Source organism: Lontra canadensis, unplaced genomic scaffold, assembly GCF_010015895.1.
Source record: "Lontra canadensis isolate GAN:19392208 unplaced genomic scaffold, GSC_riverotter_1.0 scaffold43, whole genome shotgun sequence".
NCBI classification, from domain to species: domain Eukaryota; kingdom Metazoa; phylum Chordata; class Mammalia; order Carnivora; family Mustelidae; genus Lontra; species Lontra canadensis.
The window spans coordinates 4,085,318-4,136,378 of record NW_022631037.1 but is presented as its reverse complement, the minus strand read 5'-3'; the positions used below and the strand labels follow the sequence as shown (position 1 = coordinate 4,136,378).

Here is a 51,061-nt window from a genome sequence, read left to right as displayed (position 1 = left end):
CTAATCACATGATTCAGCTAGCGCCCCTGCCGAGCTGTATCAGCTTGACCTTGGGAGTGGCTAGAGGCTGAGTAAGCAAGGTCAGCCATGGAGGGGCTCCGGGCCGGTAATTACCCACCAGTAAAACCTTCAACACCAAGACTTGGGTAAGCCTCCCTGGCTGACAATACTTCACACGTGTCGTCACACCTTGCTGCTGGGAGAATTAAGCACTGTCCCCACAGCTCCACTGGGAGGGGAAGGGACAACTGGAAGCTTACACCTGGTCTCTCCTGGTCTCTGGCCTGGGCTCCTTTACCCCTCCTCCCAGAATTCCCACAAACACCGTCAATCCTGAGCAGCCATATTTACCTGCTGAACCTACAGTCGACGCAAAGCCCTTTCCACATGAATTCGCATTAGAGCCAGTTTTCTTGTACAAAGCAGCTGATTTTTTTTTTTTTTAAGTGAGTGCAGTGCCCAATGTGGGGCTTGAACTCACGATCCCAAGATCAAGAGTCACCTGCTCTACTGACTGAGCCAGCCAGGGGCCCCAGAAGTTGATTCTTTTAAAGCCCTTCTTCTATGTAGCCGATCAAGTTCTCCTTCTAAGACACATTTGTACACACACGGGCATCCCGCACAAGTTCTAAAGGTACAGGAGTGCCCTCCCACCCCGCAAAACGGTCCTTTCTCACAGAGCTCACCTTAGCAAGATCACGAAGCTCCCCTCGTGTATTCAAGGAGAGCTCAGCAGACGCTCCTAAAGTTCCCCAAATACTACACAATGGTTAAAACAAGCAAAGCCTCTAGAGTTAGACATTCCTAAGCTCAAATCTCAGCTCTACCACTTACCAGCTGTGTGGCCTTGGGCAATTTAGCCTCTCGGAGCTGTGGCTTCCTCGGAGTCTGAAAGTGAAGGTTAGAGCTGTACCTGCCTTCGAGGGGCCGAGTCTGGGGCCGGGAACACAGCTCATTCGTGACAACCGTAGCTCCGGCGGTGATGGGAATGTCGCTAGTGTCCGTATTACTATTTCTTCAGCTGTACCTTCCAAGGCAGAAACAGTCTGGAGTTAAAATAGGGGTGCAGCCTTCAGGGTGGACAGTGACAGGTGGATAGAGCTATCAGCAGGGGATCATGGGGTCCTTGTGTGAAGGTCAGCGTGGGGGTTCCAGGTGCCCGAATCTTGTTGGGAGTGATTCTCTGAAACAGGAGGGCAGATGGGGCTGAAGAAGAATGTCAGAGGGTCTGGCAAGGCTATGAGACCCCGGCTGGGAGGACAGAGGCCCCGCTGGGCTCCGGAGCAGACTCTGGCCTCCAGAGTGACTTCTCACTTCTGCGGTTTGGGGGAGAAACCCATTACATGACAGCATTTGGTGGGGGGACCACAGAGAGGATACGCGACTCGATGAACCAGAGTCTCACTGGAACTAAAAGACACAGTGACAGTGAAGGAAGCCCCAAGTCACCAGAAGAGCAAGTCCATGAAGAGCCTGGTGTGGTTCCAAACGGGCAGCAGGATGATGAGCACGGACGACCAGCCTTGAACTACAGTCAGCCTCCCCCTGGGCACAAGGGGGAAGCGGCACTTGCGCCCAAAGGGGCCTGAGAAGTAGGGGGGATGGTGTGTGGACACGGCCTGAGAAAAGTCTGGGCACCGTAACCGGTTCTGCTCCATGGGTCAGGCGTGAAAGCCAGCGGCCCTTCTCTGGAACCCACCCACTCACGGGGTCTGAGGCTCGGTGCATCTGTGCACGAAACTCACCAGACCCCACCCACCCCAGCCCTAATGAGCTGTGTCTGATCTCTTCGGCCAGAGTAATTGTGAAGGAAGTTCAGCTGCGCCAGAATCAGGAAACACAGGTGAGACAGGGCGGTCTAACTAGGAAAGCAGGCAGAAAAACCCACGAGGCGGGGATGTGAACCACAAAAGGACAGTCCTCGGAGGCCGGTCAGGGCTCCGGGGAACGATCGACCCCTCTCAGGGGACCATGCATCATTGAGTAACGACCAGGAGAGCCTTGAGTCATGAAAAGAAAGGTAAATCTGTTCAACACATCAATTTAAGAAGATTAAAAACAACCATGTTATACATTTGAGCGACATGACCGTTACAAACAGGAAACCAGTTAACGGTGAAAGTTACAGGTGTCTGAAAGCCGGAGGGGTGGGGCGCCTCCTTCTGTGACGATGCTGGGCAAGCGAGCTTCACCAAAGAACATACTGGGGCCTGTTCGCCTCTCAGCAAGGTGTTATTGAGGTAGAAGGAAAGCAGTGAACACGGAGAGGGGAAGCGAATGGACGGGGACTTAGGGTTGGTCCTTCCACTGAAAACAAAATCTTCTGCTCGGCGGCTCCGCTGGAAGCTGGGCTCCCGCCGGGGGGAGGCATCAGTCTGTCTGGATCTTCCTGGGGGCGCCGAGCGCCTCCCGGCCGGAGCCCAGCAACATGCGCTCCAGCCGCTTGCAGTGCTCCCGGAGCTGCTTCTCACGGGGCAGCAGGAAGGTGAGGACCTTGTTGCGCACGACGCCCCGGTCCTCCTCCTCCCTCAGCCGCTGCTTCACGCGGGCCGCCTGCTCCTCCTGCTGCGCCAGCTCGCCGTTCATCTCACAGAAGGCGTCCTCCAGGTAACGGATGGCCTTCAGCGCCTCCTTCTTAAAGTCCTCCAGCTCCCGCTGCACCCCGGCTACCTTCTGCTGCAGGAGCTCCAGGTCGGCTGGGGGCAGGAGGCAGGAAGGCCAGGACTGAGGGAGGGAGAAGTCTCCAGACTGGAGGCCACTCTCCACCATCTTCTTCCCTTGTAAGGTGTTCACCTGCATGAGGATGGACCCAGCATGGTAGAGAGGTTCCATCGCTTCTCCTCCCGTTCGGACAAAGAGAGGGAGCTAAGAGACCTGTCTGGTCCGTGGATTTTTCTTTCTTTTTTTCTTTTACTTTCCTTTTTTTTTTTTTTTTTTTTGGCTAGAGACAATCCTTTGGAGTGGAGAAACCCCATGCATTGTGATGTCGGGGTCCCTTCAGCCAACCAGGAGGAAAGCCACAGTCGACTCATTTGCATATTGTAGCCTCCTTGGTTGGTATCCACGGCTATTTCTGCTCATCTGCCCAAGCTGTCTTCCTATTATGTGGATTTTCATCGACTCATTTCCCCTCCCAGAACCAAAGCGCAGTCTCTGCTTTTACTGGAGGGACAAACCGAGGCCCAGAGCCAGGCAGCGAAAGGACAGCGCAAGGCAGGCCGGGCCAGTGAGCCAGGCACGGGTGCTCCCCCACGCAAATAGTCTCTGGCCCTCTGCTCCTCACAGGCAAACTGGCTTCTCGGCCATCTCAGACCTTCTAAAGTCTTCACAGCCTTTCCTCCTGAAGCACTTACTATCTTCACGCTCTTTTCTTGACCTGGGACTTTGTCCTTCCAGATCCCCTGGCACAAGAAATTCCATGGGTCATTGTAATAGTTGATGCCTAAGCTCACTTCCAGCTCTAAAAATGCTGAAAAAGAAGAAGATGACGACGAAGAAGGAAAAGAAGGAGAAAAAGTAATTTTTTATTTCAAATCATACTCTTTTTTTTTGGTTTTATTTATTTATTTGTGAGAGAGAGCGAGAGAGCACAAGCAGGGGCAGTGGCAGGCAGAGAAAGAAGCAGGCCCCCCCCCCCTCCAAGCAAGGAGGCTGACACAGGACTCGATCCCAGGACCCTGGGATCATGACCTGAGCCAAAGGCAGACAGGTAACCAACTGAGCCACCCAGGCGCCCCCCACATCCATACTCTTATAACAATGCCAGCATTCTAGATCATCTTAGAAGTTACGAGGCACATACTTGGGTTTTAATGTGTGGTCCATGGCAGTGCTGAGTCAGCTTTGTGTGGGGTGAAATCAGGTCATTCCCTCATTTATTCAGCAAGTACCGAGTGCTCACTCTGCACCTTGACCACGGAGCAAGTGGGGCAAGTGCCCAGCGCCCCACTCCTGCCCTGCTGGGTCATGCCTCAGTGTCAACACAGATGAGAAACATACAAAGGGTGAATCTCGCACTTCTTACCTGAATACTCTAAGAAAGGAAAATGTTTCTAGCTAGCTTTTGTCAGTTTAGTCGAGAACAGACCTCTATCCTGCCTGTCTCAGTGTCCTGCGCCGACTTCTCTCCTAGCCTCCACGTGTGAGCATCTCCAACACCGTGCTTCAAATCCAATCTATCCGAAGCTGGACTAGTTCCCATTTTGCCCAAACTGCTTCTTGTTCCAATGCCGCCATGGGTAGCACCCACACAAGAAACCAAGGATTAGCCTAGACCTCTCTGCATCCAAGCATCCAAGGGCTCTAGGTTCTCTTGGCTTTGCCCTAAGCTAAGCACCCCAGGACAAACTGCCCGGGAGGGGTCTCAGCTCCACCACCTATAAGCTGTGTGTCTTTGGCAGACGACCTCACCTCCTCTATAAAGCAGGGATGCTAATTCAGTGGTGTGCAGCTCCCTGGGTGGTGGGCAGAGGTGGGGGGCAAGGGGAAGGTTCTGATGTATAGCTGTTGCCAATTTCCATGGTATGACTGCTCCCACCATGGCTGCGTTTGAGCACCTCCAGGTAGACGCGCACACAGTCAGCTCTCGTGAGTGGTGCGAGGGGACCCCAGCACCACAGGACGTTTCATGAGGACAGCTGCCATCCCCGAGACGAGGACTGACCTAGCTGGAGTGCCTTGCAGGAGGCATCAGAGGTGGCATTTTGAGAGGTAATGGCAAAACTAAGGCAGTATTTTGAATCTCAAGGTGGGGCAGCAGCCCCAGTTATTGAGGCAGAATGTTTGGTGAAAAGAGCACTGTTGTAGGAGTCAGCAGATTGGGAGTCTGAAATTGCTATGTGACCACGGGTCAGTCACCTACCTCCCTTCTCTGTTCCCTCTGATACAATGTGAGCAGGTGGGAGATGGCTTCTCTGCAGTCTCTGGTCCTAAGATCCATGCAGGCCTTCCTTTGAACCATTCCTGAGGCACTTACCCCTTTCACCATTTTTGTGACCTGGGAGCTTATCCTTCCAGTCCCCAAGAGCACAATAAACTCCATGATGACAGCGAGCGTACATTTCTCATCCTTTTTTTTTTTTTAAGAATTTTTATTTATTTATTTGACAGGGAGAAGCACAAGCAGGTGGAGTGGCAGGCAGAGAGAGAGAGGGAGAAGCAGACTCCCCGCTGAGCAAGGAGCCAGATGTGGGGCTCAATCCTAGAACACCAGAATCACGAAATGAACCTAGGGCAGTCGCTTAACTGAGCCACCAGGCTCCCTGCATTTCTCATCCTATGTACCCTCGAGTGTCCTGCCTGTTGCCCTGCACATAATGGCACTCAGAGAACTAGATGAAATTGAATTTATGTCCATAGGTGGCTATCAAATCCAGCGACTCCCCTAACTTTCCCTCTGACATGGCGCCACCTACTGGCCTGAGCGGGAACAGCATGTTCTTTATTCTCTTGCCCAAAACCCCGCGGAGGGTCTGTGGAGCTGGTGTGGACAGACTTCCGTCTTGTGGTGTATCCGTTAAGGGTGGGTGTGCAGTCCCGCACATAGTAGGTTCTCCATGAGTACTTTTTTTGAATCACTGAAAGAAAGAATGTGGGTCTGTCTTCTGGTTTCTGTCATTTTTTAAGTGTCTTTTTCTATTTGTGCCTCTTTCTCTCTGATTTGGAGTCTCTGCCCCTTTCTCTCTGTCCCCCAGAGGGAATGGTGGAGGTCATAACCCGAACTGTGAAAGCAAAGTAGCAACAGTTAAGAAGGAATGGCAATCTCTCAATCTCCCTGGTGCTTTTTAAGGAGCTTTTGGTTCATTGCTCCCCAGAACCGGCCAGGGAGGGCCGCTCCCACAAGAGCCTCAGCAAGGTTGAGGGAGAAGGAATGAGTACTCTGTCCGTAGAAGACCCCAGACCTCTGGAACCTTCGGAGAGTCCTCAGCTGGGACAACCCAACGTGCACGTGCTCTGAATGTGCTCCTCCCCAAAGAAGAGTTATCATCCAGGGCTGTGCTTTCCTCACAAATTTCCTTCCAGTCCTAAGAAAGGAAGGGAACAGATCCACTGGGGCCCTTCAGGACGGCAAGGGCATCTCTGGCAAGGCATTTCCGGGCCACTGTCAGGAGGGTTTCCCTGCCCCTGGTCTGTTTCCACAGTTCATAGGTGCTCCGCGTCTCAAAAAAATGGGGGGCCAGGGCAGGAGGGTATCAACTCCACAGAGATCCAGACCCTACCCCCTGAGAATCAGACAATCGGAATGGATAGGGGCTCAGGAGTGGGCATGCCTTAGGAGGTGCAGGGGTGGGCACCGCTGGTTTGAAGCACATTCCTGCTGAGCTCTGCCCACCCTTTGAGAATGGAAACCACCTGGGTCATCAGCCTCCCTCAGCCTCTGCCATGTGTACCCTCCCCATGCTCTGACTACACGTACAAAATAAACTTGATCCTTTTGAGGATCAGGAAATAGGACATGTCTCAGGTACATTCCTTCATGTACGTTTTCTTTCTTTCTTTCTTTCTTTCTTTCTTTCTTTCTTTCTTCCTTCCTTCCTTTCTTTCTTCCTTTCTTTCTTTCTTTCTTTCTTTCTTTCTTTCAGCAAGAGACAGAGCACAAGCAGGGGGCAGAGGGAGAGGGAGAAGCAGGCTCCCCGCTGAGCAGGGAGTCTGACACCGTGTTTGATCCCAGGACCCTGGATCATGACATGAGCCAAAGGCAGATGCTTAACCAACTGAGACACCCAGGTGCCCCTTCATATGTTTCCTTTCTTTCTTCCCTTTTTTTTTTTTTTAAAGATAAATCTACTTAGAGAAAACACAAGCACAAGGTGCAGAGGGAGAAGGAAAGAGTCTCAAGTAGACTCTGCACTGAGCACAGAGCCCAGTGTGGGGCCTTGATCTCATGCCCCTGAGATCACACCCTGAGCCAAAACCAAGAGTTGGATGCTTAACCAACTTCACCACCCAGATGCCCCTGTGTATGTCTTTCAAGATGAGGGAAACCCTCCAGAGCTGCTCACAGCCCCATTCCCCACCCAACACACTGGCTGGGGGACGGAGGTCCTGAAGATAGCTCACACACATTACAGGGTCCCCTTCTGGGCTGGGGCTGGGCCTGGCCTCCCTGAAACCCCGGCCTCCCAATATAAGTCCTCCCAATATAATATTGGGGTTCTGTGCCCAAGTGAGATGGGGAGGATAGGCAACCATCTGGGGCTTCTGCAAAGAATAGTTCTATTTGAAGAGGAAATGGCGAAAGGCCCCTGCGTAATTCCCCCAAATGAATTATTGATGTCGGCCTTCAGGTGGTATGGAGAAATAATCTTCTAGGAAATCCTGAAAATGGGTCTATCTCTTCCCATCCCAAGAAAGAGTTATGAAAGAAAACAAAATTAGAGCAATCTCGCACAAACACCGAAAAGCATGTGGTTGGATGTTTCTAGAGCAGAACAGCTGTTGGCCCTAGCCAGAATATTCTTTTCCCAGAATCCCCTGAGCCTGGGCCTCCCTTGGCAGCTGCTGGCCTGGGCGAGGATGCGGTGACACAGCCAGCGTCTCCCCAGATGGACCCCTATCAACGACAACAATCTTGACACAGTGCATTTTAGATCCCATAAAGGGTCTTCCCTCTGTCCATCCACCCATCCCGCCTTTCGTCCAGCCATCCTTCCAAGCACGTATCCGGTGACATTTGCTGAGTACCTTCCCCGTGGACACTAAGTCAGCAAACAAGATAGAGAAGACCCCTGTTCTCAAGCCACTGGCGCTTCACTGGAAGGAGACAGACAATAAAGTGAAGCGATCAACAATTAAGGTGACGTGCGCTGGTGCTAAGTGCTCTGAAGCAAGTAAACCGGGCAGCGTGCCAGAGAGCCTGGTGCAGGGCTCTCAGGCAGGGTGTGTGGGAGGGAGGGCATTTGGGGTGACATAGCCTGGGGAGGACGCCTGGGAGTCATGTTCAAAATGGAAGCTCAAGTGGGAAGGCTTTAGGCAGAAACAGGCTGGAGGAACTTAAAAGGCCCTGCTGAGTGGGGGCCCTGAGGAGAAGGAAGGAAGGAGGGGTGTGGGGCCCCGGCCATGGAGAGGCATGGGATGGTACCCGCAGTGTACGCTATGTGGCATGAGAGCCACCAAGTGCTACCGTAGCTATGCCTGCCTTCCGGCCCCTGTGGCTGGTATTCCAGTCTGGGGAATGGGGACAAGGCTGGGGTGGGTGCGGGGCCCAGGAGCGAGCACCAAACTCAGTGCTGTTCCCCATGATTAATTAACCTGGAGCCAGAGCCCCAAGGCGCAGTGCTAAAAATACCTGCTTCCCTCTGAGACGTGGCAGCTGTCACCCAGCAACTGTTACCCATCGCCATTTGTCATAATTTGACACTGATAAGGAGTGTCCATGGGGCCGTGTGTCTGCAAGAGTCTGATCATCCCCAGCCCACCAGCCAGCTGGTCCTCGGAAACAGTCTGTGCCATTTCCTACCTGAGCCCTTCCCCCATCCCTGAGCCCCCTGCCTTGGCCACCCCTGGATGCGCCCGCCACCTGCCCGCCACCCGCCAAGCTCCTTTCCCCTCCTGGAAGCTGAGCGGCCCCGCCTCAGGGGGTGCTTGCCAAAGCCTTCTCCAGAGCAGGAGCCCATGGTCGGATGCGTGTTTCACACCGCTGCGGCCCTGCGGCTCGGACTGGAGCCATCTAGCAGGTGCTCTGCCAGCCCAGGGCGGCACTTTAATTAAAATATGTAAAACATCTTGGTGGAGTGGGTCTGAAGACACAGGAGTGGTCCTTGGACAGGAGAAATGCAGGGCCCCCCCCCCCGTCCCCCCCCGCCCCCTGTGGAGCTGGCCCCTCTCCAGCCCTGGAGGCCAAGGCTTGTGCCAGGAGGGCCTCCAAAGCGTGCTGGGGCGTGCTGACGTCTGTCTTGCACCATCCACTGCTCAGCTGGGCACGGAACTCAGCTGGGGCAGAAGAAGCCTCACAGAAGAGAGCCCCCCCAGAGCCCACAGGCCCGCAGGGCGGCCCGAGAGCGTACCAGGAAGGGCCCAGCATCACCCCAGTTGGAATCTTCTACCCTCGCCCTCAACACCAATTTTCTTAAAGGACCCCTCAGGATGCTGCTACCTGGATGTTTACATAAACTCTTCAGCAAAGCCAGTCTATCCCCCAGACTGAGAAGCTCCGGAGGTTTCCTCCTCACTCCGACGGCCTTCCACATGGGCAGGAACCTTGGTGTGCGCCATTTAGGACTGGCATGAGCAAGTTTTTTTGCACAATGATCCAATCAGAAAAAAAATACAGGCCTAAACTTTTAGTCCCCATCTTTCCTTAAAATCAGAAAACACCATTGTGCTAAACCTCCTTCCTTCCTCCCCATCGCAGAAGGAATCAGTGAGTCTTACTGAACTGTCAGGACCTGCAAGAGGGGTGACGTGGGCCCAGTGTCGTGTGAGGGGCAGTCTCCTTCCCACCCACAGCCTGGGAGGAGAGCGGGGGCAGGGGGCAGCCCAGGGGCTCTACAATTAGCCAGCACCGAAAGGCTTTATGGCTCCCTCTGGCCCGCACCCCTCTGGCCCTGGCCAACTTCTTCAGGCTGGGCTAGAGCCACTGTCTGCATGTCGGGGTGTCAGGCTGAATTATCTGAGCTTAAAAACCAAATCCCCTCCTTCCTGGGTTACTTAACTGTCTGCCTGGCGAGGCGGGGGGATTACTGGTGACAGACACCAGGGCCTGCCTGGCTGCTCCAGACAGAGGAGCTTTGATCACCTGGAAAACTCCAGACACCAGGACTCCTAATGATGAGTAATGACCTCAAACCATCGGAAAGTTATCCAGTATGCTGTGCGGCAGGGACACACACTGCTTCCCACCGGAGCCTGGGCTGGGGAGATAGGGTGCCGGCATCCTGTGACCTGGGGTGGGAGTGGGGACCCCACTCCCACCCCAGCCAGGGTCCTGCCAGCTCACAGATGAGGCAGAGGAGTTTCTGGCTCTGGGCACTTGGCTGTCACAGGGATGGTTAGGGGCTCAAGGGCTAGAGTTTATATTTGTTCGGGAGTGCAGCCCTCCCCATTCATTCATTCATTCGTTCATTCAACACACATTTACCGAATGACTACGATGAGCCAGGCATGGGGCTCACTGCTCCAGCAGATGACTAAGATGGGCTGTCTGTCCTGAGAGCACTTGGGACCTATAGTTTCCAGTGTCACACGCTCTGTGGCTGCGGGACTCCAGACCACCCACAGCAGGGGGCTTCAGGTTAGCCTGGCCCTTCTCGCAGGGACAAGGAGCAGGCAGAGGATGGAGTTTGAAGATCCCAGGCCTGCCTAGGCTTAACGTTCAGTTTGATCCTGTGAGAGGCCCCAGCCCTACGTCTTACCCACATCCCTCCGTCTGGAATGTCCTCCCGCTCTGAGGCTGGCTGGGAGTATGTCAACCGTGAGTCCTCTGTTTTGGCTTCATAGACACTTAAGCCCAATGATTCTCAAACTTTGATATATACTACAATCTTTGGGGGGAAGTGTTAAAAGTCATTTTTAAGGTCTGGATTTCTCCCTTTAGAGATGCTAATTCAGGTCTTGGGAGACTGAAGTCAGAGCAACCGATCCTCTTGATTTGCCCTAAACTAAGGGGGTTCCTAGGATGTGAGACTTTACATTTTAAAACCAGACCTATCCCAAGAGATCTGGGACAAGTCACCCTAGCTGGGGCAGACACATTAGTCTCTGCCCAATAACATTCCTTTCTCCCTTGCGTCATAGAATTTTATTTTGATCAGGCAATAACATGCTCGGGTAAGGTGAGCCATCACCCAGCCCCAGGCTGTGAGCCTCGATGCATCGATGCATTCAATATTGCCATTCCCCAGTGCTGCTGCCTCTGACACACTTCATACCAATGAGTTGTAAAGAAAAGGCATATGGAAAAGTATTACATCTGATGTAAAAGAATGAGATTCTGGGAGTGGAGGGGGCGCTCCTTCCTCTTTTCCTGGCTTGGACATAGTTGTATGAGAAAATGATGGTTGGAAATGTGGCAGCCATTCTGCAATCATGAGGCAACAAACCTAAGATAAGCAATTAAATAAAAAGATACCCTCCCCCCATTTTTTACAACATAAAACACCAAACCTCAAATTATCTACCTCCAGTTTAGCTGATATGTGACTAAATCTTTCTTGTTCAGGTAACTGTTGTCTGTCATTGTGTTAATTGCAGCCAAGCACATCATGACTGTTACAGGGGACCTAGAAATTAATATTTTTAACAAGATCCCCAAAATCATTCTGATGCTCTCCAACAAGCTACAACAACACTTCTCAAACCGTGGTCTTTGTATCAGCAACGTTCAGCATACCTGGGAACTTGTTAGAAATGCAAATTCTCAGACCCAACCCAGACCTTCTGAATCAGACACTCTGGGAGGTGGAGCCCAGCAGTCTGTGTTTTAACTAGGCCTCCAGATGATTCTGAAGATTGCCAGTTTTAAAATCATCGAGCTAAGGGGCATCTGGGTGCCTCAGTTGGTTAAGTGTCTTCCTAAGTGTCTTGATCTCAGGTCTCGAGCTTGGGATTGTGAGTTCAAGCCCCACAGTGGGCTCCAAGCTGGGTGAGGAACCTACTTAAAAAATAATAATAATAATAAATCATTGAGCTAATCAATATCTGAGACTCCCTAATACTAGACCCCAAAAACTTCTGGAGGAGGATTTTAAACTTAACCCATGTCACACCTGCTTCCTTGATTAGAAAACGTGATAGGTCTTCTTGCCTTCTGTGCTTTTTCTCCTCCCTCCCTAGTCTCTTCTCTTGGGAATCTTGCACTAGTCAGATGCTGTGGGTCAGATTTGTCCTGGCCTGTGTGATTGCCCAGCATGTGGTGATTGGGGAGGGAGGGAAGTCTTCGTGGTCAGAGCTGGCTAGGGCAGGAGTGAACTCAGGAGGCCCAGCCTACTGAAGGATTGTGGACGTCCGTGTCCCTGACCTGGTCATCCTGGCTAAGTGTGTCTATCCACCATGAATGCCCGCTCGTCAGCGTCACGGGGCACCACGGAAGCCCAGGAGGAGGGGAAGGGGGTGGCCCAAGCAGCTTCCCCTTCTCTTCCTTCCTCGGGGAGGCTCCAGCTGGCCTTTTATATTCCGGGGAGTCCCCCACTTCTCCACATAATGAATTACTGAACCCCCAGCGAGAGTCCAACAGGCAGAAACCGAACAATAGACTTCACGTGGTGCAGGGAATCCATTCTCAGTTAGCTAAAAAAGAAATTATTAAGTCCCTAATTACACTTCCTCATTACAATACTTTTTTCAGCGTCTCACATACAGTCCTGCATTTTGTTCTTCTTCTTCACGACTGAGTACACTGTCGAGTGATTCTCCTATAAGTATCGCATTAATAATAATAATTTACCAAACATAAAAATAATGATAATAAATCCTACCCTTCATTTAGTGCTGTCCACATAGCAGGCCCAGGGGCTTCCCACGCACTATCCCTTTGAGGCAGAAAATCCACCAGCCTCATGAGGCTACACCTTGGTCCCGGGGGAATTAGGTGTGTAAGTCCTACAGGGGTAGCTTCCTTTGTCCATCTTCCATTCGTATGTATCTGATAAGGCTGACCTGCCATCAGCTCTTCAAGCGCCTGCACCCCTCCCGCAGCAGGGGCCAAGCTTGCGTCGCTGCCCACAGGGACATGCTGGCCAGCAGCCTCCCACCCCTACCCCCGGGATGGCTGAGAAGGCAGGTCACCAGCTGAGGGTCTACACCCCAAATCCAGCATGCGGAAGGTACCCAGTGGAATTCTGAAGTGTGTTGTCAGAGAGTGAGGGTTGTGCCAAGTCCTGCCTGGCCAGTCTCTGGTCAGGCGTCCCTGATGTCGCTGGCTCCCACTCACTCCCACTGGTCTTGTGTCGGGCTCATCTCTCAGAGGGCTCCCCAACCCCTAGCCAGCAACAACCGGGGTACAAACAACCAGGCACGCTTCTCAGGAAGAGCGGGGATCACCGGTATTCAGGTCCCGCTAACACCCATGGGCAGACACACGTCTATCTCACGATCATCACTGGCTGGACACGTCCTCAGCTGATCTCACGATGAACACTTCTCTTGGCTGTAATTGTTTGGTCATTATTACAACCGAGACTGGACAGCCAGTGACATGGGTTGCTACTAAGGACATGACGGTTGGCATAGGCAGTAAAGCCAGAAAAGGCTGATGATCTGAAGGAAACATTCCAGGCTATCTCAGGGCCCTCCCACTGAGGGGAGTCAAGGTAGTATATGAGCCTGAAGAGCTAAGCAAAGAAGACTCTCGGCTGCCAAATTTGAGGCGGCTCCTGCGGCCAGGCCACGGGGCCAAGCAAGCTGGTTCCTCCCACACCCTGTGTTGACGGACACCAAGCCACGGCCCCCCTCCCACAGCGCCCCCTTTCCTTCTGCTTGCCAGCCTGGGGCATCTCAGCAGCTCCCCTCCCCGCCAGCCACAGAAACACTTTCTTGCCACAAGCCGGGTTGCTCCAAGCCACCCAAGGCCCATCCAGGGGCTAGAGCAGAAAACCCTGAAAAAGGTCTAAAGACAATCCTGGCTTTTAAAGGCTCCTTGGTGTGATTCACAGCACTCGGGTTGGGGAGGGGTCAGAAAGATCTCTCAGGTTGGGGAAGACAGCTCAGTAGAGCTTGGCCATGGCTTCCCAGGGAACTGCTTCTGAGACACAGTGTTCTGGGCATAATAAAAACTTACACTCTGCCGGAAAGGTGCTCACTGCAGACCCCTGCCAGGGTAGGGTGTTTGTCAGAGCCCAGGAAGGGGCCACGAGGGGCCCCCCACGCACCCTCAGAGTCACAAAGCCTTCAGGAATCAATCACCTTCTGCAGGACGCGCATCCTGTCTGAGCAGCCGCCTTTTCTCCCTCTGTGCTTGCCGGGGGAGGTCAGAGTTCACATCAAATGTCATTAATCATCTTCCCGGGGGCTGGGGCCTCCTTGGACAGTCCTATTAATCAGAGGCCTATCACACCCGCAGCCTGGCTGGGTCGCCATTGTCCTGTTTCTCACCTATCATCAGAAGATTAGATTATCAGTGACAACTGAGACACCCTTTGAGTCGCAGGGAAGCCAGAGAATGGGGTTGCTTCTATTTTTTTATTTATCCTCCCGATTTGAGGATGAGCTGTTTCTTGTCTTGTCACACTGCATCCTTTTCTTCAAAGAATCAGCTTTAGGAATCCAATTTGTCAAACTGGACAATCATTGGCAAATCCATAAAAAAAAAAAAAAGAAAGAAAGAAAGAAAAAGAAAAAAAAATCTCAGCGACTTTATCAAAAGAAGTAAAATAAAGCAGAAGGTTTTAAGTGGAGCCTGAAAGGATTAGAAAATAAGTTGCGTTTGACAACAATTAATCTCTGGAAAGCGGAGCTTTGTCAAAAAGGCACAGGCAGACATGTGTCCAAAAGGGATTCTGGAAATCCACACCGGAGTCTATCCAGTGCCTGGGCATGACCCCTCTTCCGGGGGGCGGGGGGGGGGTGTGTGTGTCAAGGCGAGACCCGGTGCTGAAAAAGAACAAGAAAGAAGTCCTGAGTGTTTTCTCCTGATTTTCTGCCTACCAGCAACCATGGCGGCGACACAAAGCGCACAGCTCCCCGGTTCTCCTGGGGCTGTGACTGTCTCTGTACTGGGCAGTGACTGAGCCCATCCTAGTGGCCGGTATATGGGGTCATCCAGGAAGGAGGCGCTTTCCTGCCCTGACAAAGTACAGAGATCAGGGGAGCCCCTGTGACACCTGAATCAGTTAGATGGGACAAACCTTGGTGACATGGCACCCAGAGGCTGCAAAACCAGCTGAGGGGTTGGGGAGGGGTGGGGGCAGAGAAGCAAAGAGAAGCCAGGGTGGGGCGCGGCCCACAGAGCTCTCAAGAGGGTATGAGGCCTCGTCCTCTACTCATTGTCGCCTGGTGGGAAGGGGAGTTCAAATCCTTCAGATCTTCCTGGTTTTTGCTAGATTCTGGAGACCCGGGCTTTCATGTGAACACTCCCTGTTTTAAGTGTCGGCAATAAAAAAAGAAAATCACCGTGCATATTAGCAAAACCTGTTGGGGGGCCACTTTGGCCCCCACACCTGGGATTTGCGACACTGATCTAATCTGCCCGCCTGGGTGCAAATAAGATCCATGGGGCGTGGAGAAGCTGGAAACTTGCAGAGCTAACCCAGCTGGTTAGAAGCAGAGCCAGTTCGAGAGCCTGGTTCTTCAGACTCCCAAACCAGTGCTCTCAGCTCTGGACCTGATTCTGTAAACCTGTAAGGGACCAGTTAGCAGGTACAGTCATCCAAGTGCAATGAAAGTGATTAGAATTAAGAGATCCTAGACCCTACGACCTCACCTTGAAATCAGAGAAGGGACTGAGACTCTAAGTCTCAAGTGACCGTCGTACCTTTCATGCTGTCTTCTTTTAATTTGCTACCTGACCAACTAGCTTTCAGTGATTCTCTGTGTGGCCACTAGAGAGGTCTGGGGCAGGAGGCCAGGGAGGGCTGTGAGCTCCGTGTGGTGATATTAGCCACTGGACCACAGCCCAAAGCTGGAGCTCAGGAGCCAAGCTACCCAGTTCAAATCTTGGTTCTGCTGTGTATTAGCTGTGTGACCTCCAGCAAGCTACTCAATTTCTCTGATCTCCAGTTTCCTCATTTTATTTATTGATTTTTTAAGGGTTTTTTTTTTTTTTTTTTAAGTAAACACTATCACCAACGTGGGGCTTGAAACTATAACCCCAAGATCAAGAGTCGCGTGCTCCCCCGACTGAGCCGGCCAGGAGCCCCTCCATTTCCTCATTTCAAAAATGGGAATGATGAGAACATCAACCTCAGGAGATCATTGTGAAGAAGAAAAGTGGCAGAGAGCAGAGCCTGCCACGTGGCAAGTGGCTCACTAAATTGCTGTTGCTGTTTTAATACGTAATCATAATTTACTGCGTCCTCAGTGGTCCCTGATGTGGAAACACATCACGGCATGTTGAGTCTGCATGGAACCTTAAAAACCATTCTACTGAGACCGTCTCATCTTAGAAAAAAACCGGGGCCCGCAGATGGCCAACGGGTTTATCCTTCACAATGGGCTCGTCCGAAGACCTACGTATGCCTACAGACACGGTTCATTTTGACCACATCCGCAGGCCTCTGCCAACCATTTCGTCTTCCTACCGTGACCTCATTGGAAATAAAGTTTCTGCTGTAACTGGGTTTAAGGCAGAGCATACGATACTTCACCACGAAGGCCCAGTGAACACCGCATCCCGCCCCCACTCCAGGGCTCCTTACGGAAAGATTTGTGAGAAGACTCGGGGCCCTACTTGCCCACTGCAAGGCTGTATTGTTCTCCCAGGCGGTTTGTGATCACTAGGGAGAAAACGCGCCTCGGGGTAATTTCCGTGTTTGGGGAAAGACACAGGCTTTATGGCCCAGCCAGCTGATCATTTCTGAAAATTGAACACTTCTGAAAATCAACACTTGTTGACCAAACTTGACAGGTGCGATGTCTGTCTTTACTAGGGATTGAATGAAGACGCCCGGTGGCCGTGGGAGAGTGGCCTAGCATGGAGTGGAAGGCCGGGATTTGGCGCTGGATGGATCTGAGGACAGATCTCGACTCCTCGCTTGTCCCTAGGCCATGAGATCGTTTCTTAAACTCTGAGTCTCCAGTCCCTTTGTGAGTAAAATGAAGGAAATAAAACCCACTTCATAGGACTTGGGGAGAATCCCAGAGAAAATGAATGCGCTCGGGAGCTGTGAGCTCCCTTCCGTCTCACGGTGTTCCCTTGAGAAGTAGAACCTGTGCTCACAGAAAGACATGGCGGTGTCATCCATGGACAGGCATTCGCGGAGGGACCTCTACAGAGACCCTTGTTAAGTGCCGGGATGAGGCTTCTCGGGGCCAAATTCAGGTCAATGTCAAAGGAGAGGAGAGAACAATGGACACATTCATGCTTTTAGGGTTCTGTTCAGGCTTCTGGTCTGAAAGCCAACAGCTGACTTGTTTAAAGAAGAGTTTCCATCCTCCTTGGAGCTGATATGGACCCTGAAACGGGTTGGGTCTAGCCCTTCGAGGACATTCCAGAGGGGACATAGGGTGAGCCCAGGGCGACCTCTGCACAGATCTGCCCCCCGTGCTGGGCTGCTGGAGCCAGGGAGAGCCGAGTCTCCCACCCGTTTGCTTCTGCGCTATGTCCTTGCCTTCCCCATGTTCACAGAGGCTCTTCTCTAATGCACTGCCTAGTTTTGAGGCCAAGAAGAAAGGAAAAGAGGAATAGCTGAGGCCTCACATAAATCTACGATGGACCAGAAGAGACACTCCAGGCTCCCAGAAACACATGAAGACTCTGGGAGCGTTCAGCCTCCTGAAATTGTGGCGCTTTCCCCCACATGCTTAATACAAGCTGACAGCCCGCATTGTTCTGCCAAAGACAAGGTAGTCGTATCCCAGTGATAGGGTGAGGGGAGCAGAGGGACAAAGGCACAGGAGCTGAGGAGGGGCGAGGGCAGGCGGTGAAAAATAAAGAGAGAGGGCCGGTGGGGGGTGCCTCTTAATCGGGGGGCCTGGCAGGAGACCCTGAGAACGGCAGCCCACTGACAGTGGAGACCAGGAGCTCCAGATGGCTTTTTGTCTCGATGCAATAAAAAATGTAATCTGACAGGCCCCGGGATGGGGCTGGGGAAACAAAAGTCTGGGGGCAGGGGGAGGGGGTTGCAGGGTGTGGGATTGGGCAGGGTTAAAGGTAGCGAGTCTGAGAAAGACAAAAAGAAGCTACTGTCTCCTCAAGCAATTATAGGCTTTGCAAATGACATTTAATTCCAGAGGTGGTGCACACGGGGGACCAAAGCCAGGTGTTTGCCGGGCTTGGCAAGGGGAGACGTATGGGAAATGCACCAGACATTTGGACCCTGAAAAAAGGTGATAACTTTGCCGATTAACCACGGTGTGGGTTCTTTGTGTCCACACTGCCCTCCCCCCACCCCCACATCATTAGGGGATGATATAAAGATACAAGGCTTCCTGGCGCAGTTTAATTGCTGATAGACGGGAAAGTGATGAGCTCCGTCGTACTCTGCAGACGTCCTGTAGGAGACCAGATGCCATATTAATGCGGCTTCTCAGAGGGGGACACACCCCCGCCTGCTTCACCCGGAATATACAGACACCCAGGGAAACAGGGGTGCCTCTGTGGCCTCGAATGGGGCTGTCGATTTTTATTAACTAATCTCTGCCTTTCAAATCACTGCGTGTTGTCTTCCCAAAAATCTTGGTCGCTGCATGGACCTAGCACTCAGCAGGCTCTTGATAAATATTAAACAGTGGATGTAGGGGACGGCTCCAGATTTCACCATTAAGGGACAGTTCTCCAGGGGACAGATCCCACTGTAGAACCATCGAGTGGTCCCTGTGGCTGGAGAACAGGAAGTTTAAGGTGGGACATTGTAACGATCCTCAGGCAGGAGGTTTAGTGGGTATTAACAAGAGCCTGTTAGCAAGACGAAAATGATAAAGCTAGAAGGTACACGGTTCTGGTGAAGATGTGGGGAAATGGGCCTGAGCCCATGGGATGAGCCTCCACACTCTCATGTGGAGGGAAGGGGAGTTAGGCTTTTTCAAAAACAGAGTGACGACCTTGATCACAATGTTAGCATCCACACCCTGTAAGCCAACGGTCCCACAAACCCACCCTATGGCTGTAGGACAGAGATGTGTGCCAGGCGTAGGCACTGGGTGTTCATGGCAACCCCATTTACGATTTTTAAAAAAGGAGAAATGATCTTAAATACCCACCATTAGGGAAATCGGTGGTACAGCCATACAATGAAATACTCTGAGTTGTTAAAAAATAATGAAGGGAATCTACACCTATTGTCGTGGAGAGACCTTAAAGACACATCATTAACAGGGGGGATCGAAGGGGGCGCCTGTGTGGCTCAGTTGGTTAAGCGTCTGACTCTTAGTTTCAGATCAGGTCCTGATCTCAGGGTTGTGGTATCGAGACCCATTTTGGCTCCGTGCTCAATGGGGATCGCTTGAGATTCTCTCCCTCTGCCCTTCCCCCCACTTGTTCTCTCTCTCTCTCTCTCTCTCTCTCTCGTCAAATAAATAAATCTTAAAAAAAAAAATGGCCCCAAAACAATACATACAGCATGATAGCATGTATGTTGAAAAAAAAACAACACCTGAAATACCTAAATATGGGTGCATGAGTAAATATATGTACCTAAATGCACAGAGTGGTCATCTTTAGAGGATTTAGGCAAAATGAATGGCAGGGGGAGGGTTGTGAAGGACCTCTTTCACATTTTATGTTTCATTTTGATAATGCAAATATCTGTGCATTACACAATTAAAATTTTGAAATATACATTTGACAAACATCCATACTTTTTTTTTAGATTTTGTCTGTTTATTTGAGAGAGTGAAAGCACAAGTAGGGAGAAGAGCAAAAGGAAGGGCTAAGGGTTCCAGGTGGCGATTCCTTGAAAAGAGGAATAAACTGGGGTGGTGGGCAAAGGCTTTTAGAGCAACATAGGTTGGTGGCCATCATGGGACTTTGCTCTCATTTGGAATGACTTCTAGTCCCTGAAGGATATGGTATTGGAAAAACCACCACCAGAGCTACCAGCTGAGCAGACAGAGGCACTGACTCTCATAGTCTGTTCTTATTTTTATATTGAAGGGTGAAGTGAAAAATAAGAAAGAGAAAGCTAAGATTCACCCCTACAAAAGTAGGGTGTGTCCCTGGCTCTCTTCAGATCAAGGCCCTAGGAGTGGACTGGGAGGGATGTGAGGACAGCTCATTGGGTCTCTATTTTATTCAGAGGTCACTAACCCCAGAAAAGGCTACAGTTCTTCTAGAGACGCTCAGCAGGGAAGTGGCCCAGGCAGAAGGTGATTCTGAGTCTCGAGACCCAGGATGTTCGAGATGTACAATAACCAAGTATGTAGTTTAAGATCATTTAGGAGTCATATTAAAAAGGAAAACAAGACAGGTGACGTTAATTCTAATAAAACGTTTTTGGTTTTTCAGTCTTGGTTGTTGCTGTTGGCTTTGCTTCTAACCAAGAGGCAGGGCAGAGCTTTAAGAAGAGGGTAGCTCTCCATCACTTCTGCTGGCCAAGGCCATCCTCAGAGGGACTCAGTCTGCAGGAGGCCTGAGGGGACCCCGTGTGCTGCCCAAGCAGCTCAAAAGCCAGGACTGTACAAAGAATAGAGGATGGCGTGGCTCAGGTGTGTGGCGGGTCGGGGGAGAGACGGGCCACAGCAGGGATGTCTGCAGGATGCTAGCTGGGCGTGGCTGGGCTCACAGCCCCAGGTCTTGAAGGCCTGCATGGAGGACCTGAGGTGAGTCCAGGAGCCCCACTTCCTCATGGCGTCCTGTCCAGATGGGGGCAGGCTTCTTGCTTCCAGGGCAGGGAGCAGGCAGGCCACAGGGAGGGAGGCCACCGTAGACCCTTGTAAGGCCCGGGACCCACATGTTCTCTTCCCTCTTCATCTGTGTCCTGGAAGCCACCTTAGAGTCATCTTGTTCAAACACTCTGTTTTGCAGCAGACGAAATACCGGGAAAACAAAACAAAACAAAACACCCTAGGAAATGGGCTCCAAGAGTGGCCGAGCCAGGTTTTACACAACTTCTTACAGGAGTGGGTGTGCATGCAGGGTGAGACTGGCCCAAGACAGGGGTGGGGCAAGGCGGGGGGAGAAAACGGGTCTGCAGAGGACAGGCAGGGGCTGCAGGCCGCTCATGCCGTCGGCACAGAGAAAGTGGCTGGAGTCCATGCCTGGCTCGCTCAGAAAAGCGGAACTGCCATCGAAATGAATGACAGCCAGAGGGATCTGGAACTGATCTGACCTGCGGCAGCCTCCCTGCAAGACTCCAAAGGACTATCCTCAACAAAAGCAATCCCATGATTGCTGGCTATACACCCTAACTTCCGTGAGATGCAGGATAAAGGACTAACACCCGTCCTTGGGGGAGGACTTATAGCCTCAAGTCTGCTAGGAAGGAAGGACTGAGGCCAAATTCGATTGCATGGGGTGGGACATAGATTGGAAGAGAAGAAAGACTGTCTCAGACACTCAGACGTCACCCCAAAGCACCCAGGGGACCCAACAAATCAATGTCTCCTCAGGACTCAAAGGACAGGGCAAGTGAGGGAATTCATTGAAAGTCTGGCAGCTACATACCAGAAGACAGATCTGAGGGCCTCCTAGGATGTCTCCTACCCTGAAGAGTGTTTACTAGAAGACCGCTGGTGGTCTGTTCTTCTCGTTAGCATCACAGAACCAGACCCGGCCTGCCTGCCCCGGGGAGGGCAGGTCCCCTCCAACTCGGAACTTGCCTGGACACAGGAGGCAGGGGAGTGAGGTGGGCAGTGGGATTCCTCCACCTCTTCCCAGCTCTGGTGTCTCCTCTCCACCTGAGGGGAGAGGGGGATGGTTCTGAGTGACCCTCACACCCTCACATATTAATGAATATGGCCAACATGCTCAGAGAGCCAAAACGGGGGCGTTAGCCAAGGGCTGACATCATTAGAGCAAATGATGGCTATTAGTATTACGCTGTTGTTATTATGTTTGCTCTCTCAACCCTTAAATCACACTCCATCTCGCGATGGCTCGCGTTTTATGTAATTATAGCTTATATAGGTAACAAATGGATATTTCTGCAAGCCGAGGAGAGAGCTTTCTGCATACATTAATTTGCTTGATTAGTTCTTTACTTGGTATGCTTTGTTCCTCCAAACTCCCCTTTCCTGTCCGGCTTCAACAGAAAATTAATGAGTTTTAACACCTTGCAAAAGTGGGCTGTGCCGTGGGAATAACTCGGGTGTACTCTGGGTTTTAAATCCACACATTCAGAGGCTTCCTAAAGGTTATGCAAAGGTTAACAAACAATTAATATGTTGAATCAGTGTCCTAAATCTGTTTACTCAATCTTGGCAATCTAAAGGCCATTAGCCATCAGCCTCAACATTTTAGATGGATCTGTCTCTTTCCTAACCCACCCCTCCTCTTGTCCCCTGGACAATTTGGGTGAGAAAGAGAAAGAAAAAAAATCTGAATCGAGAGGAGTAAATATCTCTGGAAAGTTGGGGTTTTCTGCTATCTGAGACTCAAAGCTTTGGGAAGAGCCTAGACTTGACTGAGTGGAAAGTTTCGAGAACACAACGCAAGATGAGACACATTCTTGCCTTTTTAACAACAGGTAAAATGTGAGTTAGGCTTACAAATGGATGACAAGTTTCTGTGTTGATTTCCTCCCTGGTTTACAGGGAGAAGGGGATGGAGAAGAAGAGGTATGAGACAGGTCCCACCCTGGGGCACTAACAGAAAGAGGCCTCCTACGCACTGTCCTCTAAGGAGAACACGTTGCAGAGTAGTGCAAACGTTTCCTTTCCTTAGCAGGCAGAGGAAGAGGATAAGAAATAGCCACATTTAATCCAGGTGGTCCCCCAAGGGGTCTCCTGACTCCACAAAGAATCTCATCCTTCCCCCCCTTTAAGGATGCTGTTGTTGATGATGACAGTCTTGGCAACAATGAAGGCAATGACCTTGATGAGATGGGCAACATGCCGTCCTCCAGCCTGGTCCCTTTAAAAAAAAAGGCTGTGCGGCCTATATAATCCACCTCTAGCCCGGGCTCGACAAGAACAATCTCCCACATTGAACTGGACTCCCCTCTCCTTTGCCTGTCCCCACCTCTCGTGGCTTGCCAATCAGCTTGTCTCCCTAGCTAAGGCCGGCTTCTTGGATCACCATTCCTGCCCACGGGCTGCCAGCTTTGGCCCTTGGGGTACTTTCTTAGACATCATCTGATATTTGCTCTGGGACCCTGGTCTCTGGGGAGCTGGCGTCCTCAAAGAACCCAAAAGAGAAACACAACCCAGAGGACACCATGTGACACCTGTTCTGGTCAACCAAGACCTAGCCAGACCCTTAATCCCTGGCCCACTCTTCATCCACACTGACCGAGTCAGAGACAGCCCACCAAGGCAGGAGAGAGGGAAGAGCAGGGAGAAAACAGAGAAGGAGCTGACCACATCCTGCTCCCCCAAGCCAAACTAGAGAGGAAAAGCAACAGGTTGCACTAGAGTTTCGTGGGAGACTGGACTTGACTGACAGCTTATTATTGGAAGAAATGAGACTTTCCATTGATACCTGGGAGTATCCAAAAAGCAGGAGTAAGGGGAAATGAATCCGCAGAGCCACTGTGCAGGGACAATGCGGGGAAGAAGAACTTTGCTTCCTCCTCACACCCTACCAAGCCCAGTTCATTCAATCACCTGGTCACTCTGTATTGTCTCTTTTTCATACTGAACTACATGACTTATCCAGAGAATGGAAAATAAACTCTATCAGGAGCCCAATGTGGGGCTCCATGCGGGGCTCGATCCAAGGCTCAATGTGGGGCTCGATCCCAGGACCTGGGATCATGACCTGAGCCAAAGGCAGATGCTTAACCGACTGAGCCACCCAGGTGCCCCTAAACTCTATCCTTTAAAAAGAAAGAAGAATTTCAAAATGTTCAGATTGACGAGAAAGTGTCCTGACAAGAGACTGGACTAACCAGGACAGGGAGGAGACGAGGTGTACTCTTGGAACTTGGGCATAGGTTTCTTCTAGACTTTGTGTCTACGTAAGACTACAGATTTCAGCAGGAGCGAGTTGGGTGTCGAGCTCTGGGTTTACATCAGCAGCCTGAACCGTGGGATCCAGGCGGGCAGTCGGAGTAGCCGCTACCTTTAGAATATTAGAGTACTCTTCCAGCATAAACACATTGTTTCTTGCAAATTCCTGAGCCCTGCACACTTGGCCTGCTCCCAGGTTGTACAGGAGAAAGGCCTTGAGGAGAGAACCCTTTGCAGCCAGGATGAGTTCTACATGGAGCCCCTGAGGGAGCCCCGGTCTTCTGATTGCAAGGCAAGGTCTCTGAGGCCATGTTTCATGTCTAAAGAAAGAAAATAGTTTCATTGTTTCGAGAAATGCCAAGCTGATGATATGAAGGAATAAGCAGATAAGCTCTCCCGTACCCTCTGAATCATTCAGGCATTTTATGCATAGATTTTCATCCTTAAAAACAGAGAGGGGAATTAGGTTCTGTTTGCGAGGGCTGAAGTCATTAGATCTGGCTTGCCCGGTTGTGCGCCTATTGATTGAAGAGGTGGCCGTGTTGGAGGACAGACGCTGGGAAGACCAGTTCCCTAGCTCCTGAGCCGCTGCCTTAGCTTGACAGTCAGCGCCCGTGTGAACCACGGCCAGTGCCCTGAGGAAGAGCAGATGGGTGCCAAGCCCCCAGCCCCTGTCCTGCCTGTGCCAGAGACACCCCCTCAGGTGGGCGGACAGAACGGGCTGCTCTGCGCTCTTCCCTCTCCTGCTGAGCTGAAGGGCCCAGGCAGGAGCTCCAGCTAGCCCTGTCCCATGCGGGTGCTCGAGTATCCTTTCCCGCTAGCTTTCACTCTCTGTTTGGGAGGATAAAAAAGGGTGACTCCGGGCAGAAATGCTTCCCCTCCACAATGAGCATTCTGGCCTCCTGCAGCCCAGGACAGGGGAGTGGGAGGGGGTGGGCAGGGGCTGATCATTTGCAAGGAGACGGGGAAGGAGGACTCGCCCCTTCACAAGTGCTTCTGCCTCCAGACCCAGCTTGCACCGATGAGTAGAGTCAGCCGGCCCCCGGGGGCCTGCCTGCCTGATGGAAGAAGTCCAGGCCCCAGACTGATGGGGCAGCTCTCACCGGACGGCTGCCCACAGGCACTCAGCTGCTCTCAAGGGGCACCAGGTCCTAGCCTGAGCCTTGGGATACAAGAATGTATCTTGTCTGTACTCTTTCCCTTTGCCTGTGGCCTGAACCAGGCAGCCCAGCCTCACCACTGTGGACAAAACCAAGACCTGGTGGCAGGAACTCGAGTCCGTTTGACTGTGTGGAAGACTCACCTCCGAACAGTGATGTAGGAGAAGCAAATGCCTATTTTACATAAGCTGCTCGAATACCATGGGGCCTGTTGTCTCCAGAGCCTTGCTTCTAACGGATACACACCCCTCGAGCTTCTCCACCAAGAAGGCCCAGCGCTCAGCTCCCTCACGTCCCCTCCAGAGGGAGGGCCAGAGAAAGGCCTCTGGACGGCAGAACCACAACCCAGGGACACGTTCTCTCGGACACATAACTTAAGTGAGACCAGAGGCAAAGAATCAAACCGCAAGCCCCTCTTATTTCTCCTCCTCTCTTAATTATCATCCCATTTGTAAGCCAAACCCTGTCATTCTGTCTCCCTTAATGGCTAGTTTCTATTCTGAGATTCTCTCCACTCTATTCTCTTTTGCAATATTTAGGAGCTCAGGCGAGGAAGGGGTAAGGCTGCTCCCCGTTCACACGCCCATTCTTCTCTTTTTAAATATTTCAGTTGCTCCCAATTCTTATTTTTGCATTTCAATTTCCTGTGGTACAGTCCATTTATCTCGGTCACTCAATCAAGTTTTCCCCGACTCTCCCCCTCTTATCTTTCCTGCTCCGGGCTGACTGAAATACCTACATTATCTTTGCAGCCAATGTGCCGACTGGAGGGAGATCTACAGATTGTCTTGATAGGGAAAGATCTGAGGGAAAAACTGGGAAGTGCTTCACTCGGCAGAGGACAAGGCGAAGTGTGTGACCTCAGCAGCAACTTTCTTTCAAGGTGAAACTCCCAGTGCAGGCTACCTCCGAAGGCGTTTGTCGGGATTCTCCTCTTTGTTTCTGGTGAGAACCCTGCCTTCCACCGTGTCTTCATCCTCCCATGGGATGGGTTTACCAAGAACCTCACGCAGCTCACCAACGCCTCGGATGGCCTTGACCACGATTACCTGAGCTCCAGACTTCCCACTGAGGTTTCCCACATGCCCTTCCTAGGTTACTGGGAGCTGAGTAGCTATCTGTCAGTGGAATCCTAAAACCACGATTTGAGAGAAAAGTTCTATCTTTACTCTCTGGAACGCTGACGATTTTGAACTAGAGGTCTCTACTTTGTGTTCTTTCCCTGTGTGGGACCAGAGCATGGAGATGAAAATGGATGCGAAACTGTGCTTTTAGAGGTGAGAGCTAGATCCCACTCGGAATCTCTGCTGGCTGGCCTCCCTGGATAACCCTAAGCCCCCACAGGTTTGGTTTCAGAGGACCAGACGGCAGCGTCATGGTTAGTGCACTGGGCAGTGGAGGGGAGGGAGGGGCAGGTCACTGGTAGGCACTCTACTGATGAGCAGTCAACCCATGGGAACCCGGAACCAGGAACACAGGAGCCATGGTTCTTTGTCTCAGGCCATGGTAGATCGTCCCATCTGTTCGAGACCCATGGATAATACGGGATCCTGCTCCTCAGAGGGCAAAGCCTGCAACCTGCTCTTGGCCTTGAGCAGCCACCCCTCTCAAAGTTGGGAAGGAAAACACTTCCCTCCCCCTAGGGGCTCTTTCTTCTCCTTTTAACCCACCTCCTCCCCTCTCCCAGGGTCGCATCACTTTTGGATCCCTGGCCCACATTTTTATCATTTTGTTCTAGTGCATGGGATGACTCCGGAACAGGGGGGACAGGGTAAGAGACATGTGTTCGGAGCCTGCTGGACGGACTCCTCTTGGCAAATTTTGTGTGCGATATTAGACCTGCAAGCTACAGACCTTCTCTGAGGCTTTAACACTTAGGAATTACATTCATCTTCCTGTAAGAGAGACCCTGATCAATATGGCCTAAACAAGATAGAGATTTATCTCTCTCATGTTACGAGAAAAAAAAAAAAGAAGAAGAAGAAGCCAGCAGAAGGCTCCTTCCATGCTTCCAATCCACCAGTGGCAGCATGTGGCTTCCATCCCTGGGGTGGCCTCATCATGGCTGCTGGGTCTTTGGTCACCATGTTTCATTCCCAGCAGCAGGAAAGAGAACCAAAGAGCTCCCATTTTCATCTCATTGACCATCTGTAGCTGCAAAGGAGACTGGAAACTAGTTTGTCAGCTGGGCGTGTTAGCTGCAGTCTCGGCACTAAGGAAAAAAGAGTAGAATGGATATCGAGCAGGCCAATGGGAAGGTCAGCCACACAGGTGCTCAGAGCACGGTCAGAAGATGAGGCGCAGGCATCAGATGCATAGGTTCAGGCCCTTTGTTCCACTCACGAACAGCTATAAAAGTCTTGGCAAATTACCTCCCCTCTCTTGGTCCTCATCTACATGACAGGAATAACCAGAGCACTGACCTCAGCGTCCAATACCATTGTTGCTGGATTGCTGGGAATCTGCAGCACTCCGGTGCGTAGTAAATGCTTGTCGGATGCTGCTTCTTTTTATTCTCCTGCCTGTAGTCACATTACTGAGGCCTGGACTTTTATCCTGCCTGGTAGGCACCTTTCCTGTCTGACCACAGCACAAGAATGGGGCTCGGTGCCAGGTAAGGAGACAAGGGTGGGGAAAGGTTACGGCGCATCTGTCTCATGTTCCACTCTCAGGGCCCACGGAACTCAAGCCACTTGCAAATGTCCCTTCATTTTCCTCCTCTCTTTCCCCATGAAGGGCCAAGGTGCAGAGAGTAGAAAGGAGCTCATGCAGAACGACGCCTCCCCATCCCTTCTACCATCTCAAGCCCCAACTCCAGTGTTGAAAACGTCAGGTCTCCACCTCGTCGTCCTCAAACCCCTAATTGCATAGAACCCTGTTCCAGGGGCCCGGGGCACCCACTTGACGCTTGCTCCAAGGAATTCATAGTCTAGAAAAGGGGCCAGCAAACTGCAGCCTGCAAGCTAAATCCAGCCCAGTGGCTCTACGGGTCAAGAGAGCCATCCTCATGCGCTCACGTGTCACCTGAGGTGATGGTGCTTTTGCAGGAAAGCAGCACACTGTGGCCCATAGGCCCAAAATACTGACCCTGTGGCCCTTTCCAGAAAAAGCATGCCAACCTCCACTCTAGGTGGAGAAAAGGAAAAGGAACTATTTTTGAGGACACCAGCAGGTATACATAATCAAACAGGATCCCGAGTCGGTGTATGTAAAGATATAGGAAAGGACCCAGGAGAATTTCCAGCCCCCAGGAAGCTCTGGGCACTCACATGGAAATGAGGAGGAGAGCAGGTGAGGACATGGTCAAAGACAGCGTTACCCTGACCTGTACTATTTGGTTTTACAAGGGAGAGTAAACTTGGGTAGTTAAAACCTAATTTTTAACAGAGTGTATTGATTGTTGGGAAGTGTGACATGTTGAACACTTTTATAGACTCCTAATAAAGTATAAATTAATATAACCCTTTTGGAAAGGCATTTGGAAAATATATCAAGAGCCTTAAACATGCTTGTACTCTTGGCCTCATAATTCCACTTCTGGGAACCCATCCTAAGGCTATAAACTAAAATGTCGAAAATATTTATGCACAAATATGTCCACTGTGATATGACTTATAGTAGCAAAAAGCTAGAGCTGCTCAGATAGTCATATCAGAGTGAAATAAATTATGACATAGCCATATGATAGAATCTTACACAGTCATTAAAATGATGCTCACAAAAACTTTATAAATAATTTGAAGAAAATCTAAGTGAATGAATAGGATACAAAGTTGGAGGAAGTTTCATCAAAGCTGTTTTTTAAAAATTTAGCATTTCCACCTGGACATACCCAAATATCACAGTGTTACCTTTGGAGGAGTGGATGATTCATGGTTCTCTTCTTAGTGTGTGTGTGTGTGTGTGTGTGTGTGTGTGTGTGTGTGTTTTCCTGGAACATGCTGGTTTTATTTTCATAATGGGGAACCTGGATATCATCTTAGACCATAGGGGCTTTGAGAAGGTTCATTGAGAGCCAAGTGGATCAGATTCCATGGCTGAAGGGAGTAGGAGGTGAGAGTTAATCACTTCATTCCTATAGAGTCAGGAGAGCAGGGCAGAGGGAAGGGGGAGATTGACACCCCACTCCACCAAACCAGCAGGTCAGAGCACGCCCTGTGTATGCAGCTGGACCAGGTGCCGCGTTCCCCGGCCCCATGCTCTGCTGCTCAAGCCCGATGGGCAGGAAGGGGAGGGGGCTTGGAGGGCTGAGTTTTCCATTTCCTCCAGCAGCTGAGGTCAAGCTCACCAGCATCACCTCCATAGCGGAGAAGGACGGAAGAGAGTGTCAGGACAGACGGGAAGCCTGGGGTGGGGGAGGCCTGAATCCATTCATTTTCCCCCAGGGCCTCAGAGTCACAGAGATCCCCACCCTCTGCGGGTCTGAGACCCTTGCCCAGTTCCCAAACCTCCAGGCACTCTCCTCCCTAGTGCTGTGTTTCTCTTAGCAGGAACAATATCTATTAGGGCTTCTCTTCCCTTATCCTAAAAAAAAGACAAGGAAAAAATATCAAAGCTGGGTCCTCAATCCATGCAGTATTTTAGGGGGGCTCCAAGAGACTAGGTCTTCTTGAAGACAGCCAATTAGACACTCATGGGGAAGTCCTCAGCACACAGCTACTGAATGGGTCACTTTCACATCCCAGCCTCTCAAACCCTGTCTGCGTTCTGACTTAGCTCCTTGACCTTGGGCAAGCTAACTACACTCTCTGAGCCCCATTTGCTTCATCTATAGATTAGGGAAGGGGATAATCTTCCAGTAATCATCATTGTAAATACCAGAAATAATTTTTTTAATAAGTCCCCCACCCCTGCAATGATTGGCACATAGCAAGTGCTCATAAAAGGTCATTCTAATTTATCAAATTACATTTCCTGGGCACCCTGAAGATGTGAGGGGCAGTGCCCTGGAATCAGGCACTAATCTAGAAAGGATAGCTAGTCCTTTTCCAAAGCAAAAAAGCATCATGGATCCTTTTAATAATATCTGATGTACTCAGCCTTCCAGAAGCAACTCAAATCCAGGCCTCTCCTTCACCCCCCAACCCACCCCCCCACCCCCCCACCCCCCCACCCCCGGCACAAACTTGCCCCAGTGCAGCCCACCCTGAGCATGTGGGCCTGGAGCACCCCCTCTCTCCCCTGGCCCGGAGAGCAATTACTGTAGGAGCCATTCATTTGGTAATTAGGCACATAGGGAGCTGTGACATCCCTTCTGTGGCGCTTGAAACTGTGACTTACATGGTCGCTCATCTCTTCAACTACACTACAAGGCCCTGGAGGGGGAGGCTGCCTCCTCTAGGTCTTGTTCTAGTTCTCTCTTCAGCAGGCGATTGATCCCTACTTGTCACACACTGGATTTTTGTGTTTCTTTAGCTCCAGCCCACAGAAAGTACATTTATGCTCGGCTGATGTGGGGTAGAATATTTGTCACTCTAAACACATCTGAACAGCCTGGAACAGGCACTTCCAAAGGAAGAAATGGGAAGAATCTGAAGCAGGGAAGGGGTTTTCCATCCCCCTCCAAGTGTGGTTCCTGCGATTCTGAGCAGATTGGGGTGGTGGGGAGGTAAGGCCAATGGTGCCAAACCGAGGACTAGATTTGCGTCTGGGGCACTGCCAGGACACTGGTTACTTCCTGCCCCCCCCATCCCCGCCCCTGCAGATGCTTCTGGGACTCCCAGGGAGCAGCTGCCCTAGGGAAGCTGGACTAAATCAGTAAGCCAGGGGCAAAGAGGCCACAAAGTCAAGCCAAATCTGGAACCATTTCGAGAGGGTGAGCATCCAGTTCTTCCTCCCCCCACCCCATCTTTGCTCCTTGGGCTAGGGCTGCGGGTCGCCAAGAGGGCTAAGAAGTGCATGCTCCCAGCGTTGGCAGGAGCAGCTGCGTCCCTGGGCCCCCCACCATGGCTGGGGCGCCTCTGGGCAGGGCAGGAGCAGTCACGAGCAGCTGACAGCTGTGGTGGGCGCCAGGACTGAGGCGCCCGCCACATGGCTTCCTGTTGGATTCTGGCCCTCCCGGGGCCGGCCCTCCTCCCCCACCACCAGAGCAGCAAATGGCCATGGGGTCCTCAGAGAAGGGCTGTAGGGTGATGGGGAAGGGTTAACAGCACCTGCTCCCTCCTGTGCCCTTCTTCCTGTGACATTCACTTCAAAGTCACAGGATGGTGCCTCCTATCTTTCCTGCATCCCTGCAGATAAGGAAATCTGTTTTCCCAACTGGGAATTCGGTTTCAGCAGTTCGGATGGTTGGGAGCTCAGAAAGGGACGTGGGGAGGAAAGCCAGTGTTTGCTGAGTACCAGCTTAGCACCCCATACAGGCTCACCATTCTGGGTGCTGGGCTAGACACCTATGACTGGGCTCTGGAGCAGACCTAGGAAGGGCCTCAGCTGGCCGCGCCCCCCCTCCCCCGCCCCCTCCTCCCCCCCGCCCCGCTCCCGCACACACACAGCCTGCTCCGCACCCACTAGTTTAACATCAACAGCCCCTAGCAAAGGGCCAGTACCTCCCATCTGTATCCCAGACCTTTCACCAGGGCAGAAATTTTTCACAAATCTCCATGGAGAGGTTCTTTCCGCCCCCGTGAAATAGCTTGGCCAACAGCACAGCAAGACGTTCGGCTGGAGAAGGAGCCCAGGAGGCGGGAAGCCCTGCCGGGGGCGGGGAGGGGGTTCAGGAGGGCTGGTAGGCAGAAGGGCTGCTGGGCCGCTGTTTTCCTCTCCGCTTCTCTGCAGACTGGAGCTGTAGCCGGTCCTGGCCGCCTCTCGTGACAGGAGAGCGCCCCCTGCTGCCCGAGCCCCGCCGGCGTCGCCCAGCCCCGCCGCAGGGAGCGCGGCCGCACGGGGGAGGGCTGCTTCTGCGGGGAGCAGGTAGTGGGGAGCGGTGCCGCCGCCTGGCGGGACCCACTCGCAGCTCAGGCCGGCAGAAAGACGCTGCCACCCTCTACACCGCCCCTACCTGCAGCCGCGGGGGCCTGCACCAGCCCCTCTAGCCGGACCTTTCTCTAGGGCACTGTGGTTTGTATGAGATTGGCGGGTGCCTGGCTGGCTCCGTGGGTAGAACCCGCGAGTCTGGAACTCAGGGCTGCAAGTTCAAGGCCCACGTTGGGTGTAAAGATTGCTTTAAAATAAAATCTGGCTCTACAACGCCCTGAGCATACAGATGGTTTAACTTCTGAAGCTTTAGTTCCTTCATCCTGAACTGAGATCATCAATATTCTGTATATCACAGAGATGCTTGAAGGAGGTAATTCATGTAAAGCACACAGTTAGCTTTCAATAATAGTAACTATTGTTTCCGATTCAGCTGACACCGCCACAAGTCAGTGATGAGACAACTGGGGAGAGGATCCCATGGACCAGAGTCAGGGATTTGTTTTTTCAAAGCCTTTCATCATTAAATGGATCTGATCTAGTTCCATGGGCATATTTGAGGGAAACAACTTTGCCTAAAGGGGAAATAAATGCCAGAGACATTCACAGAAGCATCAACCACAAACAATTACTAAATACATTGATCAGTGCTCCAAGCTGTGCAATAAAGAGAGGGGGAGAAAAGTTATGTTTGGGGAGAGTCTGACCCGCATTATTGATTCTGACCATTTTGCTGGGTTACATCTGTGAACCACAAATGTGCTGAAACATCTCCCATATATATTTTTAAAAAGCCGAGTTCACTCTGCATCCTCCTGCTGGCCTCCCCACCCAAATCTCTGGAAGTATGCTTTTTTTTTTTTTTTAAAGATTTTATTTATTTATTTGACAGACAGAGATCACAAGTAGACAGAGAGGTAGGCAGAGAGAGAGAGGGAAGCAGGCTCCCTGATGAGCAGAGAGCCCGATGCGGGACTCGATCCCAGGACCCCGAGATCATGACCTGAGCCGAAGGCAGCGGCTTAACCCACTGAGCCACCCAGGCGCCCCTGGAAGTATGCTTAACAACTCTGCTTCCTCTGCTTCCACGAGCTCTGGAACCCACTGGCTCAGGTGTTCACGCCCACCACTCAGGCCACTCTCCCACCCCTGACCTGGGCACCTGTGGCCTCTGCCCAGTGCTTCGTCCTCAGGCCTCAGCGCGCCACTCGTTAGCAGCAGGGACACTGATGGAGCACTGCCTGCCCCTTGCAACACCTTCTTCCTTCCACTCACCCCTGGTTCTCCTCCTTCCTCTCTGGCCCGTCCTTGCCAATCACCTCAGCCTCAGCTTGTCGGCACGTTCCTAGGCTCTGTGTCCAGGCCTCTTTCTGCTTCCCCTCCAGAGGACTCCCAACAGCCCCGTGTTTTAACTGCTGTACATTGACAAGGCACGTTCTCGTCTCAGCCTCCCCCTGTCCCTGAACTCTGGATGCACACATCCAACAGCCTCTTCACCAACCCCACTTGGAGATCCTAGCATCATGTAACTTGACAAGCCCAAGAGGAGCTCTTGACTCCCTCTCCTCCCTCTTTCTCGTCAAATAAATGGCAACTTCAGACTTCTAGCTGCTCAGGGCATCCTACTGCCTCTCTTTCTTTTGTACTTGACATCGGCCCACCAGCAAATCCAGTCAGCCTTCCCATCACGATGTACCCAGAATCTGACCACTTCTTGAATTCTCCACTACTACCTCCAGTCCAGGCCATGACCATCTCCTGGCTGGTCTCCCAGTTTCTACCCATGTTCCCCTGCCGAATTTCCACATGAAAGCAGAGAGAGGTGGGGCACCTGGGTGGCTCAGTCAGTTAAGCATCTGCCTTCAGCTCCAGTCATGATCTCAGGGTCCTGGGATCGAGCCCTACATCAGGCTCCCAGTTCAGTGGGAAGTCTGTTTCTCCCTCTCCCTCTGTCCTGTCATGCTCTCTCACTCTCTCTCTCTTAAACAAATAAATAAAAATCATAAAAAAAAAAAGGAAGCAGAGAGAGTCTTTTATTTAAAAAAAAAAAAAATTAGTGAAGTCATGTCATTCCTTTGTTGAAAATGCTCCAAAGGTTTCTTTCCTCACTAAGAAGAGATTTCAGTGGTCTACAGGGCCTTGTGCAATCTTACCCAAAGCTTCTCCTCCAACTTCACGTCCTACCCCCACATTCACTTCACTCAGGCCCTCCGGCCTCCTTGCTAATGCTGCAGGGTGCTGAACAGGATTCTGCCTCAGGGCCTCTACACCTACTTTTCTCTCTTCCTGAAATGCTCTGACCCCAGGCCATCACAGAGCTCCTACCGTCAATTCATTCCCTTTCTGTTTATCTTAGCAGAGAGGTCTTTCCCGAACACTCTATATTAGACAGAGCCTTTCCTGACCACCCTCTGTATAAGTAATCTGAAGGGGGCTCATCAGTGGGGAAGTGAATGCAACAGTCCAGGCAGGATGCGGGGAGCACAGTGATGGGCGGTGGGGCTGGTGCCAAGCCATGGACTGGACAGCAGGGAGATTCAAGGAATAATGGGGAGGGGAAGAGAGGCGAGGTCCAGGGAGACTCACAGATTTGGGGCCTGGATGACTGGACACCCAGAAAGATCCTCACCAGCACTTCCTCCTTTCTCTTCCATTCCTTCAGGCTCTGATTCATCTAGTTGCCCACCGTTTATTCACAGACCCAACCTATCAGTCCCATGGTCTCCTCTTGCTGTTCCTCAGCTTCTTCATCCATTAATCAGGGCAAAAGTGGTCATTTCCACATAAGTTTGTAGTGAGGAGTACATAGTTAATCCATAGAAAGTGGTTTTGACAGTGCCCAGGACATAAGCCCTTGAGAAATGGTGGTCATGGTCATTATCGTCACCATCCAGCATCATTTACTTCCCAGCCTCCTACCCTGACTCACTGTGCTCCTCTCTACCTCACTTGGTAGAGAATACACACTCTCCTCTTTCCCACCTTCGTTTTTCTGGCATCTTCAAGACCCCCACATTTTTGCTGTGGAAGAACTTTTTGACACGAGATGTTCACTCACTCTCAAAGTAAAGTGGAATTACAGTTGAGGAGCCCTCCCTCAGCCCCACAGCATTCCCCACCTGCATCCACAGCTGCTGTCCCTCCCCGGTGGCCAGAAAGAACGATAAAATCAGGACAGAAACTCCATCCCCACTGCACCGCCCCCCACCCCCCCGCCCTCAGCGGCTGCTGCCAACCACCTGATGGGCTCCGGCTGAAACCTGCTTGTTTCTTTTTCCATTCTCTAAATGCTCACAGATGTCTGTCTGCTTTTCTCTATTATGTGCCTTCTAGAAGATGGGGGGGAAGATCAGATACTTGTAAATATTTTAATCTCACTTTTTCCTTTCTCTCTTAGTATCAAAAGAAGCAGGGGGTGGAGTTGAAGTGGGCAAAACGTCCAACCAGCTTCATTGCCTATCCTAGGGGGAGAGGGATAGTGAATGAGCTGACCTGTGAACTGGAGCATGCCCTTAACTCCTGACTCAGTGCTCATCCCTCCAGGTCCACCAGACTCTGAGAAGCAGCAGAAGGAACCTGAAGTCTGTGGCCACAGACTTAAGTGGAGACAAAGCACAGTCCCACATAGGCAGCTGGTTTCTGAATTAATATAGGACCTTTAGACAGGTCCCCAGGAGGAAAGACAGGAATGACCACCAATGACCTTAGCTGAGACTGAGAGAAGAACCAGGGAGGATGGCGAGCATATAGTGGTGCCCAAGACTGCTTTACATCTCTCAGAAAGAACCAGAAGGTTTGAAAGAGGATGGGATATTGTCACAGGTATCCGAAACTTTAAAGTTTGTACCTGGGCAAGAAAATCATTACTCTGGAAAGTATGGTACATGGGACGATGTCACTCAAAATTTAAAGATTCAATCAGATCTCCCGTGGGAGTGTAAGTTCACGCAAAATCTTTAAAAAGCAAATCTTTTAAAACCAACATCTTTGACTCAGGAATCTCATTTCTGGGGTTGGATCCTGAGGAAACTGCTCCGAATACAGAAAAAGATATTTGCTATGGTGTTATTTACAATAGCAAAAACAAAACAGTAGAAATGGAAACAGCCCGTCTGCCCATTTATAGGGGAAGAGAGAGAGCACCCAGGTGCATCTTCGAGGGAACCATCTGGCAGTGTGCCTCTTTAAGAAGGGCACACGATAGCACGGAGGCATTTTACAACAAAGGTGGAAAGGACAGTTACATAGAAACCTGTATACACTAGACTTGCAACCACCAGCACAAGATGATTGGGACTGCAGGTTAAAAAAAAACAACAACAAACAAGTGGAATAAAATAGACAAAAATGTATTTATGCTTGTGTTTGGGCGATGGGACCATGGCTAGATCTTTTACTTGTTTTGTATTTTCCAAGAGTTTGTAAGTGGGCGGTTTCACTTTCAAAATGAAAAACAATTATTGGCCTTCAAATTAGAAAACCCATCAAGAGTTTTTGCTTTATTTTTTTTTTAAGATTTTATTCATTTATTTGACACAGAGAGAGAGATTCCAAGTACGCAGGAGGCAGGCAGAGAGAAAGGGGGAAGCAGGCTCCCGGCCAAGCAGAGAGCCCAATGCAAGGCTTGATCCCAGGACCCTGAGATCGTGACCTGAGCCGAAGGCAGAGGCTTTAACCCACCGAGCCACCCAGGTGCCCCCAAGAGTTTTTGCTTTAACGTCTCAATGAAAAGTTTTACATGGAAATCATTTCTTCAGGGTTTTGTTTTGTTTTTTCATTGTAATGTAGTCTAGTAATGTGAAAATTCTGGTACTCCAAGCATTAACACACCTTTGCTCCCTCAAAATGCTCACATTCTCTTAGTTTTTACTTCCAAAGAAAGAGGATATTGGGGGGTTGGGGGAGGCAGAGGCAACCACAATATAATCTGCAGACCTAAATATAGACTGCAGCTTACACAGGAGGGCCCAGAGGAAGTGGAGATAAAATTTTCCACTGGATGACCTCATTTGCCTAAAACACCCAGGAGTCCTTACAGAAGTACGGCCCTTCTTACAGATCTTACAGAAGATCTTACAGAAGATCTTACAGAAATACGGCCATTCTGTATTCTGGGCCAGCAGCCTGCAGAAGGGTGGTATGGACTGGCCCACGTTCATGGAGGAGGAGGGTCTGAGCAGGAGAAATCATTCCCTCCAGACCTGCGGAAGCATCTGGGACCCATGAGCTGAGAACAGCGGGAGGAGCCTGGGCTGGGCCTCAGTCGCACTGCTCTTAAGTGCCCTCCCTGCAGCTTCCCCGCAAGAAAGGGCACACCCCAGTCAGAAAGGACTGGCTTTCATATCTTGAATCCTAAAGACACAGAGCTGCTATCGGGGAATATCTAGGTGGGAATGAGACCGGAAGCCCTAGTGGTGCCATCTGAGCCCTTCTTCTGAGCTCGTTTCAAACCGTAAACATCCTCTGTCAAGGAAGAATCCACAAGTCATCTGGGAACCCTGGGTGAGTGAGCTCGAGGCAGCAAGGCAATGAGGATTGTTGCTAAAGGGCACTTTTTTGGAGCCGGTTTGAGTTGGCCTGTGAGATTTGCCTCCTAATTACGTCTGCTCTGGGTAGGGAAAGGGAAGGGACTAGGTAACAAATACATAAGGAAGCAAGCTAACAGAAAGGAAGGCTGCCTTCAGAAGCCACCCACCTTGTCAAAGACAGCCCTGCTTGGGCAGCCTCTGCATGACTTGGAGGGTCTTGGATCTCTGAACCCTCTGACTTCCTCCCAACATGAAGCCCTCGCATCCAGAACACCCGCCCCACCTTTGTCCATGTACCTTTGGTTCAACCAATCAAACAGCCAGATTTTTTTTAAAGGAAACTTTTTTAAAGGAAATATTTTGGAGTATAATAAGACCTATCTATCCTTTGCCCAGATTCAATAATTATTAACCCATGGCCAATCTTGTTTCACCTGCATTCCCATCATTTCCTCCTTCCCCACCAATAATTTGAAGCAAATCCAAACATTACACAGTTTCACCTATAAAGAGTTCAGCATATACATATATATAATAATATATTTATATACAATTGTAATTTACATATACATATATAAAAATAAGGTCTTTTATTTTTTTAATTTATTTTTTATTTTTTTAAAAGATTATATTTATTCATTTGACAGAGATCACAAGCAGAGAGGCAGGCAGAGAGAGGGGACACAGGCTCCCTGCTGAGCAGAGAGCCCGATGTGAGGCTCGATCCCAGGACTCTAGGATCATGATCCAAGCCAAAGGCAGAGGCCTTAACCCACTTAAACCACTTAACGCTTAACCCACTTAAGCCACCCAGGCACCCCAAAAAATAAGGTATTTTTAAAACCATTGTCACTATACCATGCTCAACCTGAAAAAGCTAATGTTTAACTTTTTCTGATTATCGCATACATTTTTTGTGTACTTGAATCAGGATCCAAATATAGTTCTTATACTTTTGACTGACTGTCATGTCTCAAGACAAAGAGCTGAACCATGAAACTATGATATCCAAATTTAGGGCAGGTAGCAGAGTGGCATTCGGCATTCTTAACTGGTGCCAATCATTAAACCCAAGCATTCATTCATTGATTCATTCAACAGATATTTATGAAGAACCTCTGTGCACCAGGCCTGTGTGCTACACTGGGGTATAATGATGGCTGTGATTATTACTAGAGCCTATATTATAGAGAGAGTATGGTGAAGAAAGCAGACTTTGGCCAAATGATCACACAAGTGAATGTGGCATTTAAAAGATTGAAAAGTGCTATGAAGAAAGGTGCTACAGGCCTCAGTAACATGGAGTCTACATAACTCTGCAAAACAATATTAGGGTCAACAGGTTGAAATGTTGGGGAATCAAATGTGGGCATAGTAGAGGGAAAAACTAAAAAAAATAACCAAGCATAAAAAGAAGCAGGAATATATGATCCATAACCAAGAGAAACACCAAGCACCAGAAACAGATCCAGAAATGAAACAAGTGATAAAGTTAGTAGACAGGATATTAAAATAGCTACCATTGCATATGTCCAAGAAAGTAAAGGAAAGTGTGATCATGATAAGGATAGACATGGAAAATATTTTATAAGACCCAACTGGACTTCTAGAGATGCAAAATAAATCTGAGTGGGCTTACACAGAAGAAAAAATTAATGAACTTGAAGATATAACAGTAAAAACAGTATTAGTGCTCTGTGACATAACATCAAACATACGTGTAACTAAAATTCAAGAAGAGAAGAAAGAGGGACAAAAGAGTCTGAAGAAATAATGGTTAATATTTTTCCAAATTTGGGGCACCTGGGTGTGTCAGTCATTAAGCGTCTGCCTTTGGCTCAGGTCATGATCCCAGGGTCCTGGGATCGAGCCTTGCATCAGGTTCCCTGCTCGGTGGGAAGTCTGCTTCTCCCTCTTCCACCCACCCTACTTGTGTTCCCTCTCTTGCTGTCTCTCTCTCTGTGTCAAATAAATAAATAAATAAATAATCTTTAAAAAAAATTTTTTAAAGATTTTTTCAAATTTAATGACAATTATAAACCCACAAATACAAGAAGACAAATGAAAATGAACCCCAAGAGTAAGAAACATGAAGAAAACTACATCCAGTCATATCATAATCAATACTTAAAACCAGCAATACAGAAAAAATCTTAAAAGCAGCCGGGGCGGGGGACAGTGGGGGGATACATTCCACACAGAACAATGATAATAAGAATGACAGCAGACTTTTCATCATAAGCAATTCAAGTGAGAAGATAGTGGAGTGACATCTTTGTTAGGAAAAAAACTACTAGCCTAGATTTCTACACATAGAGAAAATATCTTTCAAAAAAAAAAAAAATAGGGACCTTTTAAGACATATGAGAGCCAAAAGAAGTCACCACCAGCAAGCCACCAGGATAATGAAATCTTCAAGTAGGTTTTTCAGGCAGCATGAAAATTATATCAAAAGAAAATTTTAATATACAGAAAGGAAGAGCCCCAGAAATAGCAAATATGTGAGTAAATATAAAAGTCTTGTTTTATTATTATTTAAGTCTCCTTAAAAGGTAATTGATAGTTTAAAGCAAAACTGATACATGCACGCTGTGGTTCCTAGTATATGCAGAAGTAAAATGTATGACAGCAAAAGCACCAAGACCAGGAGCAGAGAAATGGAAGGCTAGTGGTATAAGGTTCTTTCAGCATAAGTGAAGTGGTATATTATTTCTTGAAGGTAAACTGTGATAAGTTAAATGTCTACATTTTAAATCCTAAAGCAACCACTAAAAGAACAAAAAGGCTTAGCTAATAAGCAAATAAATGTGATAAAATGAAATCGTAAAATGAATACTTATTTCATACAAAAGCAAAAGGGGGGAGGAACAAAGAATAGATGGCACAAATAGAAAACCAGTCGCAAAATGGTATTTTTAAATCTAACACATCAATAGGCACCCCAATTAAAAGGCAGAGATTGTCAGATTGGATAAGAAAGCAAGGCACAACTATATGCTCTCTACGGGGAATCCACTTTAAATATAAAGAACAATTTAGGTGAAAAGTAAAAGCACGGAAAAAGATACACTAAAACTAAACAAAAGAATGCAGGAGTTGCTATAAAATACCAGACAAATTTTAGAGCAGGAATATTACCAGGGGTAAGGGTCATTTCATAATAATAAAGGAGCAAATTCATAATCATCAGTATTGGTACAGCTAACGACAGAGCTTCAAAATACATAAAGCATACTGCCATTATTCACAGGCAACATAATTGAGTATATAGAACCCCCAAAAAGATGTAGAGAAGAACTATTAGTACAAATAAGTAATTTACCAAAGTCACTGGATACACAGTCAATATCTGATCTCTTCCATTTTAGCCATTCTGGTGGGAGTATAATAGTATCACACTGTGGTTTTAATTTATATTTCTAGGATGACATTTTTTTTTTTAAGATTTTACTTATTTATTTGACAGACAGAGATCACAAGTAGGCAGAGAGGTAGGCAGAGAGAGAGGAGGAAGCAGGCTCCCCACAGAGCAGACAGCCCGATGCAGGGCTCGATCCCAGGACCCCGGGATCATGACCCGAGCCGAAGGCAGAGGCTTTAACCCACCGAGCCACCCAGGTGCCCCTAGGATGACATTTTTTAAAAAGATTTATTTATTTATTTGAGAGAGAGAGAGTGGGGTGGGGGGCGGAGAGAGGGAGACAAGCTGAGCAGTAAGCCCAATGCGAGGCTCGACCCCATGACCCTGAAACCATGACTTGAGCCAAGATCAAGAGTCAGACACTTAACCGACTGAGCCAGCCAGGCACCTCTCCAGAATGACATTTTAATATACTTACTGACTACTGAGAAATTTTCTTTAGTAAATGTATAATTCTTTCGCCTATTTTTCTATTGGGTTGTCTGTCTTTTTCCTGTATTGATTTGTAGGATTTCCTTCTGTATTCTGTATATGACTCCTTTGACAGCTTACATATGACAAATATTTTCTTCCACTCTCTGTGGCTTACCTGTTCACTTTCGTTCCAGTTGTACATTTACTACCTTCGTGATTGCTTTGCTCTGCTTGGTGATTCTGGAACTGGACTCTGAAGATGATATTTCTCCTGTGCCAGCTGGCTTGATGATGTGTTTTGTCAGCAGAAGATACTGGAGGCTCACTGCAAGGATGGAAGAGGAAGAGTTACTTATTTTCTTCTGTTGATATATTTTTGCATGGAACACCAAACGGAGCAGTGTACAAAGGTCCGGGCTTGTTTACCACGGTGGTGAATACTTTCCAGCCATTCCCTTTGTTCCTGCAGTAGCTGACAGAGTATTCTTGAAGCAGCCATGACCCTCTTCAGAGATCTGAATCTTAGCCTTATGGGGTGGGGGGGATGCTCTCCTCCTAAGCTTCCCCCCCCCCAAGATTTTATTTATTTATTTGACAGAGAGAGAGAGCACAAGTAGGCACAGAGGCAGGCAGAGAGAGGGGGGGAAGCAGGCTCCCCGCTGAGCAGAGAGCCCAATACGGGGCTTGATCCCAGGACCCTGGGATCATGACCTGAGCCGAAGGCAGAGGCTTAACCCACTGAGCCACCCAGGCGGCCCTAAGCTTTTTTTTTTTTTTTTTTTTTAAGATTTATTTATTTATTTGAGAGAGAGAGAGAGAAGAAAGCACGTGAGTGGGGGGCAGAGGGAGAGGGAGGGAAGACGGCACCCCACTGAGCAAGGAGCCTAATGCAGAGCTTGAATTCACAAGTTGGATCTCAAGACCTGAGCTGAGATCAAGAGTTAGATGCTTAATGGACTGAGCTACCCAGGTGCTCCAAACATATAATCTTAAAAAGAAGGAAACTGGGGCACCTGTGTGGCTCAGTCAGTTAAGCGTCTGACTCCTTGATTTCTGCTCAGGTCATGATCTCAGGGTCATGGGATCAAGCCATGTATCAGGCTCTACACTCAGCAGGGAGTCTGCTTCTCTCTCTCTCCCTCTCCCTCTGCCCCTTCACACCCAACACATGCTCCCGCTCTCGCTCTCTCTCTCTCTCAAATAAATAAATAAATCTTTAAAAATAAAAAATATTTAATTTTTAAGTAATCTTTTCACCCAACACAGGGCTCAAACCCACAACCCTGAGATCAAGAGTTACATGCTCCACCAACTGAGCCAACCAGGCACCCTGAAGTGTTTAGACTCCCTCCTTGTTCACTTTTCCCTCAACCCTGAGGTCATAGCTGCTTCCTGCACTTACGACCTTTATTATATCTTATTATATCTAAGCACTCTCCTTTACCCTTTTAGATCACCTTTTTCCTTTTCTTTGTATTCTATTTCTTTATATTAAATATCTCTGCTCATGTTAATTGGTATAATTTTGGTCTCCTGACTTGATGCTGATTTACACTCTCTTGATAGTGGCATTTGGTGAATGAAAGTTCTTAATCCTAACATGCTTTGACAGCTTTGTTGAGAATCAGTTGGTTCCATATGCGCTGGTGTAGTTCCGGGCTTTCTATTTTGTTCCATTGATCTATGTAGTTATCTTCACACCAGCACCACACTGTCTTGATTACTGTAGCTGTATAATAAGGTCTTGAAATCACATAGTTTAAGTTTTCCAACTTTGCTCTTTTCTATGCTGTTTTGGCTCACTAGGTCCTTTGAATTTTCATATAAATTTTAGAAACAGCTTGCCAATTTCTATAAAAATGCCTTCTGATATTTTATTATGAATTTTGTTAAATGTCTAGGTCAATCTGGTTTGAACTGACATCTTTTTTTTTTTTTTTTAAAGTAGGCTCCACACCCAGTGTGGGGCTTGAACTCACAACCCTGAGATCAAGAGCCACATGCTCCAGTGACTGAGCCAGCCAGGTGCACCAAACTGACATTTTAACACTATTGAATCTTCTGATCCGTGAACATTGTGTTAGTCTGCTCAGGTTGCCATAACAAAATACCATTGACTGAGTGGTTTAAACAACACAAATTTCTTTCTCACAGCTCTGGAACCTGGAAAGCCCAAGATCAAGGTACGGGCAAGGCAGGTTTCATTCTTTTCTAAATTTTTTTAAAAACTTTGTTTATTTACTTGAGAGAAAGAGAGCAAGAGCAGAGGAGAAGGGCAGAGGGTGAGGGAGAAGCAGACTCCCCACCGAGCAGGGAGCCCAAGGTAGGGCTCCATCCCAGGATCCTGGGACCATGACCTGAGCTGAAGGCAAATGTTTAACCGACTGAGCCCCCCAGGAGCCCCAGCATTGCCATTTTAGGACATCTTTCAAAATGTTTTCCATGAACATTGTAATGTCCTTTTACAACCAAATAATCATGAACATTTTTATGTTATTATGTTATTATTATCTGACATTATTTTTAGTGATCATGTAAAATTCCATTGTATGAATAACCACAATAAAATTAACTTCATATTACATTTACATTTATCTTTTTAATTTCAATCTCATAGCTATCCGTTCATTGGAATCCCTTTTCAACTTTTTTCCCCTTTGTTCTATTATGTTTCCTCTCGGTTTAGGGTAATCCACGGATTTACTTGGACGAGCTCTCCATCGGCCTCTGAGATGTAGACCTAAACGTTTCACGACACAGGCCCCAGGGGGAGTCCTGGGGTCTGCTCCTGGAGCTGCTCCTCCAAGTAAGAGCCATTCGTTCCATGTTCTTCTGAAATGTTTGTTCAACCAACTCTGCATCCACTAAGTGTACATCCATCCTCCAACACCGTTCTAAATACGTGTGGGAAGCTAATTCCGTTCACTGATTTCTTGTTGAGGTTGAGCCCTTAGAGAGCCGTTTGTAGACCATACTTGGCATCTTCAGTGGACTCCTTCGAAACCCCTCGTGGATCCTTTGGGATCCCACCCACTGTGTGTACTTCACTACTAACAGCTTGCACTGATGACTTTCAGAGGATTGACCTTGGGCACCAAAGCTGCTGCACTCGAATTTAACACTTTCCCCCTGGGCAGCCTATGCCAATGACTAAGTGAACTGAGGGCATAAATACCTGGTAGCTTTGATTCAGGGTAGCAAGCTCTCAAGTATAATCTGGACCCCGGAGCTCCCCGTGGGATCAGGCTGAGTCTGGGACCTGAAATCTCACTTTTGCTTGATTTCTTCCCTTCCCTATCCTACTTCTGCCATTCCCCTGTAGTTGTCTTCTGACAGCCATTCCTTTATAAACCCTTGCCACCTGAATCCTCGGCCCAGGCTCTTCTTTTGGTAGAACCTCGTCTAAAGACGGCATCCAAAAAGCACTGTAGGCATCACTCAGAGGAGGCTCCTTCCCACCGTCACTCCCACTACCATCCCCCACCTTCCAGACCCAAAGAAACTGGTGTGCCAAACTTCAGAACAACTTGATATCTGAACATCTTTGCTCGCACTGTAGGGGCCTACTTAGCCAGAGCTAAGTTTAACCATCTCGGTTAAACAGCTGTTTTGTTGTTTGTGCAGTAAAACTTAAACTGACCCTGCCCCCCCCCACCCCACCAGAGGAACTTGCTAAAAAGCAAGTCTGGGAAACCAGTAAAATATGGTCAACCAGTCCCTGATAACAGAGCCCAAATACAAGGGCGGGTCAGGTCAGGTGGAGACATCCAATCAGTAAAACACACATACTATCTCCCTAACTGCCAAAGAATGTGGGCCCCGCATTTTGGGCGCCAAACTTGGGCGCCAATTCTGACCAAGGTGATAGGCTAGTTCAAATAGCTACTATAGGGTGAATTGTAATTCAATTGGCCACCCGTGTGTGACCTAGCATGACTATGCAACTTTCTCTGTATGTTACAATCTCATTGGCCACCTGTGTGTGGCCAGGCCCAACCACATGGCCTTTGCTCTATAAAAGCTAGTCTGTGAGGCTGGGAGGGCCTCCATAAGGGATAGCCAAGACCGGTCGGTCTGATTCTCGATGCTGGCACGAAATAAAGCTTTGCTTGACCTTCGCTTTGTATCAGTCTCACTCCTTTGATCATGGACCCCATCAGCACTAAAAAAAAAAATAACAGGTGTTTTTATCCACCTTACAAAAGAATTCACAACAGGTTCCTAAATATAGGGAACACCACTTGCGTGCTCACCATAAAATTACACAATCTTACCCCCAAAATTGACCCAAAGCAACTTTTCCAGAAATAATGTGTCCTATATAAAGCCATGTACTGTAAAGCAGCCCCAAAGTGGAGACTTTGAACTCCCTCTCTGTGAAAGTGCTTTCTCCTGGGGCCCTCTGGTGAGTTTCTGAGTCCTTCCCTCAGCCCCCTCCTTCCAGCCCTGAAGGGAGTTGCCATGGTGACCGTGGGCCTTTGACCTCTGGAGTAGCTCAGGCTCTGAAGAAATGCCTTCTGCCAGCGTGGCTAAGAAGTGGGGAGCTGAGATGCAAATGGCATTCCCCTTGGTCAACCACGCACATATTCAACTAGTTTAGCCTCCAAGATGTGAGGAAAGTACCCAGACAACTTCACAAGCCGGGGAGCTGACACCAGGCTCACCCTGCTACTGCAGAGAAGCAGCCTTAACAATACCCCTCACCCTGAGCCCAATCCAGACAGTCTCCGCACGCAAAGAAAGGCCATCCTCGGGGAGGCGGGTTGGGGCTGAATGGCTCTAATTAATTTATTATTGGAGTTCACGGATACAAAGAGAGGGTCACTACAAATGTAAATGATGCTGTTTTTATCCCAGGATCTAAAGCCACTTAACCAGGGAAATAAAAGCTATCTCACATTTGTTTAATTAGCTCATTTGAATAGAAGAGAGGCCAGGGAGGGACAAAAAAGGCCTGAACTCAGGAACTTGCCCACAGGAATCATTCATCCCCCCCTTGACAGGGAAGCCCTGCTGAACACCTTCCTCAGTACTTGTTTTTAAATATTATTAATATTTGCAATTATAAAAATAGTCTGTGCTCATTGTCACAAGGCAAACAATACAGAATTTATTTTAAGTTACTGTCTCCCCTCCAAATCCAGTCAGTTGAGGTAATCAGTGTTAACATCCTGGAGCATATAGCCTTCCATCACTTCCTTTGTGACCATTTCAACGTATCTAACCATTCCCCATCATGGCCTCCCCCTCTGCCTCACCTTCTTTAAAGCTGTTCCTGCTTCTCGACATTGTATCATGCAAACTTCTCCACATCAACATCTATGGATCTAATTAACTCTTTAACACCTCCATAATCTTCTATAAATACTATAATTTATTCAACAGGCACCCATTGATGGACAATTCTGATTATATCCAGCTTTTGCTGCTATAAATAGGGTCTGTCTTTTGTGTGTATATAGACAGAACTTATTGTATATATACGATATTGTATGTCTCATTACCTACATTGTATATAGCTTATATATATGTATATGGATATTATTATTTCTATAAGATACATTCTCAAAGTTGGAATCAGATGATGTGTTCATTTTACTTCTAACAGTCACCTTGAGATTACTTTTTCAAAAAGGCTTAGCAATTCACATAGTCTCTGTTTACCCACGCACTTGACAACACTGGATGTTATCAATCTTTAATTTTCGCCAATCTGATGAGTGAAACCGGTACTAATTATTGTTTTCTTTTGCGTTTCCCTGACTACAAATAGAGTTGAGTGTCTTTTCATATGCTTGTCGGGCATTTGTATTCTTTCATCTGTAAAATGTTTATTCATATCATTTGTCTGGTTTTTTTTGTAAAGTTTTGTCTTTTTCTTGTAAGGTTATACACTCACAATATTATTTATGTCTGTCACAGGTATAATCATTGTTAGTTAGGGGGCTTAGTACAACTTGATCCATTTTGTCCCTTCCCTGTCGGTTTCACTTGCAAATGTCAGCACTCTCCGTTTTTTCCAAGTCAATGGTCAAAGGAGCTGGGCTGGGGGAAAGCACGCCGACTACGGAAAAGAACAGAGAGGAGGTTCAAGTCACCAGAGCAGTGAGTTTGTGCTAGGAGGTGGGGAAAACCAAGTTGAAGAAAACTGAGCATCTATAATACTCTTATATCTGGTGGAGAGAGATGAGTAGCTTTTCCAGAATTCAATCTCCTTGTTCTGCTTTATTTTCTTTTAAGATTTTATTTTATTTATTTAAGAGAGAGAGACCACAAACAGGGAGAGCAGCAGAGGGAGAGGGAGAAGCAGACTCTTCTCTGAGGAGCCCAGCATGGTGCTCGATCCCAGGACCCTGGGATCGTGATCTGAGCTGAAGGCAGATGCTTAACCGACTAAGCTACCAGGTGCCCCTGCTTTTTTTTAAAGATTTTATTTTTAAGTCATCTCTGCACCCAGCGTGGGGCTTGAACTTAGAACCCTGAGATCAAGAGTCACATGCTCTACCAGCTAAGCCAGCCAGGCGCCCCTCTTTGTTGTGCTTTAAATGCTCCTCCTCCTCCTCTTGGAATAGAATCCTTCTCCCATATCCCTTTATCTAGCTCACTCTTACTCATTTCTCAAAACTCAGCTCAAATATCACCTCTTCTGTCAGCCTTCCTCGATCCACCCACTAGCTGACCTAGATGCCCCTCCTACGTATAGTACTATTCTAGCTCTCGTCACATCACCTCATAACCCCCTGGTCGGCTTGTCATTTCCTGTCCACTCTAGACTGATCGCCTTTAGAACAAGACTCCCTTTGGATCACCTGTCCATTCCCAGGGCCAGCACCTTTGTGAGTGCTTTGTTTGTTCAAAGAATAGCTTGTACAAATTTAGCAAATTTATATATATATAACGCATGATCCCTGATATCACAGTAGTTACCATCTAGCTGAGACACAGTAACTCAGTAAAATGGAGTAGCAACTATACTTCAGTAGAAGAGTATGTAACTGAGAATAGAAATGGGATAGAAGCCCTGGATAAGGGGGTACAGGGGAAGAGTCATGGAGGACGTGGGACTTGTTCTGGATTGTGATGGGTGGGTGAGATTAGGATAAGGAGTAAGAAGAAACAAGGGCAGCCAGGCAGGGGCAGCAATGGACAAAGACTGGGACTGGGAAAGAGGACGTGGTGATTATGTGACAGCAGGGAGGCTCAAGTGACCAGAGCAGAGAGTGTGCTGGAGGAGGAGGAAACTTGCCTGGGATAGCGTGTGGCTTCCAGCAAGGACTTTCTGGATTACTACAAATGGGCATGTTGCTCCCCAGATCTTGTTGGCTGATTATGGCACTCTGCCACATCCTCTAGAGATATGTTCACATGCCTCTGTCACTAAATTGTAAGCTCCTGGTCTGGAGTGGGTTTGCAAAATAATGCCCTACCACCACCACACACACACAAAGATGCCCATATCGTAATCTCCAGAACCTGTGAATAGTCTGCATTATGTGGCATTATGTGGCAGAAGGGAATTAAGGTTGTTAGTCAGCTGACCTAAAACCAGATTATTCTGGATTGTCTGGGTGGGTCCAATATAATCACATGGGTCCTTAAAAATGGCACAGAGAGGCAGAAGAAGGGAGGCAGAGGGAGCTGTGACTCCTGGAGGGGACCCGAGGGATACAGTGTGAGGATTCAGCTCACTTTCGGCTTTGAAGGTGGAGGAAGGAGCCAGCAAGCCAAGGTGCTCAGACGGGCTCCAAATGCTGGAAAAGGCAAGGAAGTAGATTCTCCCCAGAGCCTCCAGAGAGAAAAGAGCCGTGCAGGCATCCTGATGTTAGCCCAAGGAGACCTGTTACAGCCTTCCGACATACAGGACTGTAAGGTAATAAACACGTACTGTTGAAGCCGTGAAGTTGGACATGATTTGTTACAGCAGCAAGAGGAAACCAACAGGGGCGCCTGGGTGGTTCTGTCAGTTGAGCCACTGCCTTTGGCTCACGTCGTGATCCCGGGGTCCTGGGATCGAGTCCCGCATCAGGCTCCTTGCTCAGTGGGGAGCCTGCTTCTCTCTCTGCCTCTGCCTGCCACTCTGCCTGCTTGTGCTCTCTCTCTCTCTCTGACAAATAAATAAATAAATAAAATCTTAAAAAAAAAAAAAAAGGAGGAAACTAACACAGGAGGGACCATGTCTCGGCTGAATTTGCATACACATGTAACCTAGCTCTGTTTCGGTGCTCCCTTAATGCAGTTGCATTAAGAATTCCTGACTCAACATCCCTCCCAGAAAACATGCAGCAAACTCTATCAATATCCGTGGGCTTAGAGCCACGTGCTCTAGGTCATTTTGCTCTCAGCACAGATTTTGTTTTTGCTATTATAAAATAATACCAGAGCAAACATCTTTCTTCTGTTTTTGAAATGGTTTGCTTATCCTAAGCAGACTTCCTGGGTCGAAGATGACGGACAGTGTTGATGGCTCTTGATCCATTTAGCCAACCTACTTTCCAGAGGGTTCAAGCTAATACACACCCTTACTTGTAACCAAGCACCATCCTCTACCACAACTGGGCCCAGCAGGGCCCTCATGCATGGCCTCTCCACTGAACGTTAAAGCTTTTCCTGCTCTCATATCGACTGTGTAAGTCTGGGCCACTGAGCCTCACTGGGGCCCTCTCACACTGAGCAGAGATCCTGGACATTTTGCTGTGGTGGCCTTCCTGGTGGCAAGAGCAACTTCTCCACAGCCATGAGGAACATTCCTTAGGGATAATGCTGGTCCAGGAGGGAGCAACCTGACACATCCCTAGATTATTTTTAGTCAGCAATTACAATGGGATAATTTTTTTTTTTTTTAAGAGTTGCAAGAACTGATCTGCTTATGTTCAGGAAGCTGGTAATTTTCCAGTGTCCCCAAAGAGGCAGCCTGGGAACTGGGGAGTGACTGGCCCCAGAGGGAGAAGCTGGTTGATTTAAAGCTCTGATTCTTTTTCCCTCTTTGCAGTAGAGTGGGTGGGGTGTTTTTGTTCGCAATGACTCTTTTGTTTACTATGCTAATAAGAGCATCCTGGAAGCATTTTTGCACCTGCTTTGTGCTCACAGAACACAGAACTGCGGGCTTCATCTTCCTTTAAGGAATGACTGTCTTCCCACTTTAGGAGAAAAATCACACAAATAAAATTTTGCTTGCCTCGACTTTATCACTCACAGAAGTCTTACTGCACTTAGGGGAGGAGGATGTTGTTCAAGCATGGGGCAGCAACCAAGTAGGGATGGGTTCAACAGGACCTCCCAAAGCGCTGGGAACTGGAGGCTCCTGGGAAAGCGGGCAGTTCCCGTCTCGCGCTCTTGGAGTGCGCAGGCAGTCTGGTGGCTCTTTTTGGCCTCTGTTCTTTCCCCCTGCCCAGCTTTTAGGAGGCCGGCAGAAGGTCCGACTGCCCCAGAGGATCCTCCTGGGGCTCTGTCAGGCCCAAACGTACCTTGGTTTTGACCGCAGAGGCTTCATCTGGAGAATGGAAAAAGCCAGAGGTCTTCACTGTAGTCCTGCTCCTCCTCAGGCCTTCCCTCATGACTGAGTCTCCGGTCCCCAGGGCCTCAGGCTCCCTCTCTGTGAAATGGCCAAACAATCTTGCTTCCCAGGGAGCGAGCACACGGTGTGCCTGGGGTCTGGGGAAGAGCAACAAATATTTATAAATCCCTCACTGAGGTGGCAGCTGAAACAGCTGACGGAGCAAAGCCCGACCTCAGTCAGGTCCCAGACCTCCACGGGGCCTGTTTCTTCCTGCCACCTCCCGCCCGCCCCCTGACAGAGCAGGGCTGACCTCCAGCCTAGTGGTGGGGCCCCAGGCAAATTCCCAGCCCATGAATTTCCTTTGGCACTTTGAGGCTCCCCCAGGAGGATTCATGAGACCGCAGCAGGAAATGAGGAACATATTTTTAAATCAGAAGGGGAAGCAATGTCTTTGTGTCAGATAAGTGGCCTGGATCCAGGGCTGAGAGACTAG

The 51,061-nt window shown here is 49.1% G+C and overlaps 1 protein-coding gene and 1 long non-coding RNA gene across 2 annotated transcripts; both read right to left on the bottom strand.

Moving 5' to 3' along the window:
* Window positions 1–2,032: 2,032 nt before the first annotated feature.
* On the bottom strand, window positions 2,033–2,904 carry CCDC182 (coiled-coil domain containing 182). Its single transcript, XM_032871765.1, has one exon. The coding sequence runs from the start codon at window positions 2,830–2,832 to the stop codon at window positions 2,371–2,373; it is 462 nt and encodes a 153-aa protein (XP_032727656.1). The 5' UTR covers window positions 2,833–2,904; the 3' UTR covers window positions 2,033–2,370.
* Window positions 2,905–5,858: 2,954 nt separating this feature from the next.
* LOC116876045 lies at window positions 5,859–50,858 on the bottom strand. Its single transcript, XR_004384309.1, has 4 exons — window positions 50,537–50,858; window positions 41,248–41,397; window positions 13,737–14,212; window positions 5,859–6,023 (listed from the first exon to the last, which is right to left on the bottom strand). It is a non-coding gene; the product is annotated as an uncharacterized LOC116876045 (long non-coding RNA).
* Window positions 50,859–51,061: the final 203 nt, after the last annotated feature.

Bases quoted from the DNA above. Each gene is read 5' to 3' on its own strand.
- CCDC182 (XM_032871765.1), bottom strand. From the start codon at position 2,832: ATGGAACCTCTCTACCATGCTGGGTCCATCCTCATGCAGGTGAACACC.